The sequence below is a fragment of the Monodelphis domestica genome, chromosome 2, assembly GCF_027887165.1.
Source record: "Monodelphis domestica isolate mMonDom1 chromosome 2, mMonDom1.pri, whole genome shotgun sequence".
In the NCBI taxonomy this organism is placed as follows: domain Eukaryota; kingdom Metazoa; phylum Chordata; class Mammalia; order Didelphimorphia; family Didelphidae; genus Monodelphis; species Monodelphis domestica.
In genome coordinates, this window is record NC_077228.1 from 235,679,311 (window position 1) to 235,751,399 (window position 72,089).

A 72,089-nucleotide genomic window follows, 5' to 3' on the forward strand; every position below is an offset into this window, starting at 1 on the left:
GAGCACAATAGTATTCCATCACCAACATATACCACAATTTGTTCAGCCATTCCCCAATTGATGGGCATCCCCTCGTTTTCCAATTTTTGGCCACCACAAAGAGCGCAGCTATGAATATTCTTGTACAAGCCTTTTTCCCTATTATCTCTTTGGGGTACAAACCCAGCAGTGCTATGGCTGGATCAAAGGGTAGACTTTCTTTTATCGCCCTTTGGTCATAGTTCCAAATTGCCCTCCAGAATGGTTGGATCAGTTTACAACTCCACCAGCAATGAATTAATGTCCCTACTTTGCCACATCCCCTCCAGCATTCACTGCTTTCCTCTGCTGTCATGTTAGCCAATCTGCTAGGTGTAAGGTGATACCTCAGAGTTGTTTTTATTTGCATCTCTCTGATTATAAGAGATTTAGAACACTTCTTCATGTGCTTATTAATAGTTTTGATTTCTTTGGCTGAAAACTGCCTATCCATGTCCCTTGCCCATTTTTCAATTGGAGAATGTCCTGATTTTTTGTACAATTGGTTTAGCTCTTTATAAATCTGAGTAATTAAACCTTTGTCAGAGGTTTCTATGAAGATTTTTCCCCAATTTGTTGTTTTCCTTCTGATTTTAGTTACATTGGTTTTGTTTGTACGAAAGCTTTTTAATTTGATGTAGTCAAAATTATTTATTTTACATTTTGTGATTCTTTCTATGTCTTGCTTGATTTTAAACTCTTTCCCCTCCCAAAGGTCTGACATGTATACTATTCTGTGTTTACCCAATTTACTTATGGTTTCCTTCTTTATGTTTAAGTCATTCACCCATTTTGAATTTATCTTGGTGTAGGGTGTGAGGTGTTGATCAATTCCTAATCTTTCCCACACTGTCTTCCAATTTTCCCAGCAGTTTTTATCGAATAGTGGATTTTTGTTCCAAAAGCTGGGATCTTTGGGTTTATCGTATACTGTCTTGCTGAGATTGCTTGCCCCCAGTCTGTTCCACTGATCCTCCTTTCTGTCTCTTAGCCAGTACCAAATTGTTTTGATGTCTGCTGCTTTGTAACATAGTTTGAGGTCTGGGACTGAAAGGCCCCCATCATTTGTGTTTTTTTTTCATTATTTCTCTGGATATCCTTGATCCTTTGTTATTCCAAATGAACTTTGTTATAGTTTTTTCTAAATCAGTAAAGAAATTTTTTTTGGGAGTTCAATGGGTATGGCACTAGATAGATAGATAAGTTTGGGTAGGATGTTCATTTTTATTATATTGGCTCGTCCTATCCATGAGCAGTTAATGTTTTTCCAATTGCTCAAGTCTAGTTTTAGTTGTGTGGAAAGTGTTTTGTAGTTGTGTTCATATAGTTCGTCTCGGGAGATAGATTCCTAGGTATTTTATTTTGTCTAAGGTGATTTTGAATGGGATTTCTCTTTTTTTTTGTTTTTGTTGCTGAGCTGTGTTGGAGATATATAGAAATGCTGATGACTTATGCGGGTTTATTTATTTATGGGGGTTTATCCTGCAACTTTGCTAACGTTGTTGATTATTTCAATTAGCTTTTTGTTTGAATCTCTAGGATTCTTTAAGTAGACCATCATGTCATCCGCAAAGAGCGATAACTTGGTCTCCTCCTTGCCTATTTTGATGCCTTCAATTTCTTTTTCTTCTCTAATTGCTACTGCTAGTGTTTCTAGTACAATGTCAAATAGTAGAGGTGATAATGGGCATCCTTGTTTCCCTCCTGATCTTATTGGGAATGCATCTAGTTTATCCCCATTGCAGATGATATTAGCTGATGGTTTTAGATATATACTGTTTATTATTTTTAGGAACGACCCTCCTATTCCTATGCTTTCTAGTGTTTTTAATAGGAATGGATGTTGTATTTTATCAAAGGCTTTTTCTGCGTCTATTGAAATAATCATGTGATTTTTGTTGGTTTGCTTGTTGATATGGTCAATTATGTGGATGGTTTTCCTAATATTGTACCAGCCCTGCATCCCTGGTATAAATCCTACTTGATCATGGTGGATGACCCTTCTGATCACTTGCTGGAGTCTTTTTGCTAGTATCCTATTTAAGATTTTTGCATCTATGTTCATTAGGGAGATTGGCCTATAATTTTCTTTCTCTGTTTTTGACCTGCCTGTTTTTGGAATCAGTACCATGTTTGTGTCATAAAAGGAGTTTGGTAGAACTCCCTCTTTGCTTATTATGTCAAATAGTTTGTATAGTATTGGAGTTAGCTGTTCTTTGAATGTTTGATAGAATTCACTGGTGAATCCATCAGGCCCTGGGCATTTTTTCTTAGGAAGTTCTTTGATGGCCTGTTCTATTTCTTTTTCTGATATGGGATTATTTAAGAATTCTATTTCTTCTTCTGTTAATCTAGGCAATTTATATTCTTGTAAATATTCATCCATGTCAGCTAGATTGGTGTATTTATTGCCATATAATTGGGCAAAGTAATTTTTAATGATGGCCTTAATTTCCTCCTCATTGGAGGTGATGTCTCCCTTTTCGTCTTTGATGCTGTTAATTTGCTTTTCTTCTTTCCTTTTTTTAATTAGATTGACCAGTACTTTGTCTATTTTGTTTGTTTTTTTCAAAGTACCAGCTTCTTGTCTTATTTTATTAAATCAATAGTTCTATCACTTTCGACTTTATTAATTTCTCCCTTAATTTTTAAGATTTCTAGTTTGGTTTTCTTCTGGGGGGTTTTTAATTTGGTCACTTTCGAGTTTTTTTATTTGCATTTCCAATTCATTGATCTCTGCTCTCCCTAGTTTGTTAATATATGCACTCAGGGATATGAATTTACCTCTGATTACTGCTTTGGCTGCATCCCAAAAGGGGATGCATACCCAAAAGGTTTGAAAGGATGTCTCGCCATTGTCATTCTCCTCGATGAAATTATTAATTGTTTCTATGATTTCTTCTCTAAATGATTTTGGAGTATCATATTGTTTAATTTCCAATTAATTTTTTATTTGGTTTTTCATGTACCCTTACTGATCATTATTTTATTGCCTTGTGATCTGAAAAAGCTGCATTTATTATTTCTGCTTTTCTGCATTTGTATGCCATGTTTCTTTGATCTAGTGTATGGTCAATCTTTGTGAATGTGCCATGTGGTGCTGAGAAAGTGTATTCCTTTTTGTCCCTATTTATTTTTTTCCATATGACTATTAATTCTAATTTTTCTAAGATTTCATTCACTTCTTTTACCTCTTTCTTATTTATTTTTTGATTTGATTTATCTAAATTTGATAGTGGTAGGTTCAAGTCTCCCACTAATATGGTTTTACTGTCTATTTCTTCCTTCAATTTTCCTAGTTTCTCCATTAGAAATTTGGGTGCTATATTATTTGGTGCATACATGTTGATTAGTGATATTTCCTCATTATCTAAAGTTCCTTTTAACAAAATATAATTACCTTCCCCATCCCTTTTGATCAGGTCTATTTTTTTTTGCTTTGGCTTTGTCAGATATCATAATTGCCACTCCTGCCTTCTTTCTGTCAGTTGAGGCCTAGAAGGTCTTACTCCATCCTTTAATTCTGAACTTGTGGGTGTCTACCTGCCTCATGTGTGTTTCTTGAAGACAACATATGGTAGGGTTTTGGATTCTAATCCATTCTGCTATTCGTCTACGTTTTATGGGTGAGTTCATCCCATTCACATTCAAAGTTATGATTGTCACTTGTGAACTCCCTGGCATTTTGATATCCTTCCCTAATTCTAACCTTTCTTCTTCAGCTCTACCTTTTAATCCAGTGATTTACTTTAAATCAGTCCCCCTTGTCCCCTCCCTTGATAGATTTCCCTTTCTAGTCCCTCCCTTTTTTTCCCTCCCCCTCCCCCCTCTTCTTCCCTCCATTTTTTTGTGTTCTCTCCCCCCCCAGGTTTTTCCTTCTCCCTGCCCTTGTTGGGTAAGATAGAATTCAAGATCCCAATGGATCTGGATATTCTTCCCTCTCAGAGTTGATTTCCCTGAGAGTAAGGTTTAAGTAAAAACTCTTCCTCTCCTTCTTATAGGAGTTTTCTTCCCCTCCCCTTCCCGTGTGAATCTTTGTGTGAGAAAGATTATTCTATTTGGTTTTTCTTTTCCCCCTATTTACACATTACATTTTCCCCACAAGTTAATATACATAGATTGAAATAAATGTAGTCATTATAGAAGAGAATTTGAGTAAAAGAAAAAGATAACATTTTTCTCCTTTCCCCTTTCCTTCATATTTACCTTTTCAGGTATTCCATGCTCTTTGTTTTTTGATATCGAACTTTCCACAGAGCTCTGGTCTTGTCTTAGCAAAAACTTGGAAATCTTCTATTTTGTTGAATGCCCATACTTTTCCTTGGAAGTATATAGTCAGTTTTGTTGGATAGCTGATTCTTGGTTGAAGGCCCAGCTCTCTTGCCTTTCTGAAAATCATGTTCCTTGCCTTATGATCATTCAGAGTGGAACTTTCAAGGTCTTGTGTGACCCTGATTGGCATTCCTTTATATCTAAATTGTCTTTTTCTGGCTTCTTGTAAGATTTTTTCTTTGGCTTGAAAGCTTTGGAGTTTGGCAATTACATTCCTGGGAGTTGTTTTTTTGGGATTTAGTGTGGAGGGTGTTCTGTGAACTCTTTCAGTGTCTGTATTGCCCTCTTGTTTTAGGATCTCTGGGCAGTTTTCTTTGATTATATCTTGTGTTACGATGTTGAGTTTACTGTTTATTTCTGGCTTTTCTGGTAATCCAATTATTCTTAAATTGTCTCTTCTCCCTCTATTTTCCAAGTCTATGACCTTGTCAGTGAGATATTTTATGTTCTATTCTAATTTCTTGGTCTTTTGGTTTTGCTTTATTAATTCTTGTGCGTTGTCTTCCAGTTGCCTAATTCTGACTTTTAAAGCCTGGTTTTCCTTTTCAGTTTGGTCAAACTGGTTTTGTAGATACGTGAATTTCTTTTGCATTATTTCCCACTTTTCCTTCCAGAAGGCTTCCATCTTTTTGATCATTTCCAATTCAAATTCTTCCTGGGTTTGTGGAGAGTTTCCATTTCCTTTGGAAGGTTTCAGAGCATTTGCTTGTGTTTCCTCTTCTATCTCCTCTGTATTTTGTATTTTTGCTCCATAAAAATGTGTCCAAAGTTGCTCCCTTCTTCTTGTTTTTCTTGGAGTTTTGAGGCTTTTGTGCTTTTGTGCTGTTTGCCATCTCTATCTGAGTGGGGAGGAATAGATTTTCTTATCTCTGTCTGGTGTTCAGAGGCTTTAGCCCTAGGCAAATTGTCCTGTCTCCGCAGCTGTTCTATCTTCCCGGGGATGCCAGGAATTGCTGGTGTTTTGGTGTTACTGCCCTCCTCAGTTCCCTCCCGATGCTTCTCTGTTGCCTTACTTCCATGCTCTGAGTCTGGCTTGGCACTCTCCGCGAGGTGTTTCAATGCCTTTGCCAGCCAGAAGATCCTGCACTCTGAGGGGGGGAGGGGCCGTGGCTTCCCGGAGCTCAGAGGGCTCCTGATAGGATTAACTTCCCCTGGGTTTAACTGAGTATGCCCTGAGGCAGGGACCTTCTATGAGACTTGGATGGAAGGATCCAGCCAGGGGGCTACAGGTTACCCCCCCACCCTGTTTCCCTGCTGTCTGTGTTGGGTGCCCCCACGACTGAGTCAGGTTCTTTTCAGGAAGCGGCCTTCAGAATAGCCAGCCCGGAGGCCCTTTTGCAGGCTCTGAGGTTCCCTCTGCTGCCTCAGACTCAGTGCTCTGGGTTGGGGGGATGGGTCCTGGGACCTTCCTTCTGCCTACCCCTTATGTCCGAGTGATCTCGGGTTCTGGCTTTTGGGGGGCCGTACCTTTTGATCCAGATCCAGGAGGAGGGTTCCCAGGGTCTATGCTGTTGTTCGTTTTGAATTTTGGTGCCCTAGGAGCATATAGTTTGAGATTGGTAAGGAAGGGTTTCCGGAGATCTGAACTTTAGCTTTCTCTCGTGATCTTTTTGATTGGGTCAGGAAGACAGTTGCTGATTTTCAGTGCAAACAAGTTAAATATGCCTCTGGGAGTTTTAACTATCCAGATAAATTTCAGTAGTTTGTAGTTGTAGAAGTTGCATACTCAGGAGCACTTTATGGAAGTAGACCCCTGTACCTATATAAGGGTGCATCAAAGGGTGGTGAGGAATGAGCCAGCATTTTTGTTATATTCTTCCCATCTCCTCCATGCTCCCACTTAGAAAATGGAAGAATAAGAGGTCATGCATCTAGCTGGGAGTGGACAGACACATCAAGGATAGATATGACTGTGAGAGATAGAGGCACAGCAGGTCCATCAGATGACTATCATCCTTGGTGAACATATGAGGTAAGCAGATGCTTAGGTGAATATCCATCTTAAACTTTTATTGGTGTTGATACTTAGTGACTCATTGAACAGTATTATCATTATGGTCACATGTTTCATAGAATCTTGAATGATTTTTAGCATATGTATAGGAGACTTTTTAGGAAGTCCAAGTCAGACACTTCAAAGGCTTTGCCAATGAAGCCCAAATTCTGCCAGGTTCTATTATGCTGGAAAGGCTTTCATCACTATCTGGGCTACAGATTGTGTCTCCTTCCTGTAGCTCATCCTAGTTAAATGCAGAGAGACCCATCACCAGTTGGCTAGGACATTTGGTGATACATTCTTTGGCTAATGCAACCCATGAAACAGAAAAATAAAAAATGGCCCTCAGTACTGTGTGGTCTCTTCTTTCTAAAGTGGTAGAACAGAAGGAAGGGGGCAAAGGATACTAAAAAATGCAGAATTTTTATATTGTCTATAAATAATAACTTAATTGTGAGTACCATAAATGTGAGATCCTTGTTCAGTGACTAACAAATGGACATACTAGTCATTTATTCAGGTAGTAAACATAGCAAACATTTAAGTGCCTACTTTGTGCCAAGCACTGTGCCAAGTATTGGGGACACAAAAAGAGGCACAAGATTGCCTTGCTCTCTAGTAGTTAATTCTCAGTCTAGTAAATAAATATGTATAAACAAATTATGTACAGGATTGAAAGGAACGATTTGAAAGAGAGAAGGCATTAGAATTAGGAGAGGTTAGGAAAGGATTCATGTAGAACAAAGGATATTAGTTAAAACTTAAAGGAAGCCAGGGGAGCCAACAGGCTGAGGAGGAAGTGAATTCTAGGAATGAGGGTCAGAGAAAATGCCCAAAGTCAATGAGTCTTGTATGAGGAAAAGCCAGGAGTCCAGTGTCACTTGATTGAAAAGTACTTGTCAGGGAGAATAAAAAAACTGTAAAAAGTAGGAAGAGGCTAGGTTATGAAGGACTTTTAGCACCAGATAGGATTTTGTATTTGATTCTGGAGTTGATAGGGAATTATTTATGGAGTAGTGTTGATGGTGGTGACATGGTCATACCTGCTTTAGGGAAATCACTTTGGTAGCTGAATGGAGGATGGATTGAAGTGGTAAAGACTTGCATCAGGGAGACCAATCAGCAGACTTCAGTAGTCTAGGTGTGAGGTGATAAGAGAGTATGTATACTAGGGTGGTAGCAGTTTCATAAGAGAGAAGGGGATTTTCAAGAGATATTGCAAAGGTTAATCAACAATTCTTGGCCACAGTTTGGATTTAAGGGCTGGTAAGAGATAGTGAGGAATCAAGGATGAAACCTAGATTTTGAATTAGAGGGACTGGGACAATAGCATTACCTTCTACAATAATAGAGAAGTTAGTTGAGTAGACAAATTTAGTGAGGAAGATGAGTTCATTTTGGGGCCTGTTGAACTTAAGTTGTCTACTAGACATCTAGTCTGAAAGGAAGATGGAGATGTGAGATTGAAGAACTGCAGAAAGGGTAAGACAGGCTAGGTAAATTTGAGAAATCCTCAGCCTAGACATGGCACTTAAATCCATGGGGCATGATGGGATCATCCAGTGAAATAATATAGAAGGGGAAGAAAAGAAGACCTAAGACTGAAATCAGTGGGATATCTACATTTAGAGAGAATGATTTGGGTGAATTTCCAGTAAAAGAAATAGAGAGAGTAGTATTGGAGAAAAATTTAGACAGTGGTGTCCCAAAAACCTAGAGGGAAAAGAGTATAAAGAAGAGAGGGTGACCAACAATATCAAAGGATGCAGAGAGGCTGGGGAGAATGAGGATTGAGAAGAGGATATTGGATTTGGCAATTAAGAGATCTTTGATAACTTTGGAGGGTACAGTTTCAGTTGAGTGATGAGGTCAGAAGCCTGATTGTAAGGGCTTAAGAAGGGAGTGAGTGAAGATAAAGTGGAGGCATCAATTATAGACAGCCTTTTAAAGAAGTTTAGCCACAAAAGATAGAAGAGAGATATATAACCCTAGTTAGGAGGGATGGAAGGGCCAAGTGGGGAGATTTTTGTGAATGGCACAGACATGGGCAGGTTTGTAGATAATAGAAAAGGAGACAGTAGACAGGGAGAGACAGAAAATATGTGATAAAATGAGTATTATCAGGCAATCTGTTGGAGGAGATGAGATGGAATGGGGTTCCACAAACACTAGAGGAACTGAATTGTATCAATCTTTACATTCTTTTAAAAAAACCCTTTACCTTCTGTCTTGGAATCAATACTGTGTATTGGTTCCAAGGCAGAAGATCAACTTGATCCCCATTACCTAGCCCTTACCACTCTTCTGCCCACAGTCACACAGCTGGGAAGTGTCTGAGGCCAGATTTGAACCTAGAACCTCCCATCTCTAGGCCTGGCTCTCAATCCACTAAGCTACCCAGCTGCCCCCTTTACACTCTTAATATAAGTAAAATCAACAAAAGAAAAGTTGCCCTTAAAAGAAGGATGGCTCACAGACTCATCTTGTGTTTCTTTGGAGATACAGAAAAAAGAACCAGCAGAGTTGGTTTTATGAGTCCAAAAGCAAAAAGAAACATAATTCATGGGGTATTTGATCATCTTATATTACCATGTGTGCTAATGGGGGATCAGGAACCAAAGTTTGCAAGGTAACTGAGAGGGAGGGAACATATAAAGAGAAACACCACTTCCCTCCCAGGCAGAGTTGTCTCAGAGAAGTTGAAGTTAATCTATATCCAGAGCTGAAAAGTAAAAGGAAATCCCTTTTAATCTCTGTTACTATTCTCTTCTTTGGCTGATTGTTAACTATGATCCCCTTAGTACATCGAATAAGATGCCTGGTTCCTCAGTAAGTTAAAAGATCTATTTATTAGCTGATAGGTCTGGAATGGTTGGTTAGGAAAGAGGGAAACAGGAAGTCCCTAATCTATTTTCCACCTAAAGTTTCTTCAAGGGTTGAAGCTCAGGTCTAGGGACTAAGTCCCAGAAGACCTTAGGATCTTTGTATAGTCAGGTTGATATATTTTCCTGAGACAGAGATACAGCTTTTGAAGGAAATCTTCTGATGGATAGGCTCTTGTCTTCTCCAAAGGGAACAAGTCTCTATCCACCAACTATAAAGAAAGATGGTTAATTTGGATCTCTTCAGATCAATGAGGGATTTGTAGTCAGATAAGATCAGTGAGATTTGCTCCTTTCCTCCTCAGTTCAGAAGGACCAAGCAGAGGAATAAGATAATCCCCAACTGTTCACCTGCATTTCTTAGCTGGAGATTCCATTCCCATCCCCTGTTGGCAGCCAAAGTTCTATCTCCTTCTTGCATGAGATTTCACTTCAAAATCCACTCCTTGTATTTCTTTCAGTATGACTCTCATCCACACATGTTTGTGACAAGTGTTTGCCTTGTTTGTAAAAAGTTTGCAATATATGGTGAATTTATGGTGGTTATGGTGAAATTAATTGCAGTTTTTGTGCCAAAATCTGTTGCAGAAGATGAAGAGGTAATGAAATTATATTATGAATTTAGTAAGATCTTGCAAATGAAAGCATATTCTTTATTATTTTAATGCTGTTAGACCTACATGAGAATAGTGCAAAGTGTGTTGGAAAATGTTTTTCAAGAATAAGGAATGAGGCAAAGACTACATAGAAAGCTCATACCAATAATCAAATAATCCTTCCTTGGAGAAAAGAATTGGGAAGGTATCAGGGCATGACAAGCAAAAAGGAAAATGACAAAAATAAAAAATTATCTTACTACAAATGGACATTGCTTCTGAGGTAGCTTTTTGTACACAGTCAAGACAATTGATGTGTTAGTTAGAACTAAGCTCAAGACTAGAAGAAAGAATAAAAATGAGAAAACAATAGTGTACAATTAAAAAAGCTCCAACCTGACCTATTTAAACAAATTATTCAAGCCAATAAAAGGGAAGTGGAGGAATGAAAGAATACATCAATTATAACATTTTTTATAGTTTATGAGACCCAAAAAATTCCATTATAGCAAACTTTTTAAAATTTTAATTTTAAAAATTTTCCTTATTTTTATTTAGAATATTTTCCCATGGTTACATGATTCATGATTCCCTCCCACTCTTTCCTCCCCCCTCCCGAAGCTAGCAAGCAGTTCCACTGGGTTATACATGTATCATTGTTAAAAACCTATTTCCATGTTATTAATATTTGCAGAGAGTGATCTTTTAATGTCAAAATCCTAATCATATCCCTATCGAACTATGTGATTGATCATGCTTTTCTTCAGTGTTTTTGTTCCCACAGAATGTGGATAGCGTTCTTTCTCTGGGTGTAGATAGTGTTCTTTCTCATAAGTTCCTCTGGATTGTCCTGGGTCATTGCATTGCTGCTAGTAGAAAAGTCTGTTATATTCGATTGTGCCATAATGTATTGATTTCTGTGTACAATGTTCTCCTCGTTCTGTTCCTTTCACTCTGCATTAATTCTTGGAGGTCTTTAGCAAACTTTTTTTTAAATTTAAAAATATTTTTCAATGTTTACATATTTCATTTTCTTTCCCTCTCCTCTAGCCTCCCCCCTCCCAGATCCAATAAGCATTTCCACTGGGTTATATAAATATTATCACTTATATCTGTTTCCATATTATTCATTTTTGCAATAGAGCAATCTTTTAAAACAAAAACACCAAATCATATATCCATATAAACAAATAGTAAGTCATTTGTTTTTCTTCTGTGTTTCTACTCCCACAGTTCTTTTTCTTGATGTGGATAGCATTCTTTCTCATAAGTCCCTTAGGTTTGTCTTGTATTAGCAAAGTTCATTACATTGTATTGTTTCACAATGTTTTACTTTTTGTGTATAATGTTCTCTTGGTTCTGCTCATTTCACTCTCCATCAGTTCCTGGAGGTTCCTCCAGATCATATAGAAATCCTCCAGTTCATCATGCCTTATAGCACAGTAGTAGTCCATTACCATCATATACCACAATTTGTCTCATTTCCAATTTTTTGCCACCACAAAGAGTGCTGCTGTGAATATTTTTGCACACAAATTTTTCATTATTATCTCTTTAGGGTAGTGGTATTGCTGGATCAAAGGGTATGTAAAGCCCTTTGGGCATAGTTCCAAATTGCCTTCCAGAATGGTTGGATCAATTCACAACTCCACCAGCAATGTATTGGTGTCCCAATTTTGTCACAACCTATCCAACATTTATTATTTTCCTTTAATGTCATATTGGCCAATTTTACAGCAAACTTTTAACTTTGGGGCTGAAATCTAAAAGATTAAATATAAGGCAGCCAAGGATAACACTAGTTCAAATATGAATGGTGAAATATTGTGAACTGTATCTCATCATAAAATAGTAAGGAACAATGAAAGTAAAAACACATTTTAAAAATGTTGGCTGGGGATCCAATTAATCAAAGTCATCTTGAGAACATTTAAGTATGAAACTGGAAGGACAACAAATACAAAAAATATGCAAAATATCTGTAAAGATTTTTATAACAAACTTTTCATAATCAGAGACAAAGGAACTACTCTATTTCAGTGTCATATTGGTTTCTGATGTTCTTTTAATGCTCAAACTTTTTCCTAAAACAAAGGCTTGCCTTTTTTGCACAAATCTTTTCCCATCAATGTTATATAGCTATGAGAATTTTGAAACACTCACATCTCCCAAAGATTGAAGTTGGGACTCACTCAGTGGAGTGAGGTTGGTGGAAAGGTATGTTGTTAGAATTAGTCTAGAACATATCATAAATAAGGAGTGACAGCAGGAGCAGGATAAAGGATATCATCAAAGAAATGTATGAAACAAAAATTAGATGGACTGTTCATATGGGGAGAGTAAGCAATAACTAATGAATAGTTCAAATGCTTTACTAGTATTTTCATAATGTTAAGAGAAGAGAAGTTGAGGAAAGCCCCTACCATATTGGGTTGACTTTATGGTGAACTTCTCTGGTAATTTGGACAAGTTGTTCAGGATGGGCAGATATAAATGGGTTGCAATCCATATTATTGCAGGAAAGACATAAGTTGAATTACTTGGGCACAGCAATCAGAGATACCCTGTTTCAGGAGAACCTTTAAGACTCCATTTTGTTCTTTGGAATCAAATATTCTTTTAAAATTAACACATAAGGTAATCTGTTGTAATTATTAATATACTGAGTTATACTGACTGGTATATTGGCTCTTCCAATAACTAACACTGTGAGCTTAGACAAAGTTGTTTCACCTCCTTGTATCCTCCTCTATATGATTGGGAGTGGGATTAGATGATTTCTAGGATCCTTTCTAGTTCTATAAATTCTGTAGATTTATAGGTTAAGTATATATATCCAACCAGTGCAAGAAAATAGATAAGTATATCTTCCTCCTTTCAGTAAATGTTATATATATAATCAGGAATGATTGATTTGTTGCTCAGTTAGGCATAACTTTTTGTTTGTTTGTTTTAAAGAAGGTTTCTATGTGAGTTGGGAATTGGGAGGGGGGTATGTATGTGAAGAAAAGATCATGATATAAAAAAGCAAAAAACATTAATAAAACTTTAAAATTTTGTTAGATGAATAATGAATAAAGTTGTGATTTTGTACAAAGTGGGAATGACATGCAAAATAGATATTTGAATAAGTATTAAATTCCATGTCGATGACTCTAGGAAAGTGGATAGTGGTGAATAAAATCAAGTGTTCTTGGGATAAATGGTTATTACAAATTTCCTTCCCTAGTCAGGCAAAAGTGGAGATTGGGCTGAGGCTACAGTAGTCTTGGGCAGGAGAAAAAGGAAGAAGTGCTAACTTGGTAATTAAATATTTAGTGGAATGGAGGACTGGTTTAATGAGGGCCCTTAGAGCAAGTGCAGATTTGTTCTTCCTTGTGCTAATCAAAGTGTATTCAAAATTGTCAGGTCAGGCCATGTGGTGAGGTGAAAAACATAGAGCTGGTGGTTATATGCAGCCCATGACATGCCTGGGTGAGTTGTGACCAGGTTAAAATGTAATTGGGATTTCCAGGTAAGCATGGTGGCAATCTAGACACAAGACTCTTCCTCTCCTCAGACCCATCAATATAGACTACCTCAAAAGATAAAAAAAAAACAAATTCATAAGAATGAGGGGACTCTACAATAGGGCGCAGCATTGAAGGTACGTGGGATTTGGGCATTTCCACACTATAAGGGGGTGGAAAAGCTCCCACCCAAATGTGAGCTGATCTACCCTCCCCCACTCGACCTACAGAGCTAGGGTCAGAGCCAGCACACACCAGAATAAGCGAGTGAGCGAGGGGCAACTCTGGAGTGAGCAAGGAGCACCTCTAGGTCCTTGGGAGCTGATTAAGACCTCCAAAGACCTATCCCTGAGAGCAGCTACACATGAAACCCCAGTGGCTAGGGAGCACAGACCATGGGCACTCTTGGGAAGGTGGCACAGAGAAGGGCAGTGAACAGCAGAAGCTGTGGAGATTCGAGAGCTTGCCTCAGGCAAAATCCTTGCTCCTTAACTCCATACACAGAGAGCCTGTCCATCTCACTCAGATTTCTGACTAAAAAAGGAAGGAAAAACCTCCACAGTGATGGCAAATTGTGCCTAGGAGCAACAACCACCCTCCAAGAAAAACAAAAAGAAGGTATTGACACTGGAAAAATTTTATGGAGGAAAAAGCCAGGCTATAGAGGAAATAGAGGAAATTCAAACAAAACCAAAACCTTCCCAAAAAAAATGGAAATTGTCCATAAGCTCTTAAAGAATTTAAATAGGAACTTATCAAAAATATAGAAGTCTTCTGGCAAGAAAAGTGGGAAATAGTTCAAAGAGAAAATAACAGTTTAAAAGACAAGAACTCCCAATTGGAGAAATAGCTAGAAGCCACAAAAGGCAGAATAGACCAAACTGAAAGGGAAAACCAGTTTTTAAAGACCAGAATTAAGCAATTGGAAGACAATAATCTTGCAAAACAGCAAGAATTAATAAAACAAAGTCAAAAGACTGACAAAATAGAAGAAAACATAAAATATCTCACTGGCAAGATGGCATATCAGGAAAACAGAGCAAGGAGAGACAATTTGAGAATCATTGGTGTACCTGAAGAGTCAGAAATAAACAGAAATCTTGACATCATACTACAAGAAATCATCCAAGAAAACTGCCCTGATGTTCTTGAACAAGGAGGCAAAATAGACTTTGAAAGAGTTAATAGAATACCCTCTATACTAAATCCTCAAAAGACAACTCCCAGGAATGTAATTGTCAAATTCCAGAGCTTTAAAGCTAAGGAGAAAATTCTACAAGAAGCCAAAAAGAGACAATTCAGACACCAAGGAGCACCAATCAGGATCACACAAGACCTGGCAGCTTCTACACTAAAGGACCAGAAGGCCTGCAACATGATATTCAGAAAGGCAAGAGAATTGGGTCTTCAACCAAAGATCACCTATCCATCAAAACTGACTATATACTTCCAGGGAAAAGTATGAGCATTCAACAAAATAGAAGATTTCCAAGTATTTGTAAGGAAAAGACCAGAGCTAAGTGTAAAGTTTAATATCCAAACACAAAGATCAAGAGAAACATGAAAAGGTAAATAAGAGAGGGAAAAAGGGGAAAAAAGTTATTTTTATTCAAACTCTTCTTTAAGGGATACAATTAGATCAAGTTATATATATATATATATATATATGTTAATATATGGGGAAAATGTTATTTGTAACTCAAAATTATATTCACTATTATAGTAATTAGAAAAATCATTCACAGAAGAGATTGGGGCATTCAGGGCTATAAGATGATATGCAAAAAAAAGAAAAAGAGGGGGGAGAAGGAAGCACCAAGAGATACTTGGAGAAATAAAATAAATAGGATAATCTTTATCACACAAAGATACACACGAGAAGGGGAGGGGAAGAATACTCTTATAATAAGGAGAGGAAGAGAGTGCTAATAGATAATACTTGAAACTTACTCTCAGTGAAATCAATTCTGAGAGGGAAGAGCATCTAGATCCATTGGGGTCTTGAATTCTATCTTATCCTACAGGGTGAGTAAGAAGGGAAAACTAAGGGGGGGAGTAGGAGGAAGGGAGTACAAAAAGGGAGGGAAAGAGAGAGGAGAGGGAACTTAACATACCGTAAGAAAAACAAGAAGGGAACAAAAAGGGAAGGGCCAGAAAGGGAAGCATATTAAAGGAGGAGATTAGGAGGATTGATTAAAAGTAAACCACTGGTTTAAAAGGACATAACAAAAGAAGAAAGGACAGAACTAGGAAAGGATATCAAAATTCTAGGGAATACACAGGTGACAATCATAACTTTGAATGTGAATGGGTTGAACTTACCTATAAGACAAAAACAAATAGGAGAGTGGATTAGAATCCAGAATCCTACCCTATGTTGTCTACAAGAAACACACCTGTGGCGGGTAGATACTTACAAGGTCAGAATTAAAGGTTGGACTAAGACCTATTGGACTTCAACTGGCAGAAAGAAGGCAGGAGTTGCAATCATGATATCTGACAAAACCAAAGCAAAAATAGACCTGATTAAAAGGGATATGGAAGGTAAATACATCCTGATAAAAGGGAGTATAGACAATGAGGAAATATCAGTAATCAACATGTATGCACCAAATGGTATAGCACTCAAATTTCTAATGGAGAAACTAGAAGAATTGAAGGAGGAAATAAATAGTAAAACCATACTAGTGGGAGACCTGAACCTACCACTCTCAAATTTAGATAAATCAAATCAAAAATAAATCAGAAAGAGGTAAAAGATGTGAATGAAATCTTAGAAAAATTAGAGTTAATAGATATATGGAGAAAAATGAATAGGGACAAAAAGGGATACACTTTCTTTTCAGCAACACATGGTACATTCACAAAGACTGACCATGTACTAGGTCATAAAAACATGGCAAACAAATGCAGAAAAGCAGAAAAAATAAATGCAACCTTTTCAGATTATAAGGCAATAAAAATAATGATCATTAAGGGTACATGGGGAGCCAAATCAAAAATTAATTGGAAATTAAATAATATGATGCTCCAAAATTGGTTAGTTAGAGAACAAATCATAGCAACAAATAATAATTTCATTGAAGAAAATGACAATGATGAGGCATCCTTTCAAAATCTATGGGATGCAGCCAAAGCAGTACTTAGGGGAAAATTTATATCCTTGAGTTCATATATTAACAAATTAGGGAGGGCAGAGGTCAATGAATTGGACATGCAAATCAAAAATTTGAAAGTGAACAAATTAAAAATCCCCAAAAGAAAACTAAATTAGAGATCCTAAGCATTAAGGGAGAAATTAATAAAATGGAAAGTGAAAGAACTATTGAAATAATAAATAAGACTAGAAGCTGGTATTTTGAAAAAAGAAACAAAACAGACAAAATACTGGTCAATCTAATAAAAAAAAGGACAGAAGAAAACCAAATTAACAGTATCATAGATGAAAAGGGAGACCTCACCTCCAATGAAGAGAAAATTAAGGTAATCATCAAAATTGTCTGGTCAGATAAACAAGCATTTATTAAGTGACAACTATATACCAGGGGACATAAAGGGGAAAAAAAGACCTTACTGTCAAGGAACTCACAGTCTAATGGGGAAGGCAACATGGAAACAACTTCATATAAACAAGATTGTAAATTGGAGATAATTTCAGAGGGAAAGCTTTGGGAAGAGGAATGGGAAAGGCTTCCTGTAAAAGGTGAAGAATTTGAGGGAAGCAAGGATAGCAGAGATGAGGAGGGAGAAAGAGTTCCAGGCATAGGACATAGTCAGAGAAAATGTCTGGAGTCAGAAGAAGGGAGGCCAGTGTCACTAGATTGCAAAGTATGTATTGGAGTGGGATTAAGTCAGATGTAAACAGATTGTAAAGGTAGGCAGGACTAGCTAAATGAATGCTCATATTATGGACTTTGAAAGAGTCAGGTTATTAATATCCATATTGGTGGCTTTAAAAACCAAACAGAGAATTTTGTATTTTCTCCTGGAGGCAATAGTTCTTTTTTTAAAACCCTTACCTTCTGTCTTGGTTGAGTATCAGTTCCGGGGGAGAAGAGATGTAAGGACTAGACAATTGGGGTTTAATGATTTGACTAAGTCACACAGCTAGGAAGTTTCTGTCCACTGAGTTACCTAGCTGCCTCTGAGGCATTAGAGTTCAAATTTGTGTCAGTATAATGTGTGAAGGATTTGGTGAGCTCACCTTCATTCATGAGTGACTGAGAGCCTAGTCCTATGGTGATGAAGAGTTTTCCAATTGACTGAGGAGTGGAAAAAAGAGGTATACTTTATTCCACCTATTTATCTGTCCATCTGTCCATCCATCCATCCATCTATTCACCTTTAAGCTTAACCTTTCAAGGGATTGAGTATATGAGAGTGTGAACAATAGCAACAGAATATCCCAGCCCTTTAGGGTTATTACCCTTTAGTCAGAAGATGAAGAATAATAGTTGCCTACAGAGATCCAGTCTGCCAGATTGAATGTGAATGGGGATAGTGAGCCCATAGTTAAAGGCTTTTTTGCAGAATTCCTCACACTCTTTTCTTTTGTCTCCCTCTTCCCAAACTCCAATCCTTTCCCTCCTTCTCTCTTGATTCCTAAGATGCTAGAACTAAATCCTGAAAAAGAAAGGAATTACCTCATCTCTAGAACTAGAACAATAAAAGCTGAGTCTATGTAGTGGAAGACTGGTAAAATGCAGAGTGTAGAATTTGGAATCAGAGGACCTGGTTTCAGATCCTGGCTGTACTATTCACTACCTGGGTGCCTTGAGATGAAGCCACTTCATCTCATTGGGCCCCAGTATCCTGAACTGGAAAATGAAGAGGATAAACTATATAACTTTGAAATTCTCTGAGCACTAAGAATCTTTAATCTAAAGAATCTAAGTACTAAGAAAGATCTAATCTATAACTCTGGTCTCAGAGTCATATAGGCTTGGAGAGAAGATGGAGGTTAGATTGATTTATTACTCTGTTACCAGGCATTTATTTATTCTCCTAGTCTATTCTGACTTTCTATCTTGACTTTTAAAAAAAACTACTGGAAAAATCATGGCAATTAAAAACATGTTTTACTTTCTTTACTTTCCAAAGCAGCATGGGTGAAAGTAATGGATGGAAAGAAGGACTTGGTTCATTTAATGGATCCTCTGTTGATTGCCTGTGTAATAGTACAAATAACTCCCTTTCCCGAGTATCTGTTCTCTCTCTGTAATGTGTACATTCTCATTATTGCTTCCTCTTAGTGGAAATGAACTTGCCAGAGGATAGTTGTGAATGTTCCCAAAAGGCTGCGGTGTACTATTGGTACTTTTCTAGGGCAGGATGGACCAGCAGTCCTTTACATTATGTTTAAGGACATGTATGCCTCAGTGAACTAGCCTCCTAGACATGTCCCATGCCTTTTGAGATGGGGTTGAGGGGTGTTATTTGATCTTGTGAATATGAGTTTTAGTGAGATGCGCTGGAAAAATGATCAGTTGCTTAGAAAGAGGAATGAGGTAAAATCAATGTTAATTTGCATCTGGAACATTTTATAGAGAAAGTTTAGGGTGAGGAGGGAGAGGGACAGTAGTGTATCTAAACAGTGCCCCAAATATCTTTGTGCCATTTTAAGTTATTAGTAACTAATAATAGCCTAAAATAGTACTAAGACAAGGGCAAATAGGTTTCCCAGTGGATAATGCCAGACCTGGAGTCAGGAAATTGTTGAATCATTTCAGGCATGCCTTATTTTTCATGATTCCTTTGGGGTTTTCTAGGCAAAGATACTGCAGTGGTTTGCCATTTGTTTCTTTACCTCCTTTTACAGATGAGGAACTGAGGCAAATAGGTTTAAGTGACTTTGCCCAGAATCACACAGCTAGTAAATATCTGGGGCTTGACTTGAACTTAGGAAGATGAGTCTTTCTAATTCCAGACTTGACATTATCCACTGCTCTTCCTGGCTGCCTCAGCATCAGGAAGACCTGAGTTCAAATTTTGCTTCAATCAGTTTACTGGGCACATGAGCCTGGGCAAGTCACTTAATGCTACATCATTTTCTTCATCTGTAAAATGAGCTGGAGAAGGAAATGGCAAATACCCCAATACCTTTGCCAAGAAAACCCCAAATGGGGTCACAAAGAATAAGAGACCTGAAAGCTGAACAACAGTAACAAAGACTTTGGGGACATGTGTACTATGCACAGTTATAACCATGCCATCACCTCAAGCTAGGACCTAGAACTGTCAAGATTTGAATATGTCAATAAATCTCTATTTGCTCTGAAGATGAATTGTCAGAGTTGGGGATGAGAAATGGCTGTAGTATGGAGGTCATTGTAGAGATCATTTTTGGTAGTAATTGGGAAGCCTTCTGCCAGACAAGGGTCCCTGCTGAGTACTTGTCTCTGTCATTAGCTTGGACCTCAGAAAAGCCACGTTTGAATTATGTTTTTTGCTTATTCCTAAAATGTTGGTCCCTGGATGTTCAGACATCCCTATGGAATTATTTTTCTAAGAAAGGGGCTTGGCAGTGGGCAACACTAGGACTCTGTCACTCCTCAGCTTTAGAGTGGCTCTGAATTCTTTCAGCACTGTGGCATGAGATTTATATGAATTTCCATATATACCCACATGCATAAACCTGAATGGGTATGTTACATATGAGTGACCTTGAATGCATGCATGTTTCATAGCTGTGTACCACATAACATGCATGTGTATTGAAATATTTATGTACATGGATGTGTCTGTTTTTGTCTGTGCACATATGTCAACCTGATTGTACTTTAGGAGTAAGCTCTGCTTAGCCAACTAGGATTGTTTCTGTTGCCAGTGGAGGAAACCCATCCGGTGTGAGCCACAGGCCCAGGTAACTATGGCAACAGATGCTTATCAAGCCCTGGAGAGGATGTGTGAGGCTGGTATATACAGGGTGAGCTTGGTGTATCTTGGTGTGGGGGGAGGTGCACACAAGGTGAAAAGATACAGTTTAAAGAGTAAAGGATGCTTAGAAAGATCTATAGTAAATAATAAGATCTTGAGCTTATATGGACTATTGGTCTATTGGGGCGGGGGGAGCAAAAACCTTGGCCTGGCAAGTCAGGAGATTTTACCTCTGGCTCTCATTAATTTTCTGTGTGTGACTTGGGACAATCAATTTAAAACTTCCTGAGCCACAGTTTACCCATCTATAAAATAGGGATATGAATTTTGCTTCATTCTTCTTTCATAGGGTCATTGTAAAGATAAAAATGATACAATAGCACAGAATGACTTTATGAACAAAATCTCCACAGACCATCTAGGGGCTATTGTTATTATTACTTGAAAATGCTTCACTCAAGGAAAAATAATCTACTTCAAGGATAATGCTTCCTTAGAGGTGGATTTCTGTTTTACAGATGGGGAAAAACGAAGGCTTTTAGGAAGGTCTAGGACTAAGTTTCCCACAGTGTCACACTTTCCTCATAAACCAGCAGGTGCTCCTGTTCGGTCCCAGGAGTAAATTAAAAGATTGAGAACAGACCAGAGGAAGTGGTGGTGGTGGTGGTGGGGATTTTGACATGAGGCCATTAATCAGTGGGGCACCCAGCTAGAGGGAAAAATTGGAGCCAGGGGCTCAGCCAGCTTCTGAAAGGGAATAATTTATTGGCATCGACAAAGAATACTTCAGTAGAAGAAAAGCTGCCTGGGATCAAACTTCAAGAATTTACCAATCTCCGGCTACAGGGCAGAAGCCTGGAGGATGTTCCCATCCAAGAAGTCTGGGGGATAACCTAACTTACAGAAGCAAGGAGACACAACCCCCCCTCTCCCCACAATCCCCACAAGGTCCTGATGTTTCTTGCTCTCTTATGATAGTTGATTTTGAGAGTTCCCAAAAAAACACCCTTTCCCTGATTCGTTTTTCACTGTTCAGGAGAACAGGATCTAAATTCTCTAGGCCAGTATCTCTAGATACATTTTTCTTCCACATCCTCCCTCCCACCTCTAGAATGGGGTGAGGGTGAGCTGCCCTACAGATAAATGTCTCTCCATTCAGAAGAATTAATCAGACTAGCCAGCCAGCCACTTAGGAATGATGGAGAGCTCATGCGCTCCCCCTTCTGGTTTCAATATGAATGACTGCTTCTGTCTTGCATAGGAAGAGATGAGGCACCTTGAAAAGTCGATTCAGACATCAAGCCCAATCATTCTGTGTTAAGGCTCATAGAATTTTAGAGCTGGAATGGGCTTTCAAGCTCAATCATTTGAAATCATAAAACCACATTATATCTGCTAAGAAGGAATTTTAAGATTCCATCAAGTCCAGTCTTCTGAATTTGGGGGGCAATTGGATACCACCCCTTCAGACAGATTTTGCTGGCAAGATATTTGTCAAGTGAAGCCATCACTTGACTTAACAGCTAGTTCAGCAATCGTTTTCTTCTAGTTTTAAGGCAAAGCAGCAAGGTGGCTGGGTTTTGAGGTAAAGAATGGAGTTTCAAATCTCAGTTCTGCCCCTTGCTAACTACACACAATACCTCACTGCTCTTGGCTACAGTTGTCTTATCAAATTATGAGATGGGGCTAGATAAACTCCGAGATCCCTTCTAACTCTAAATCTATGACTCTATGTTGTTTCTGTTTTATTTTTCACATGGTTTACTCACCTCAGGCACTGTTTTCTTCAGGGTCACTTGAAAATGGGCATAAAGAACATTTGCTGGGAATTAGAAGGTTGAGATTTGTCCATTGGCTTAGTTGCTAAATAGATGACCATGAGTCAAGTTGCTTTACCTCAGTTTCCACCTCTATAAAGTAAGGGGATTGTACTAGATGATGTTTGTGACCCTTTCAGCTTTGGCAGTTTAGGGTTCTATAGGTTTTTGTTCTCTGAGCTTATAGCAGTTAATGGCCCAGGAATATTAAGGGCTTCTGGAGGAATACACTTCTGTTGATAATATCTATAAAATGGGTACTCTACAGGGGAGTAATTGTAAATTGTGACTATAATGGTGACAACAGATGAATGGATGAAAAAAAGGCTAGTAAATTCAGCACCTGCTTAATATGTGTCTGCTTCAATAAATACTCATTTGTATTATGCTTTCCTCACTTAAAGCTTATTAGCTTATGAGGAAGGTAGTGTCATTATCCCCACATTACAGATGAGTGGTAAGGGCTAGGCAATGGGGGTTAAGTAACTTGTCCAGGGTCACAGAGCTAGGAAGTGTCTGAAGTCAAATTTGAACCCAGGACCTTTGGTCTCTGGGCTTGGCTTTCAATCCACTGAATTGCCTAGCTATTCCTGGAAAACATATTCTCCTTTACTACCACCCAATCCCTGGGGAAAGTGGGCTCAAACTTCAAGTCATTGCTATAAACATTTCTACCACCAAATAGGACATGGCCGATAGAGAAGTGATGCTTGCAGGATGTGATGCCTCGGCTGCCAGGTTGGGTTCTTCTTTCACTCAGTGGGATTGGATACTGTGGTTACTGATGTATTCTCCAGTGGATTCCATCTGTTGGAGCCCTGGTGGCTCCTAGGACCTCTTGAATATATACTTTTCTGATTCCCATTCAAATAAGATCATGAAAGCATAGATATGCCACCGACAGAGGAAAATAACACCTTGCATCATAGCCTCATGAAGGCTAGGGTGGAAGAAAAGGCAGCTGCCTGCAGTGCCTGCCACTGCCTGCTACCTCTTCCCCCTGGAGGAGGGTGGGGAGAACATTTCTTCCCCTCACAAAAAAAGCCAACAAGAATAGTGTTATTATGTTCTGACAAGCTCCTTTTTATGCACATTCCATTCTGGGTCAGCAGCCAATTAAAAGGCTTTTTATCACTGAAAGCTAACAGGAAACAGAAAATACCTACATATGCTCTTAGGTAGTTAGGGAAAAAATTCTTCCATCATGCATTTCTAGAATCAGACTCATCACATCTCTACATGGATTTGCAGCAGATAGAGAATATTGTGCATGCTCTAAAGATTGGACCTTCAATTGTACAATTCCTTCATTATGTCTAAATTGCTGAGCATGAATTGAATTTGCATTTATCCTACATCAAAACACCCAGCCAATTCATTAAAGCACTTAGTCACCTGGATTTTTCCAGGACAGGATCAAATGATGACCAACATCTGTACTGACTGATTATATAAATGTTAATGATATCAGAATTATCATCTCTTCATTCTTTTTAAATTTGATGCTTTATTTAGAATTTAAAATATTAAAAAACCAAACATTTTCCTGTACAAAATAGAACATATAAATTGTATATTAAATGCTTCCATGCCATTTGCTTTAAAAAAGTATAAAATAAATATATTTCTTTGAAAACTGTCTATTTTGTCTCTTGTCTTGTTTGTCTCTGTTGTCTTCTGAACATTCTTTTGTTTCCCTCTGTGTAGTTTTTTTACACATTTCAATGACTCTCCTCTTTTGTCTTTTCTTCTTTCTTTTTTATCACCATTATGAGCCCTGTTTCTTGCTGCTCTCATTCCCACTTAAAAATAAAAATAAATCCTCAAAACATGTAACAAACATAGTCAAGCAAAACAAATCCACATTGTGATTTCCTTCTGTACCTTGAATCTGTCACCTCTGTCAGGACAGGTGCCTCTGGAGACATGAGTCTTTAATCAGAATTCTAAATCTTTCAAAGTTGTTTTTTTTAAACAATGTATAATTTTTTTTTGCTACTGTTTAAATTGTTCTGGCAATGCTTATTTGACTGTGTACCAATTTCTACTTTCTGGATTTTTTGAAATCATAATTCTTTATTATTTCTTATTAGCACAATAATGTTCTATTACATTAATGGACTACAATTTCTTTAGCTTCTTTGTGCTGATACAGTTACTGGCTTTACTAATGAGCCCTCTTTCCCTTTGCTTGGGGGTTTCCTAAATTTTTGTGTAGTTCTGGAATAGTTAACTGTTCTTCTTCTTGTTTTTTTTTTTAATTTGACCCAGGATTATTTTGGGATTTTTGCTAGGTTTATGGGAGCTGGGCTTTTCCTCATCAAGCAACCACCTTGGATGGAAATTTTATCTTTTTATTTTCTTCTTTTTAAAAAGGACAGATAAGGGGAAGCTAGGTGGCCCAGTGGATTCAAAACCAGGCCTGGAATTTGGAGGACCTGGGTTCAAATATGTCCTCAGATACATCCTAGCTCTGTGACCCTTGGCAAATCACTTAACTCCAGTTGCCTAGTCTTTACCACTCTTTTCTTTTGGAACTGATACTTAGTATTAATTCTAAAACTGAAGGTAAAGTTAAAAAAAAATAAACAGGATAGGTAGAAATGATCCTGAGATAGGTCAGCAGGATGACATATATTTTATCTCATTTCTACATTTTTTTTGTCTCCTCCTTTGAAAGCTTTTTATTCCACTGCAACTTGGAGAGTATGAGTATTTGGTATAGTGACATATATTAAAAATGCTTTTTTTTTAAACCCTTACCTTCCATCTTAGAATCAATACTGTGTATGAGTTTTAAGGCAGAAGAGTGGCAAGGGCTAGGCAATAGGGTTTAAATGACTTGCCCAAGGTCACACAGCTGGGAAGTGTCTGAGATCAAATTTGAACCCAGTGGACTTCAATCCACTGAGCCACCTAAAATATATATTTTTTAATGGATCAATATTATATTTGAGCATTTCTATTTGTGATGATGGTACAGTTTGTTAGTTGAGTTCTCTAGACTATTTTGAGGTTTATATTTGTAGTATGAGGATTTGATATCTTCCAGTTTATAAAAGATAGTCAGCTTCTGGTACATAATTCTAGTTGCTAGGTCATGCCTTCATTAGGTTCTAACATTTTCCAGCTTGCTGTGATGTTTGTTGAATTTTCAAAGATATCTTGATGTTTGTACTTTTAGTATAGGTATTTGTCTCAGTTCAAAATATTTGAAGAAATAAGTAGAAGAAAACAAACGTAAGGATTGTAGTATCTCAGAGTAAGATGACATTTTTATCTTGTTGACTTCTGAGGTTCTGAATGTACAACAGAACTTTATTTTAACATTGATAATTATTATGGGAATTTAGATATTTAACACTGAAACATATTAATGATTTATATAATTCCTTAAAGTATTTAAAGAACTTTATATGGATTATCTCATTTGAGCTTCATTGTAATGTAATATAAAGCAAATCACCCCCCCCCCCTTCCCGCCTGAAGGCCAGGGTTGTTCTTGTAATCTTTACTCTAAGGTTGTCATGGCCTGAATTCCAGGGTTCTTCCAGCACATGAAACTGAGAAGAACAAACACCCCCAGGCTTATTTCTCTGAGCCAAGATAAAAGAGAAAGAGAGCAGGGAAGAAAGTTCTTTCTTTCTTAGTGGTTCAGTTCTTAGCATCCTGGTTATGAGTGAATTGGATCTTTACCCTCTAGATGCAATAGATAAGAGTTGCCCAAAAGAGCACAATAAGGAAAAAAAGAGCAATATGTTCAATCTTGCCAGTTGTAATTTTGGCAGACTGCTAATCAAAGAAGGCCATTTCTAGTTATGAGGTAGGGAGTGAAGACCTCCATAGTAGGCAATCTGGGCATGCCTCAAAGACCTCTCCAGGGAATTTTCATCTTAGGTGGACTGGATATTTTCTGAGAATTCCAGGTTACATAATTATTGTGGTTTGCCCATTGTTCCACAATTAGTAAGAACCAGAGGCGATGTTTGAACTCCGGTATCCTGATTTCAAGTCCACTACTTTACTATATAATCTATGCCACACTAAAATGCAACAGCAGGATTCATTCAAGCTATAATATGGTTTCATTTCAGATTTCCTCTTTAAAGTAAAGTGTAAAGATGGCAGAGTACAGTAAGCTTAGTTGAAGTCTTCCCAACATTTTCCTCCAAACAGCTTTAAAATAATATCTCAAATTCATTTCTGGAGTGACAGTGCCAACAAAAGGTCTGAATGAGACATTTTTCCTTCCCAAGACAACATAGGAGGCTGGAAAGAAATCTGTGACACAGAAGCCAGAGACCATTGTGGAACTGGGTGGTGGCAACACAATCAGCAGCAGCTTTGGAACCTCTTAAGGCTGAGGCTGTAAGGGAACCTAGCAACTGGTCAGAAAGAAATTATGGGAAATCTCTGTGCTAGTACTGGATGCAGGATCAGACACTGTTTGGCATCTCCACTGCCTCTGCTCACTTCTGGATCATAATTTAAGGATAGAAAGGAACAATTTCAGTCACGAGGGAGCAGGAGTCCTGAGGGAAAATATCACTTTTGGTCATAAAGGATCAAAGATGCTGAGGAATAATATAATTTCTGGTCCCAAGGGATCAGGGACCCTTACTGGGTAAGGAAATAATGTACAGACTGGGAGATTAGAGGCCAAGTCGCCCAGATCACACCACCTTGGAAGCACTATAAACTTCCAGATGCCCAGAATTAACTCAAGAAACACTAGTGCAATGCTATTTAATAGCAAGTTCAAAATCAAGAAATAGGTAGGAAAATGAGCAGACAGTTAAAAAAAAAAAGAACCTGACAATAAAAAACTGTGGTGACAGGGAAGGTCAAGACTTAAATTCAAAATAAGAAAATGAAGTCAAAGCAGCTATAGCCAAAGCCTCAAAAGAAAAAATAAACAAATTGGACATAATCCCCACTAGAATTCCTGAGCTAAAAAGAGATAAAAAAGATTTTAAAAATCAAATAAGAGTCATAGAAGGAAAATTAGGTAAAGAAATAAAAGCAAAGGAAGAAAATATGAAGAGACAGTTAAGAACTTGGTAAAAGTACAAAAAACCCTGAAGAAAATAACATCTTAAAAACCAGAAATAGCTAAATGGAAAAAAGAAATATCAAAGTTTACTGATAAAAATAACTCCTTAAAAAGCAAAATTAATCAAATGGAATAGTTAAAAATCTCTTTGAAGGAAATTATTTCTTAAATATTATAATTAGGAGAGTGGAATCTTGAGATATCTTGATATCTATGAGAAGGGAACTTATTATAGGTGGCTCAGTGTATAGAAAGCTAGAGTTAGAGATGAGAAGTCTTGGGTTCAAATTTGGCCTTAGACACTTCCTACCTGTGTTAACCTAGGCAGGTCACTTAACCCCGCCCCCCTATTGCCTAGCCCTTGCTGCTCTTCTGCACCAATACACCAGTACCAATACATAGTATTTATTCTAAGACAGAAGGTAAGGGCTATTTTTAGAAGACTATAAGACATCAAGAAACAAAGTAAGAAGTTTGAAAAAAATAGAAAATACGGACCTGTAAAATAGATCAATTTAAGAATTTAAGAATTAAATTTTTAAAATTAATTTAAGAATTATTGAATTACCAGAAAGCAATGATCAGGGGGCAGCTGGGTAGCTCAGTGGATTGAGAACTAGGCCTAGAGACAGGAGGTCCTAGGTTCAAATCTGGCCTCAGACACTTCCCAGCTGTGTGACCATGGGCAAGTCACTTGATTCTCATTGTCTAGCTCTTACCACTCTTCTGCCTTGGAGCCAATACAAGACAGAAGGTAAGGATTCTAAAAAAGAAAGAAAGAAAGCAATGATCAAAGAAAAAGCCTAGCCATTGAAGAAACCAACAAGGAAAACTGCCCTGCTATCCTAGAACCAGAGGGTAGAATAAAAATTGAAAGAATTGACTGATCACCACTTGAAAAAGATCTCAAAATGAAAACTCTCTGAAATAGCCAAGCCTCAGGTTAAAGAGAAAATACTTCAACAATTGGAAAGAAGCCATTCAAATACCATGGAACCACAGCTAGAATCATGGAAGATTTAGCAGCTTTCATTGTTAAGGCAGTAAAGAACTTGGTATATGGTATTCTGGAATGCAAAATAGCTGGGATTACAATAAAGAATAATCTATCTAGTAAAATTGAGTATAATCCTTCAAGGCAAAAGTAGATATTTGATAAAATAGAGGACTTTCAAGCATCTCTAATAAAGACTGTAGTTTAATAGAAAATTTGACTTTCAAATACAAGTCTCAAGAGAAACATAGAAAGGTAAGCATGAAAGAGAAATCATAAGGGACTCAAGATTAAACTGCCTTTCTATTTGGGAAGATGATATATGTAACTTTAAAGACCTTTATTATTATTAGGGCAATTAGAAGTATTCTACATAGAAAGAGAGTGCTGGAGTGAGTTGATTTTGTTGGGGGAAGAACAATGGATGCATGAGAAAGAGGGATTTCTTGGGCTAGGGAAAGAAAAATGAGGAAAATTATATTACATAAAAGAAATCCTCAAGGAAGAGCTTTTAATGGCAGAAGAGGAAAATATTGGGGAGGTGGGAAATACTTCAATCTTACATATACATTGGTTCAACAAGGGTAAATTTTATATATTTTCATATATACATTCATATATACATACTCAACGGGTAATATAAATCTATCTTATTGAGCAGGGAAGTAGGAGGGGAAGAGTGAGGAAAAAGGAGGCTCATAAGAGGTAGGGCAGATAAAAGAAGGTACTTGTCAGAAGCAACATAGACTTTAGAGGAGGGAGAGAATAAAAAAGAGAGAGCATGAAAAACAGAAGAAAACAGGATAGAGTGAAATGCATAGTTGGTAATCATATCTGTGAATGGGATGAACTCACCTATGAAATAGAAGCAAATGCTAGAATGGATTAGAAATTTTAATCTAACAATATGTTGTTTACATGACACATTTAATTTTTAAGTATTTATTTATTTTTTAAAAAATTTCTATGGTTACATGATTCATGTTCCCTCCTTGCCCTCTTCCCTCCTTCCTCCTGGAGCTGGCAAACATTTCCACTGGGTTATACATGTATTATCACTCAATACTTATTTCTATATTATTTATTTTTGTAATTGAGTAATCTTTTAAAATCAAAACCCCAAATCCTATACCATATAAACAAGTGATAAATCATATTTTTTCTTCTGCGGTTTTCTACTCCCACAGTTCTTTCTCTCAATGTGGATAGCATCCTATGTGATACAATTAAAATAGAGACATACAGAATTAAAGTATAAGAGGCTGGCGCAGAATCTATTATACTTCAACTGAAGTAAAAAAGGCGGGGATAGCAATTATGATTTCACACAAAGCAAAAGCAAAATTTTAACTAATTAAAAGCAATAAGCAAGGAAACATTTTGCTGAAAAGAACTATAGACAATGAAAACCAAATAAAATAGATAAAAATCAATAAAATAGATAAAACATTAGTTAATTTGGTTTGAAAAAAAGAAAGAAGAAAAACAAATTACTAGTGTCAAAAAAGAAAAGAGTAAAAGTACTACTAAGGAAGATGAAATTAAAACAATTGGGAGTTATTTTGCCTAATTGTATTCTAGTAAAACTGACAATATAAGTGAAATGGATGAATATTTACAAAAATATAAACTTCTCAGATTAACAGAAGAGGAAATAGAATAATTAAATAACCCTGTATTGGGGGGGAAGTTGAATAAGCCATAAATGAGCTCCCTAAGGAAAAAAATACCCAGGAACAGATGGATTTATAATTGAATTTTACCAAACATTTCAGTAGCAATTAATCCCAATATATAATATTAATAATTAAATTACAAATATAAATATAAATTATATACCAATATAAAAATGAGTAAACATAAATAAATAATTAAATTCTTTTTTATGACCCAAATATAATTTTGATACCTAAATGAGAGGGAACAAGAACAGAGAAAGAAAACTATAGGGCAATTTCCTTAATGAATATCAATGCAAACAATTTTTAAAAATTTGCAAGGAGATTATAGTAATTTATCACAAAGATCATATACTATGATTAGGTGGAATTTATACCATGAATGAAGGGGTAGTTAAATGTTAAGAAAACTACAAGCATAATTGATGATATCAATAACAAAACAAAACAAAAATCATATAATTATATCAGTAGATACAAAAAAGCCCTTGATAAAATGTGATACAATTCCTATTAAAAACACTAAAAAAAAATCAGAATCAATGCAGCCTTTCTTAAAATTATAAATAAAACTAAAACCAAATATAAGTAGTATTTATCTAAAACCAAGCACAAGCATTCTCTGTAACAGGGATAAACTTAAAACTTTTCCAATAAGATCAAGGATGTCCATTATCCCCACTAGTATTTAATATTGTACTAGAAATGCTAGCTATAACAATAAGATAAGGAAAATTGAAGAAATAAAAATAGAGAATGAGGAAACAAAACTATCACTCTTTGCAAATAATATGATGGTATACTTAGAGAACCTCAGAGAATCAACTGAAAAATTAGTTGAAACAATTAAAAACTTCAACAAGGTTGCAAAATATAAAACAAATCCACATAATTTATAGCATTTATATATATATATATATATATACATACATATATATATAATCAACAAATTCCAGCAAGAAGAGACACATAAATTCCATTTAAAAGCTTTGTAGACAATATTAAATACTTGTGAGTCTACCTGCACACACCCAGGGACTATATGAACACAATCAGAAATCTCTTTTCACACAAATAAAGACAGATCTAAACAACTGGAAAAAATATTCATTGCTTGAGGATAGGCTAAGCCAACAGAATAAAAATTACAAATCTGCTTCTTAATCTACTTATTCAATGGCATATCAAACAACCAAAGAATTATTATACAGAGCTAGAAAAAATAATAAAATTCATCTTTTAGAACAAAAGGTAAAAAATACCAAAGGAATCAATGAAAAAAAAAGTGAAGGAAGGAAGCCTAGCAGTTCAGATTTCAAAATTTGTTGCAAAGTATTAATCATTAAAACAATCTGGTACTGGCTAAGAAATGGAGTGCAGGACCAGTGCAATAGATTAGGTACACAGTTCAGAATAGTAAATGACCATAGTAATCTAATGTTTGATAAACCCAAAGATCCAAGCCTTTGGGCTAAGAACTCACCATATGACAAAAATTGCTGGGAAAATTAGAAAGTAGTTTTGCAGAAACTGGGTATAGACCAATATCTCAAGCATATACTAAGATAAGGCCAAAATGGATAAATGATAAATACATAATGGGTGCTATCATAAGTAAATTACAAAAGCATAGAAAAAATGTATGTGTCAGATCTATGGATAAGGGAAGAGTTTATGACCAAATAAGAAAGGATCATAGGCAACAAAATAGAGCATTTCAGTTACATGAAATTGAAATGCTTTTGTACAAACAAAAGTAATGCAGCCAAAATTAGAAAGAAAACAGGAAACTGAGAAAAATATTTTCATCAAATTTCTCTCGATAAAGACCCCATTTCTCAAATATACAGGGAACTGAACCAAATTTGTAAACATAAAAATTATTCTGAAGTTGATAAATGATCAAAGGATTTAAATAGGGAGTTTTCAGAAGAAGAAACCAAAGCAAAACCCCCTCAAAAATACAAAAAATTGACACATGAAAAAATTCTCTGTCACTATTGATTAGAGGCATGCAAATTAAAACAGCTCAGAGACAGAAAAGGAAAATGACAAATGCTGGAAAGGATGTGGAAAAGCAGGTATATTAATTCACTTTTGGTAGGTTGTGAATTTATCCAATCATTCTGAGGAACTATTTGGAACTATGCCCTAAGAATAAAACTGTGCATGGTCTTTGACCCAGCAATTCCACTACTATGTCTTTATCCCAAGAGATAAAAAAAAAAAGGGAAAAGAACCCATTGGTACAGGAATATTTTTTATAGCAGCTTTTTTTTGTGGTGGCAAAGAATTAGAAACTGAAAGAATGCCAATCAGTTGGAGAATGGCTAAACAAGTTGTTCTATATATAATTATGATGGAATACTATTGAGCTATAAGAAATGATAAGGAGGATGCTTTCAGAAAAACCTGGTTAGACTTATATGAATTCATGCAAAATGAAAGCAAGAAGAACTAGAAGAATATTGTACACAGTAATAATATTACTGTAAGAATGATCAACTATGAAAGTCCTACTACTTTGATCAAGACAATGATCCAAGATAATTCCACAGGATCCATGATGAAAAATGCTTTCTAGTTCTAGAAAGAGAACTGATTAACTCTGGATGCAGAGTGAAATATACTTCTTTTAAACTTTATTTTTTGTTTTCCATAACTGTTATGGAAATATTTTTATGATATCACATGTATAATTGATACTAAATTGTTTACCTTCTCAAGGGGGAAGGATGGGGAGAGATTGAGAGAATTTAGAACTCAGAATTTAAAAAATTATAATAAAAAATTTCTAACATGTAATTGGGAAATATTTAATGAAATAAAAGCATTTAAAAATTTAAAAAGCAAAGTTCTAATTAATTATAATCTAGAGAACGTATTTATGATAATGGGATAGTAGACAAACTATATCTAATTTTAAATAGAGCATGTTATAGAGTCTAAGAAACTTTGCTTTTCCTTTGAAACGTTGACTGGCATCACTACTTACAAGTAAAAAAAGTCAATAACAGTGTGCATCAGATCTCTTCTGGTTTAATAAAATGTTAATTAAAAAAGCTTACTATAACAGCTCTAACCTTTAGTTTTATAAATCTTTGCTCTAGCTAATGATAACAGTAACTTCAATTCATAAAGCCCTCAAAGCTTTCTTGGCAAGATGGAATGCTTTAAAGACTAGGGAGTCATATTCTAGCATCATATTTTGGATTTGTCACATCACCTAGAATATTTTTTTAAAATCTCAGCCATAGGTGGTTTTTGCATAGAATAACAATAGCAACTACATAAATTACTGAATCTTTAGGTACTTCAGACTATACTGATAATACAAACATTTAAAAAAAAAACCCTTACCTTCCATCTTAGAATCAATACTTGGTATTGGTTCCAAGGCCAAGTTAAGTTAAGTTAAGTAACTTGCCTAGGATCCCACAGCTAAGTAATGTCAGGGGACAGATTTGAACTTAGGACCTCCCATCTGTAGGCCTGGCTCTTAATCCATTGAGCTACCCAGCCACCCCCAGTACAAACAATTTACTACTCACATTGGCATCTGTTTTATTCTCTTTATTTTATTTCTTTGTGCTGGAGGATTAGTATACTCATGTATGGGGCTTTATAGATGGAGAAACTGAGTACCTGAGAGGAATCCTTTATTTGTCTAGATGGGTCCAATGAATTCAGGGGAGGACTAGATTCCTGACCTGAAGTATCCATCCCAACTCTTACCTTTTTAAGCCTTCCCCAGATACCACCAGCAGCTAGGTAATAAATAAAGAACAGAGCTGAAGGAAAAATCAGCTCAGGCTGGGTGATTCCATTCACATTTCCTACTGAATTGTTTGAATTCATCCCTCCATGGCTTGTCAGACCAGAATAAACGACCCTCCAAACCTCAAACTAAACTCCATTACATTTTACTCTTCTTCCAAGCAGCTTAGCATTGAGGCTTTGTGCCGTGAAAAGGAATGGTGAGAACTCAATGGAACTCCCTTGTGACTAGAATGGGCAGGACTTTATACAACATTTGGATAGATTGTTTTTTCTTTCCTTTTGGAGAGGTTGTGTGTGCATTTAGGACTGATTCCATGGTAGTGGTGGTATTGGGAGACAGGGGACTGGCAGGGACTATGAACTGAAAAGAGATGAGCAGAAAGAATTACATTAATCTGGGTTTTGAAGGCATGAGTCTTGAACCCCATTCTGTCATACAGTAAGCATTCATTCTCCATTCTGACTATTTCACATTTATCAAATTGCCAACTATGTACAAGGCTCTGAGAATACCAAGGTGACTAAGATATAGGCTATACCCTCGAAGATCTAGGAGAGCTAGAATATTTGTTACATATTAGTTTTGTCCAACTCTTTGTGACCCTCTTTGGGATTTTATTAGCAAAGATACTGGAGTGGTTTGCCATTTCCTTCTCCAGCTTTTTTTTACAGGCAAATATGGTTAAGTGACTTGTCCAGGGACACAGTTAGTAAGTGTCTGAGATCAAATTTGAGCTCAGGTCTTTCTGACTCCAAACCCTTTGCTCTATCTACTGTATCACCCAGCTGCCCTCCTAGCTGCAAATATTTGTTTCATATTATGTACCTAATACTGTGCTAAGCCTTGTGGGAAGATATGAAGAATGATAAAACTTGATTTGTGCCTCCAGGGAGCTTAAAATTCAGTTGTGAAAACAAAAAACAGACAGGAAAAGATAAGACAACAAAGCAATGCAGGACATAATTGAGAATCTGGGATATGACTTTGAATACACTAGACAATTAATAAATGCTTTTTGAATTGAACCGAAAAATTAAAGTTGAGTGACCAGGATGACTGAATGTGACAAGGAAGTCAGAGGAGTGAGAGATACTGGAGTGATTGGGGAAGAGTTTCTGTAAGAGGTGGGACTTGAGTTGGACTTTGAAGAGTTATTAGTGTTTGAGTGAGGATCATTAAAAAAACCCAACTACTTGTATTTGAGCATTTACAAAAATTTTTTTAGATTTGTTGTGTTATATATATACCTCATAATAGATAAGGAAATTAAATTATCTAGTACAACTTTTTCATTTTATACTTGAGGAAAGAGAAACCCCTAAAAGTTAAGTGACCTCTAGGTGATAATAATAGCTGGAATTTATATAGAGCTTTAACATTTATGAAGTCTTTTCCATATGATTGAGTTTTATTCTCATAATACCATTGAAAGATTTTATTACAGGGATTATTTTGTTCATTGTACAACTTAGTTAACTAAGAGACTTGCCCATGATTACACAAGTAGTAAGTGTTACAGGTGGGATCTGATTGTATCTTTTTGCTCCTACTGTCTTGGATGGATAGGGATGAAAGTGCAGATGATTCCATCCAGAGAGAATAGTGTTAAGTGTGACTTTTAAAACTATTCCACCCTAATCAGACCATACTTTAGAAGATCTGATTTAGCCATTTCCTGATTAGTAACAATGGAGATACTTGGTTTAACAGAATCAAGTCTTGGGAACTCTATATTTCTCTACCCTACTCAGTTTAACAAGGCCAGGAATGTCTGCTTCATACTCAAAGATTTAATTATCTGAGAAAATGGCCTTCAACAGACATGTGCAGAAAACAGTGGACAGACCCCTGGGCTGTCCTAAGTCAAGCTAAGCTATCATTGGTACAGATGAGATGCAGGAAAGTGATGTATATAAGGCACGTCACTGGCTGTCTTTGCCCTCTTTCCCTGGAGAGGTGACTCTGGCTGGCAGCGTGCTAGGTGTTCTGACATCTTGGAGTGGTGGCAGTTATTTGTCTGGGTTTGGCAGTGAGTTTGCCCTTGAGCTGATTCAGGTTCAAGCATCTTGGCTGAGCCCTTTTGGAATTCAGACTGATTCCTTCCTCCTTCACACTCCAAAACCTTACTTTCTAGGTCTCCTAATCTTTCTGCCCTGTACTAGTCAGGTGAGAGAAATCCTACTCCCTTTCCTTCTTCCTACTTCTTAATCTCCTCCACTATATCAATTAAATCATCATAAAATTTCCAGCTGACTTGGGTATTTTATTATTTGGGATTTTCCCTGGTGACCAATTAAATTTAGATTTTAAGTCACAATGCTAAAATTATCCTTTACAGAATCAAGTTAGGAATGTACAAGTAAGTAGGGTTTGGATTTATGTATGGTGTGTAGGTATAAATGAAAGATTCCAAAAGAAATTTAATATGGTCCTACTTATACATAGAGGATATGAGCTTCAGAGTAGTGGGAGATTGGCTAGGCTGGGTGGAGCCTTGAAAGTCTGATAGAAGAGTATTGACTAGATGCAGTAAGCAATATTTTGGTTTTTGTTCTCTCCCTCTTTTCTCCTACCCCTAATGGTAATCAATGCTCTTCATTAAAGGATGTTTTGTACATCAAATCCTTTTCCTTATTCTGCAATTATTGTGATTTTTGGAATAGATATAATTTTTTACAATCGGGTAAACCTATTTTGTTGTGCATTTATCCAATTTATTTGCTTTTAAAACATCAGTCTGTTGTAGCAATTTATAAAGAATAAAAGTTATCAAAATTAGCAAATTATTTGATACTATAATTTGTGGTACAGGATTGCTTATTGTGATTTAGGTGTGTATTTTTGCTACAGCAATCACTACTAATATCAGAAATGAGGGCAGGAATTTGGTGTTTTCTAGTCTTATAAGATGCAGAACATTTTCCTGGGTGTATGTCTGGTAGGTTTACATTTTCTGTGCTTTAAGACATGGAAGAGAGAGGACTGACCAGCACTGATGGAAAGAAAGTAGGTGTTTCCTCTGCTTCAAGTTTCCACAAGGCAAAGGGCAGGGGGAAAGGGGGAGAATGTCAGAGATCCAAACTGGATCTGTCTTGGCTTTAGCCTCCACTTTCACAGTGGCCAACTTGCCTCCTGAGACATATGGTAGCCATATCCTGTCACAAAGGCTACTTTATTTGGTCACAATGAAAGTGGTACTGTAAAGTGTGAATTTTAAAACTATTCCACCCTAATCAGACCATTCTTTAGAAAATGTGATTTAGCTATTTCCTGATCAGTAACAATGGAGATATTTGGAATAACAGAGTCAGGTCTTGGAAACTCTACATTCTCTACCCTACTCAGTTTAACAAGATTTTGAAGGTCTGCATCAAACTCAAGATTTAATTATCTGAGGAGATGGCATTCAACAGACATATGCAAAAAAAGGACAGACCTCTGGGCTGTCCTAAGTCAAGCTAAGTCCTCATTGGTACAGATGAGATGCAGAAAAGTGATGTAAAAACGTCCATATAAGGCACGGCGCTTCCTTGCCTCTTTCTCTTTCCCTGGAGAGGCAACTCTGGCTGGCAGCATGCTAGGTGTTCCGACATCTTGGGAGTGATGGCAGCCCCTCTAACATTTGGTACTTTTCCTGTTTTGTAATTTACCAATTTTATGGATGTGAGAAGAAACCCCAAAGTTTCCTTAATTTGCATTTCTCTAATTATTACTGATTTGAAACATTTTTATATGACTTAGCATGGAATTCTTACTTTGAGAATAGCTTGTTCATATCCTTTGATCAGTTAGAGGATAACTATTATTATTATAAATTTACATCAATTCCTTATACATCTTGAAAATAAAATCTTTATCAGAGAAACTTGCTACAAATATTTTCCATAATTAATTGTTATATTTCTGTCTCTTCTAGGTTTTAAATGCTTTGGTTTTGTTTGTGCAAAACCTTTTTAATTTTATGTAATCAAGATTGAGCATTTTATCTTCTGTGATCCTTTCTATCCTTTCTTTGATCATGAACTGTTATTGTGGACTGACCCTGGGGATAACAAAAATGAGAGAGGATTTCATAAATCCTGCTTTGATTCATGGCTATCAATTTAGTGAACTAAAGTGTAATGTTCTCTTTCTACAGTACCCATTTCCTCTAACAACTACATGGCTCTACATCACTTAGAGAAACATTCTCTATGTTTTGCAGAGACACAGGAGCAAGAATTTACAAATGTAAGCAGATAAAGGCACATATATCCAACAAGAATGTGTTCATATTCATATACCTAATTTTAGGCACACACTTAGAGATATAAGTGCATATACATAGATGGTCAAAGCTAGAGGGAACCTTAGAGATCATTTAGACTAGGGCTTATTAACTTAGGGGGTCCATGGGCTTGTTTTTAAAAATATTTTGATATTTTATATATATAGTACCTCAATATAATTAGTTTCCCTTGTAATTTTATGTATTGTATTTTATGCATTTAAAACATTATTCTGAGAAGGGGTTTTGAGATTGGTTGCTCTAGATTGCCAAATGAGTCTACTATACACAAAAAAAAATTAAGAATCTCCTAATAGAAAATGCTGAAACTGAGGTTTAGATGAGGGGAAGATGACTTACCCAAAGTGTTATACAGGACACTTACAGTTTCTTTTTTATTTTGCCTGTAAGAATTATTTGACAAGGTAGGAACCCAAATAGAGCTTTCCCAACAGAGTGAGATGCCATTCCCACAATAAGCACAGAGAGCTTTAGGTCTCTAATAAAATCTTCATGTTACTATAATGCTAGTCTGAGTTTCTTAGGGTCATTGCAAGTCCCTTTCTTGCTAAAAATTTCCCAAATACAGGCTTCTTGTCTGTTTTATTCCCATAGTGAATATCTCAGGTGGGAGGAAGGAGATGGCATTGGAGCCATTCAGTATTCCAGATTGCATGGCAAGTAATATTATGAGAACAGGGTGGTCTTATTTGACAATATATTGAGTTTGAGATTAATTAACCTGACCTATGAATCAAATGCAACTCATTAGAAATTTATGACATATATGGCTCTCTTTCTAATACTATATTCAAACATGGAGTATTGAGATATCATTAGGAACCAAAAGCTAAAATCTAGGACAGTTTCATTTGCATAGAAGGAGAAACTAATTGCTTCAAAGTTTACCCTAAGGACAATCAGGCAAATGTTACAAACCATTCTCCCTCCACATTTCTGACCCTTGAACTTGCTCAAGAGATTTTCACTTCAAGTGAGCTTTTCTTCTTCAATATTGAACCTTCAAGGACCAGCTTTCTCCAGAAAGCTTTCTCTAGTTTTTCCCAACTAGAAGTGGTCTTTTCCTCCTTTATTTTCTCAGAATTCTTTGTCTTATCTCTTCTTTACCTGTATTATTTCCCTATTTTTGTATTATACATTTTTGGGGGGATGTATTCCTTTGACCAAGAGAGTTCTGCATTATAAGGATTTATTTTGTTAGGTATAGTAGGAAAATCACAAGTGATCCCATTTTAGGATTGGATTTCCTCAAAGATAGGGGGAACATATTTGCACTAGGGATGCTCAAAAGTTTTATATTAATTGTTCTATTAATGATCTTGTTTTCTTGCTCCTTCCCCCAATAATTAATAAAAGGAATATTTTAACTCTTTAATTTCCCTCTATTTTTCAGAAATAAAATTCTTTTAAAAATATTTTTTCCTCAATTACATGTAAAAACAAGTTTAAACCTTAAAAAAATTTTTGAGCCAAATTCTCTCCCTTCTCCCTCCCTGTGATAGTATGTAATCTGATATAGATTTTACATGAGAAATAATGTAAAACATTTTTCCATGTTAGTCTTTTTGTGGAAGATAATGTGCAAAAAAAGTGAAGAAAGTATAATATAGTATATTTTGGTCTGTATTCAGTCAGTATTCAGTCATTAGTTCTTTCTCTAGAGGTGGATAACATTTTTCATCAGGAGACCTTATGGATCACTATATTGCTAAGAATAATTTAGTCATTCATAATTGTTTATCATAAAATATTTCTGTTACTGTATACATTGTTCTCCTGTATCTTCTTACTTCACTCTGCATCAGTTCATGTAGGTCTTTCCGTTTTTTTTTCTGAAATCATCCTTCTCATCATTTCATATAGTGTAATAGTATTCCATTATAATCATATACCACAACTTGTTCAGCCATTCCTCAATTGATATGTATCCCCTCAATTTCTAATGCTTTGCTACCACAAAAAGAGCTGCTATAAGCATTTTTTGTGCAAATAGGTCTCCCCATCCATTAAAATAACAAAAACGAAACTCTTTGGGATGCAAATCTGGGTGTGGTATTGCTGGATCAAAGGTTTTATGCAGTTTTAAAGCCCTTTGCATAGTTCCTAATAGTTCTCCAGAGTGGTTTGATCAGTTCATAACTACACCAACAGTACATTAGTGTTCCAATTTTCCCACACTGTATTTTTCTTTTTTTGGCATATTAGTCAATCTGATAAATATGAGGACCTTGGAGTTTTAATTTGCATTTCTTCAATCAAGAGTGATTTAGAACATTTTTTCTCATAAGTAGAAATAACCATGTTTAAACAAAGAAATTGTCTATTCATATCATAGGATATGACTTGATATCTATTATCCTTGATTGACATGACTGTCAATTCAGGATTGATTTACAGTCTTTTATTTTATTTTTTAAACCCTTACCAATACTGTGTATTGTTTCTAAGATAGAAGAGTGGTAAGAGCTAGGCAATGGTGGTTAAGTGACTTACCCAGGGTCACACAGCTAGGAAGTGTCTGAGGCAATATTTGAACCTAAGACCTCCCATCTATAGGCCTGACTCTCCATCCACTGAGCCACCCAGCTGCCCCCTAACTTGCAGTCTTTTAAATTTGACTCAGTTCTTTATATATGAGAAATGAGGGCATTATCAGTGGAATTTGCTATAGAATTTTTTCTAGCTTTCTGCCTTTCTTGTCATCTTGGTTGCACTGGTTTCATTTGTGCAAAGACTCTTAAGTTTAAAATAATCAAAATCATCCATTTTATATCTTAAAGTGCTCTCTCTCTTATTTGGTCATAAATTCTTCTTATATCTATACATTTGACAGGTAAACTAAAATTCTTACTAAAAGAAAAAAAACTTGAAGAACATAAGCTTCTTCAGGGTAAAGTCCTATATAAAGCAGGTGCTTAATGAATGAATGAATGAATGAATGAACCCCAGTTTCATATCAGTTGAGACATCTCTGACTTGGGCAATAAATGATCCTGGAATGAAGAGGCAAATGGACTATGTGGTGTTGGAGCTTTAGAGAACACACATGTTCTCCCAGAGGAGGAGGGCTGGCTCAGGGAAGTATTTACCTCTAGCCAGAGAGTCTTTCTTTGGTTTCCAGGGTCGTCATTCCATAGGACATTAAATTCATTAATTTAAATTCATTAAACGAATATTTGTTAGATGCTTTATGAAAGGTACTTGAGGTATAAAGAAATAAAACAATTTCAGCTCTTAAGTACACATACATACAGCTTCTGTTCAGCCATGTCTGATTCTTTGTGACTCCATTTGGAATTTTCTTGGCAAAGTTTACCATTTCCTTCTCCAATTAATTTTACAGATGAGGAAACTGAAGCGAACAAAGCTAAATGACTTGCCTACAGTCACACAGCTAATAATTGTCTTAGGCCAGATCTGAATTTAGAAGATGAGTCTTTTTGACTCTAGGCAAGGCACTGAATCACCTAGCTGCCCTACATAGAGATAAATAAATAAAGAATTTCAAGGAAGAGTGTCTTCTAGGAGGTAGCACTTGAGTTTTGAAGAAAAACAGGCATTCGAAGAGATGTTGGTGAAGAGTACTTCCAGGCATGGGTGATAACCTTTACTGACTCCTGGAGGGAGATAGGAGATGGCATGTTAAATTTGAGGGAAAGCTAGTAGATTGGGTCAGATAGAATGTCGAGTACATAAATGGGAGTCATATGAAATCAGCCTGAGAATGTACGCAGTCTGGAACCAGATTGTGGAGGGGTTGATATGTCAGGCTAAAGTAGTTGTATTTGACCCCAGAATCAATATTGTTGTTTATTGAGTAATTTTTTAGCCCTGTCTGACTCTTCATACCCTGTTTGGGTTTTGTTGGATAAGGTATTGCAGTGGCTTGCTATTTCCTTCTTATGCAGAATCACACAGCTAATAAGTATCTGAGGCCAGATTTGAACTCACAAAGGTGAGTTCTGACTCACAAAGGTCCTGACTCCAGATCTGACACTGTCTCCACTATGCCACCTAACTACTTCCTAGAATCAATAGGGAACTGCTGGAAGATTTTATATAAAGGAGTGATAGGGCTAAATGCCTTAGGAGGATTAATTTGACAGCTGTGTCAGAAGAATGAATTGGACAAGGGAGTTTTCTCTTTTTTCATTCATTCTTGACTTCCCTTGAATTCTGGAAGGAGAGAGAGAGCCAGGGAATCAAAGATAATAGTCCCTAACCCTTTGTTCCATTTCCATTGAATACATACCCTGAATGGTGGCTGATATTAGAAGAATTTTATCAGCAAAGTCATGGCCATCAAGAGTCCCAAAGGCAATTTTCCAGTTGACAGGTTGGAAGAACCTAAGGAAAGTAAAAAAGATAAAAGACTTCTAGTGAAGTAGAAGGGGCTTTCCCTCTTTTAGAACTCACATTGAGAGCAGAGATCCCATAGAAAGAAAATTCCCCTTGAGAATGAAGATGGAAGTAATTGAGGATGCAGGTGGAGGGATCTATATATCTTTGGCTCTTTTTTTTGGGAGAGAGAATTTTCCTTTGAAAACTTTTATCCTGGAATTACTGGGGTTTAAGATTTTTCATGGAGGATGTTCAACTTGGCCATAATTCTTTTTTCCTTTAAATTCTTTCCTTCCATCTTAGAATTGATACTAAGCATTCGTTTCAAGACAGAAGAGAACAGTAAGAGCTATGCAATTGGGGTTAAGTGACTTGCCCAGTGTCACACAGCTAGGAAGTGCTGAATTCTAGATTTGAACCCAGGACCTCCCAAATCTAGATCTGGTTCTCTATCCACTGAGCTACCTACTCACCTCTGGCCATGATTCTTAAAAGTATATTTGGCACAGACCAGTCCAGGCTAATCTTGGTGATTTCAGGCAGGATTTTTGGACATGAGAAGGCTACTCCTGCTTTTTCCTTATCCATTTTAAGGTGAAAAAATTGTGCAAGTCAGAAAATGCTCTTTGGAGGATTCTGACATAGACTGGTTGAGTAAAACAGGATCTAAGTGGAAAACAAGATGTTAATTTGCATGTGAACTTAGACAATCAACTAAATTCAGAAGCCTTGGAAATCTCATACTTACATTCAGCTCAAACATCTAATGATTTTAGGAATTTTAAGTTATTATTATTCTTTTGCTGGCAACTAGAAAAGAATGCTGGAAGTAGAATTGGGAAGACCTCAGTTTAAATCCAGCCTCAGATACTTATTAGCTATGTGACAATGGACAAGCCATTTACCTCCTATTTGCCTCATTTTTCTCATTTGTAAAGTGGGGGTAATAATAGCACCTACTTCCCAGGGTTTATAGGAAGATAAAATAAGATAATATTTATAAATTGCTTTACAAAACTTTAAGGTCTGTATAATTATTTCAGAGAGCTGAGAGAGGAAAGTAGGAGAGAGATAACACTTATGCATGTGATGATTAGTGTGGTGGAATTGGTGGCCCAAGTTTTCTAAGGTTTGGAATGTTCTTTGCCAAGTGAAAGTGAATGTATTAAGCTCCTGAGGAAAGGAAAAAAAAGGAATGAGAAGTCTTGTCTCCTGGATAAACTGTGATGCCTCTGAGTTCCACTAGATGTCACCATTTCAACAGGAATCTACCTTTACCCTAGGACACCTAGCACATCTCTAGTCACCACATGTGCTCCTGAGAGTGGTGTGTGTCTGTGTCTGTGTGTGTATGTATGTTTTGATGTTGTTCTGTCTTTTGAGTTCAACAGCACACACCAGTTGAACAAACCCACTTGGAGACTGAGAAAGAGAGAGAGACAGAGACAGAGAGAGAAAGAGAGGGAGAGGGAGACAGAGAGATAGACAAAGAGGGAGAGAGAAAGACAGTGAGACAGAGAGGGAGAGAAAGAGACAGAGAGAGACGAAGACAGAGACAGAAAGAGAGAGACAGAGAGAGGGAGAGAAACAGAAAGAGAGGCACAGAGGGAGAGTGAGACAAAGAGAGACAGAGAGGGGAGAGAGAGACAGAGAGGGGGAGGGGGTCAAAGAACAGTGCAGGTCTGAATCCCCTCTGGTACCTGAAATTAGCATGGGCAGGGTGGTTTTTAAGTTCCCGTCATTGGCCTCTGGTATGATGTTCAGCAACTTACAAAGAAGCTCATATACATGGACACTCTCGAAGGGTTCTACTTCCAGACCTTTCTTGAAGTCAGGACCCACAGCTCGGAAGATGGTCTTCATGTCCATGTTTTCATTGTCAAAGCCATGTTCCCCTTTGTTAAATTGGACATTAATTCTCTGTGGAGAGAAGGAGAATAGCAACCATTGCTGGCATTTGCTAGGTGGGACTGCCTCTTCCCCCAACATCCCCCTCTAGCCTCTTGCCTGCAGATTTCTCATCCGTCTCTTTTTCCACTGTGATTAAGCACACAGAAGTGGAGGTTAGAAAGATGATTCCAAGACTTAGATTTTTTAAGTCCTAGCCTTGGAGATAGAAATCATTGAATATTCATCATCATGACTTATAAGTTTAAATAATTATAAATAAGTGAAGAGAGCTACCAATCCAGAGATTTCATTTTTTAAAAATAAGACTTTGAGTTAGAAGGGATCTTGGAGATAATTTGGTTTAATCTCTTCATTTTACAGCAAGTACAAGGACCCCAAGTGAGGAAGTGAATTGCTTAAGCTTACTAGGATCTGAACCCCTCTTATTCAAATCTGTGCTCTTTTCATTATATATCACAACTTCCCCAGTTTCCTGCTGTTTCCTTTCTTGTCCAAATCACTTCCTCTGCTCCCTTCTTGGCTCTTGGTTTGCCAGTTTTCTAGTCTTTCTCCTCTCAGTCAACCATGATTCTTCTGTCCTTAACCATGTTACACATTCAAAACACACACACACACACACACACAGAGTCTTGATATAGTGATTATATCTATACTAGTCTATGCTGGGAGCCATCAGACCACGATGCCTTGACAGAGTCATGCATGGTAGCTGGGGAGACCACAGAGTGGTCCTTGGTGAGATGTGATTGCCCACCCAACCCCCTTTTACATGACTTCTTTCATCAGTGCCCCTTACCTATGAATTGACATGATTATTATTCCCTCAGTCTCAAAAGAAATAATGCAAGAGCAAAACACCTGTACCCTAATTCTCTAAAACATCACCAAAAGATCAGACCCTCAAACCCAATCCCAAAAGACGATAGTCTTTTGAGTTAACTTTTACTTAGATACATAATTCCCAGCAAAACCGCAGCTACAGGTCAAGTCAAAAACTTTCCCACATACAGAAGCCTATTCTCATGAAGTCAGCACACAAATCAATCATAGAGGCCCAAGAGATAAGTACAAGTACATCAAGCTTCAGTATACCTCAATGACTCGATTATACAAATCAGTAACTCCCTAGAAGCCACCAGTCTAAATTTGAATTGTGTTCCCAGACCCCTCAGCCTCCATGATATGATTGTTGTCTTCTAAGAACTGCTGATTAATTATTCCATTTTATTAAAAGCAATACGTAATTTTCCTTGATTGTTTGTAAGCTCAAAACTTCTCACAGGGTAATGAGAAAATTAAGCCACCTGTGACAAAATCATTTATCTTGTGTGCAACCTTTATTCTGTCTGTAATCACAATACAAGAATATAGAATGTTAATCAAGTGATTTGTTAAAAGTTGATGTATCACTTTTCCAATTATCTCTTTGATTTTGTGTATCTGTGTACCAAGAGAATGGGTATAAAATAAAGATCAGACATCAGGAAAGCAGAGCAGCTATCAGATGCACAGCAATCCCATGACTGCTATGATTAAGCTGTCTTCCATTTGTTATTTATTTTATTTTATTTATTTTGACTGATCGTTTGCCACCAGTCAGGATACCCTGGAGTCTCAGGCAAGGGTGGACTTTGCCTGTGACAAGTCTATGCAAATTGTATATTAGCTAAGAGTAGTGAAAAGTCTATGGCACTACTCAAGCATTGAAATAGATCACCTAGTGAGTGGAAAGAGAACACAAGGAGGGTTTCACAAAATTTAGGCTCCATAACCTTGATCTTATGTTGGCTGTGAAGGTATGTTTTGTGAGAACATGTAGATGTTAGGAAAGCCAGGAGTGAAGTCATTTAAAAATTTAATTTATCCATATCCCTGACTTCAGAATATATTAACTGTATGATCCGGGTCAAGTTGCTTAACCTCTCAGTATTTTAGGCAACTGTGACTCTAGATTGCATGGGAAGAAGAAGTGCTTCCCCTGGAGCTCTTTACATCAAGGACATCCAGTTACTGAATGAAGGAGGTAGGAGAAGGGGACTCCAACTGGAGAGGTAGGATCAATAAAGATATTCTTTCTGTAGAATGGAAAACATGCTAAGCTTGGAGTCAAAGGGCTGGGGTTGAATCCTAGCTAGCTATATCATTTAGGGTAAGTGACCAAACCACTCTGGGCCTTAATTTCCTCATCTGTAAACTGGACTAAGTGGTTGATTCCTTCTAGCACTAAATCTTTGATCCTATGATTCTTTTTTCCCACTATATTTACATGGGTCAACCATTTCCATTCTATCATGTAGCACAAGCACACACTTACATGCTACCATCTTCACACCTTATATCCTTTCCTACCACTCCCCCAGTGCTATAAGTTTGACACCCCCTTACTCCCTTAGTCTTTCCCACACATTTTCAGGCCTGTGTCTTCTATGATCACCCTTCATACTCTGTGTCTGACCGTCCTTCTCCCATAGTTCTTTTCCACACTGTCTGAATATCTCCCACTTTGGGTTTTATCTAACAATTTCTTATAATCCCTTCCATCCACTGTGTGACACATACCTTTGGCCGTCATTTCTCTTAGCTTGTGTCTGCTCTTTTAGATATCTTTTACTATCAGCCCTTATTACTTGGGTCTGATATACATGCATCCTGGACTTATCTTGTGTCTCTCATGCGTATATATTGCTATCTTCTACTGTGTATGACACACATGTACTCTATCTTTCTGTGACTTCAGTGTCTCTATTTTGTTTCAAAATAGCCTGACACCCTCTTTATTGTATTCAGCCTAGGCCCTCCCAAATGGCTGTTTCTTTGGGTGCTATCAATGTATTTCATATCCAGAAGTTTTCCATAACCAATTTGATTTGGGAAATTCCTAAATACTATCTGTATAGATAAATGGACATTTAGTGAACATCTCCTCTCAGATGAGAGTATAGATATAGAGTCTGTCACATAGTAGGTATTAAATAAATGCTTATTCCCTTTCAATTCCCCCATCCTCTCCTCTCATCTAGCACCTTACCCCATGAATGACATAGCCTAAGTCACTATACATGACCAGTGGAACGATTCTGTCATTATTGGCATAGTGAAAGCGCTTAGGGAAAGATTCCTTCTTGTAGATGTGGAGTTTGGGATGTGCATTCTTAAGGGTCTCATAAACAGTCTCCAGCTTCCCTTCTTTTGGAAGTAGCATCCCATTCGGCCCATAGTCTAGGAGTTCAAACTCAATATCCTTGAAGGTAAAGTTGGAGAATTCATGAAATTCAACCAAATCAGAAGCATTCTTTAAAACAGTGGTCATGCCATGGTCAGATGTAATTATCAAGTTGAGGTTATCTGTGAGGTTATACATGTCAATACTTTCCCGGAGATAGCCCACAGTTCGGTCCACTTGCAATACCATGTCCTTCCTCTCTTGGGACTCAGGGCCATATTTGTGGCCTGTGGAGTCTGGCTCCCCAAAATAGAGGGTGACCAGGTCCAGGTTATCTTCTGTGAACCACTTCATCACTGTGTCAATGTTCCGTCTCCATTCTTTCTCATTGCCGTAGTTATGTGCTATACCTTCCTTCCTGCTCACAGTCACAGACTCACCTTGGTAGCTGACATTACCACCAGGATAAAAGAATGAACCAGTTTTTAAGCCCTGTCAAAAAAAGTTAGAAGACGAATCAAGGGATGTTCACAGTTCTTCAGTCTTTTTTTTCTTTTTTTTTGGCTATTCTGGTTTACTTTTTGACACCCCTACATTCATCTATTTGTTCATCTGCCCATCCAGAATTCTTTATTTTTTTAATAACATTCATATCTTTGATTTTATGTTATCTTTATAATATTCTCATGTCAGACTTAAAGTAGTAATTATTACTTATCATCTCTGAGAGGGGGAAGGGAAAGGAGGGAGATTTGGATCTTATAATTTTGGTATGGTGAAAATTGTTATTGCATTTCATTGGGAAAATAAAATATTTGAATTTAAAAAATTAAATAAAAAGATATATAGTAAAAATAAAAACAATATGGGAGAGTCACATAGTATGAGTTGGGGATTATAGATGGACAGCTTCCTTGTTGGCACTTTCTGAACCTGTATTTTCATTGATGTAGGGAAACACTTGCAGGGGGAAAACTCACTCTGTCAATACTCATAATCAACTGTAGTGACCTCGATGGTGGCAATTTAGAGAGTTGCCCAAGGACATTGAGAGATTAGGTGACTTTCCCATAGTCACACAGTTAGTATGTGCCAGAGGCAGGACTAAGTCCAGGTCTTTCTTGACTCTGAGGCTGGTTCTCCATCCACCATCTTGCCTCTATCCACTGAATTGCCTAGTACTACAATAGTATGCATAAAATTATAAAGAACCATAAGATCATACTTACTATGTTGGGGTGATCTTCTAAGGACAATTTATATAGATATATGCATAAAAGAATCACACAGGATTAAAGGGTAGGGAGGGATTTTGATGTGCATTGAATGGTGATGTGTAGGAATTATCCATATCAGTGATATTATTTTTCTATCTGCCCTTAGAGTACATCTAGATAATCACCTATATCCATTTTCTTTCTGCACACAATTTCTCCACATCACTTTCCCTTTAATTCAGCTATCATTTTATGTAGGCTGAGCACTCACCTAAGTCATAGATGCTGTCAGTTATCAAGTAATTAGCTGTTTCTTCCTGCCAGCATAGCTCAATGGAATGAGACCTGATAGTTTTCACATAAACTATTCAACTAAAGGAGTCTCAAGTTTGTGTTTTAGGCTTATGCTATACTTACTTGCAAATTTCAATTTATTCTTGACAATGAGAGCAGCTTTTGGCCCTGGATTCCCTCATATAGCAAAGTATGATTTGAAATCAGGAGATTTGGGTACAAATTTCAATTCTGTCATCTTTTAAACTGTGGTACCCTGAAAGAGTAATTTCATTTCTTTGATTCTGTTTTCTTTTCTGTAAATAGGGGCAAGAATACCTGTCTTACATTTTGGGACCCAAATGAGATAATGGATATGAAAGTGCTTTGTAACAATCATTATTACACCAGGACTGGAATACAGGAGGTCTTCATTATTTGAGGATAATTCGAATTGGAAAAAGGTGAATCCAATTAAAATAGAACAAGATTTCATAGTAAATAGTGAAAAAAGGTTTGTTTAGGGCCTTATTTTTGAAAAATAAACCCACAAATTATAAAAAATAAGCTTGTTTTATATTATTCATTGTAAAATTTAGATTGGAATTTAGTTATATGCTAATTCTTAGAAGGAAAATATTTTATCAATAGTTTTTTGGTGGAGAGGGCATAGTATGACATGGAATTCTTTATTTCACATTTGACTTTTTCCAGTATCACCATAAAGGTCATTGTCGCAAAACAAAATATCAATTTGTTTAATCAATTTTCCCAAGTCTCTTAATCCTTTGATATTTAAGTACCTAAAGGTACTTAAAGGAAACTTGCTATTGATGGAAGGGGATGAGTAGGGATAGACACTAGTTTTAAAGTGGGGAAGGTTGTTTGAATCAGGACTGATTTTACAAATTCATTTCATATCAGTTTTTGATAATTTGATGAATTTATTAATGAATGTTCTCATGTCATGACAACTTTTATTTCCTTCCTCATACAACTTCATAGAGAGGCATAGAAAACTGACATCAGGAAAAACCCAATTTAAGTCCTGCCTCTGATACATATAGACTGTGTGGCAATGACTAAGTAACTTAACTTTTTAATCAAAGTTCCAGAAAACTCTTTTAAGATTATAAACTCCAAAAAAAAGTTGTTCTTTAGTCATTTCAGTCATGTCATGATCCCTTGGAGTTTTCCTAGCAAAGATACTGGAGTGGTTTGCCATTTCCTTTTTCAGCTCATTTTATAGATAAGGAAACTGAGGCAAACAGGGGTGATTTGTCTAGGATCACATAGCTCATAAATATCTGAGGGAAGATTTGAACTCAGAAAGATGACTCCAGGTCCAGAACTCTACCTATTGGGCTATCTAGTTGCCCATAAATAGGTAAAATTATTGATCTGTTTCAGTAGGTAAGGTAATTTCTTCTGCTACTCAAATCACAGATCTGGAACAAAACAAAATGAATACTTAGATAATGAGGACCTACTTATCTTAGATCCATCCATTAAACTCTTATTTTTTTCTATACTGGAAGGAGGTATCTGTGGTTATAGAACTGGTGGGGACCCTATGAGATCATCTAACCTACCCATACCTTTTATTGCTGAGCAAACTTATGCCCAGAGGGATTAAGTGATTTCCCAAAGCCACACAATAACTGGCAAAGGTAGGATCCTAAATACTCAGATCCTCTGATTCCAAATCCAATATTCATTCTTCTAGTAGTACTAAACTATCCAGGCTTGAGTTAGGAAAAATTGAAAAAAATACAACATGTCTGGTAGGGCCAGCTACCTATCACTCTGGCCAAATCCTCAGTATTGGTCTCTGGGCATTGAATGTTGACAGAACCATAACCTCATAGAAAGGGAAAGTATCCTAGAGCTTATCTAAACCCAACCCCTCCTCCTCTTTTTTTTTAACAGATGGGAAAGTTAGCTTGGCATAGTGGATGGAAGGCTGGCCTAAGCCCCACTAAGAAGACTTGGGTTCAGTCCCTCATTCTAACACAGTATAGGACCCTGAACAAATTCTCCCAGCTCTTAGTACTCTAGGCCAATGATCTCAAATTCAAATAAAAATGGGGGTCACTAAACCATACATAGGGATTTCTGAAGACTGCATATTGACTTAATTTTTAAAAAGTAATATTATCTGCCTTAATGTATTTTTTAAAATTTTGGTAAACATTTTTGTTAAATATTTGCTTTGTTAAATAGTTAATATTTGCTAAATATTAAAAGTCATTTAAATAAATTTAGGATTTCTATTTCTGGGAGCCAAGATGATGGAATAAAGATTACTTTGAGCTTGCCTTTCCTATTACATTTTAATCTAGTTCAGTTGGCATTCAGACAGTGTCATGGTTCACATGTACCTCTGTGTGTTATACTTCTAATCTAAACAACTCTTTTAAGACTGTAAATTATTGAAAATGTGCCCATTTTTATTGGAGAAGGGAGTTTCCTCACTTCAGTTTTCCCTATATAAAAAAAAAATCCTCCTATGGAAAAACCAAAACTTAGGGAGGTAACACAACTTGCCAAAGGTCAGTCAGATAATTTGTGCCAGATAGGGATTAGAGCTCAGGTTTCTAAGAACGCAGACCAGTGTTCTTCCTACTTTGATATACTGACCAAACAAAAGACCATGGAAGATTTCTCTTTATCATTTCTTACTCTACAGAAGCACAGGACCAGGCTGTAGCTATTATCAAGACAGTTCTTAGAAATGAATAATAAAATAGAACTGAATAACTTTAAAAAACAACTTATTTGTCTCATAGTTATACATATGAGCCTTCAATCCTTTTGGCTACTTCTCATGGGTGAGTGACTTGAACAGGGTTGTGCCAAAGTGTTTTTGAGCCTATGGCAAGATTTGAATCCTCCATATTCCACCATGAACCCTGGAGTCTGTTTAGTACACCTAAATTAGCTCTAGATAGCTTATGGTGAAGTCCACTTGGGCCACAGTGACATACCTTTTGCCCACCCATTTTTTCTCCCATTTTTCTAAACTGTAACTGAGGCAGAGTGACAAATTTAGAGCATAATATCAGCAGTTGCAGCACTCTAATAGTGTAAAAACAAAGAAACACAAGAACTTAGCACTTAATTAGCAAGACTAATAGGAGCTAATGACACTGGGAGGAACTCCTCCCATACCCTCCTCTGTACTGGGATATACTTCATTCTCCTTGCTCTTGTGGCGTCCCCAGAATCTCCCTCCACAATAAGATGTTGTTTTACTTCCCTCCTCTTACAACTAAGGACATGTTTTGTGCCATTTGTCCCAGGCCTGGTTCATGGTAGTTGTTCTGGATGCAAACATTCCATAGCTTTGACCATGTACCCCTGGTAGATAAGGCAATGTTACCTGTCTCTGGGCGGTGATCCAAATGGGTAGGCTACCATTGTCCCACCACCTCTCAATCCCCAGTGTAGCATGGTAGGGTAGCTTCACTTTGTTGGTGGTATTATAGAACATGTTGTGGACAACCCCATGGTTCTCAATATACTTTCCTGAAGGAATAAGAGATGGTGGTATCGTAGGGTCAAAAAAAGGTTCAAAAAGTCACCCAGGAGATAATGAAACCAATGAAAGAGATAGGAGACTACAGTAAAGAGGGCAAAGTGAGCAAGGGTATGTACATTTAAATAAATCTTGCACAGTTATAGACAGAGGTCTCAGATCTCAACTACATGGAATTATGAGCTATTCTCCAAATGAGATTCAAAAGATATAAACAGTTTTGGGATGAGGAAATCAAAGGCATATATAGTCATATGAAAAAAATGCTTTAAATCATTGCTGATTAGAGAAATGCAAATCAAAATAGTTCTGAGATATCATCTCACACCTATCAAATTGACTAAAATGGAAAAAAAAGAGCAAAATGACACTGGAGGGGATGTTGAAAAATGAGAGCATTAATGGACTGTTGGTGGAACAGTGAACTGATTCAACCATTTTGGAGAGCAATCTGGATTTTTCCCAGTGTTATAAAACTGTGTATACTCTTAGACTCAACAATACCACTATTGAGTCTGTTTCCCAAAGTGATCAAGAAAAATGGAAAAGAACCTCTAGGTTCTAAAATATTTGTAGCAGCTCACTTTGTGGTGGCAAAGAACCAGAAATTGAGAGTATGCCCATCAATTTGGGAAATGGCATATGGATTGTGATGGAATAATACTACAGTGTTGAAAGAAATGATAAGCAGGTTAATTACAAAGAAACATGAAAAGACTTACATGAAATTATGAAAAGCAAAAGAAGTAGAACCAAGAGAACATTATATACAGCTACAGAATTAATGTTTGAAGAATAACTTGGTTATTTCCAGAAAAAGAACTGATAAATAGAAACACAGAGAAAAAAACATGGTTTATATGTACCTTTGGGGGGGGGAGCATCAAATGATGCCTTTTCTAATGTGGGGAGGAAGAGAGATACCTGGGAATTTTAATGAAACCAACAAACAAATAAATGAATAAGAAACAAAAAAGAAATCTTGCATAGGCAGGCCTTAAGAAATGGGGAGTGGGGAGGAAAAAAATCAGGAAACTCAAACCACAATCTTCTTACCTTTCCAAGTTTTCCTAGATTCGGAGTCAAGAATATCTGAATTCAAATCAGACCTCAGACATTTGCTTGTCCTATGCCTCTGGGCAAGTCACTTAACCTCTGTCTACCTCAATTTCATCAGTGAAATGGGGATAATAGTAGTATCTATCTCCCAGGGTGGTTGTGGGTATCAAATGAGATTGAATTTATAAAGTGCTTAGCATAGCACCTGGCATATAGAAGGCACTTTAAAAAAAGTACATTTTAAAAGTTTACTTCCTTAAGGAAGCCTTCCTAAGTCCTTAAATGTTCTTTATTCTAGGTCGATTTAGTACTTGCAACAGTAATTAAAAAAAAACCAAACTCTTACCTTCCACCTTAGAATCAACACTAAGTATTGGTTCCAAGGAGGAAGAGCAGTAAAAGCTAAGCACTTGGAGTTAAATGATTTGCCCATGGTCATGTAGCTAGGAAATGTTTGAGACCAGATTTGAACCCAGAGCCTCCTATCTTTAGACCTGGCTGTCTATCCACTGAGTCACCTAGCTACCTCCCAAAAATAATCTTCATGATCTCTTCAGGATTTATGGGCTTATAATTCTGCTTAATTTATACTATTTGTCCTTTGCTCAGAGCTTGGTAAAATGTATATTAGATCATCAAGATGTATTTCTGGTTTGCCTGATTATGATAATCTTGTCCTTATAAAGATAATATAATTTTACAGGATGGGACTTGACTTAGGCAAGGCATGTTTAACTTTCTTCATCTCTAAAATGGGGATAAAAAGAACACTTACTTCCCAATGTTATTGCAAGGATAAAATGCAATAAAATTTATAAAATGCTTTGCTATGTAAACTATATAAATATTGTTGTGGTGATGATGGTGATGAAGAAGAATTACAATTTGGATTCAGATCTTGATTCTGACACTACTTGTGTAACCTTGGGCAATACTTAACCTCTCTGAACTGCAGCTTCCTTATCTATAAAATGAGAGGGATGGATAGGGGGTGGTGGGGGATGATGATAGACTAGGTGACCCTGAAGAACCCTTCCATCTCTAAATCTCTGAATCTAAGACTAGAAATGAGTTCTCTTGACCTAATTTGTACAGTATTCTTTTCATTCATTAGCTCTCTGTTGCTCTATAACATCAGAAAATTTAATTCTGATGACTTGATTGAAAGGGTAATTAAGTCAAGGAGACATGTTTTAGCAGAAAGAAAGGATTATGGTATTGCTGGCAGAATGTTGGACTTGAAGTCAGGTAAATCTGGGTTCAAATCCCACTCCTAATACTCTGTGATCTTGGACAAGCAATTTCTCTTCTACAGACCTCAGTTCCATTGTCAATAAAATGTGTCTATCCATAGTAGCTACCTTATAGAATTGTTTTGAGCTCAAAACAGATAAAATTAAAGCATTCTGCTATTATTATAATATAATAGTTATTATTATTTACACTATATTTGCCACCATATATTTACTTGTTCCTTAATAAAGGTGAAGGTTTTTCCATGGGAGTTTATTTCATCTTTTCAGTATTATAAATAGCCAGAGATTAAGGATGATATATATATATATATATATATATATATATATTCTTCCACTCTCTACCTCATAGCATCCTGCATGGAATTCTACCTATTCTGGGCACTTATTCAGCATTGTTGCCTAACTGAACTGTTCCTCTTGGGGGTTCTTTTATCCCTGTCTCTCTTTCCCCAAACCTGTCAAGTCAAGTACTCACCAGTGACCAGGGTGAAATGACAAGGACTAGTCATTGTGACAAAGACGGGGGTCATATACCGAGCTTTCACACCATTCTGAGCCATGAAGTCCAAATTGGGGGTGTCCACATCTTGGTCGTAGTTCCAGCGGAAGCCATCAAAAGAAACCAGGAGCAACTTATTCCTGGGGGACGTGGAGAGCTCCCTATGGAAAGGAGCTCCAGCCACTAAAGAGAAGAGGGTGAGCAGAGCCACAGAAGACAGGGGAACTCTTGGGCATCTCATGTTGAACTGTGTAGAGTGACTTGTTGTGCACAGATGTAATCTGTCAGAGGAGAAGAGCAAAGTCCTAGGGCCATATTTGGCCTATCTTATCCTAGAATATCTTTAGGGAATCCATAAAGATTTAGTATATTTCCTTGTTTGAGAGATACACTTTAAAGCTACCATCCAAACCAATCTTCACATTTGTCACAGGAATTATAAACCATTTGTAATAGAAAAATAGCTGTACTTTGAGTAAGGAAAGACCTGGGTAAAAATTATGCTTCAAACACTCACCAGTTATAATGAGTGGGTCTGACTAATATATTAGTTTTGCCTCAGTATTTAAATAAAATGAGACATTTAGGTCATTAAGCAGTTAGCAAAAGGAGGTTTATTTAGCTTTAGCAGAGAAGGGATATTCAATGAGGATCCTATAGCATTTAGTTTGGGTAGATACCCTTGGGTAAGGAGGAAGCCATATCAATATGGACCAGGAAGTGTTATGACTTACACGTTAGCCCCCTGTGCCAATTAAGTCCTATGTATAACTTTGTTGTGTTTCAGAGGTAAAAAAAACAGTCTAACCCATTCACATCAAATCTCTTAAGGATCAGTAGAGGACCTTTCATTTAAATGGGCATAAGGCTTTAAGTACAATCCTAAATCTCACATATGTGAAAAGCCTAGCACTGGCTGTACTAAAAGACAAAATGAAGCTAAAAGGACAACAAAAACAAACCAGATGCTTAATAAAAAATTTAGTGCCTTCTGAGAAAGTTACCAAGAATGTAAAAAAAGCATATAGACCAAATATTCTAGGTGTTGCCTGTAAAAATGGAGATTTTGAACCCTAGACTTTAATTCCCAGAAGTCCTTGGTATTTACTAGAATTCCCTATAATCTCACCTGAATCTCCACATAGTTGAGATTACAATTGGTATTTAACTGGCAGCAACACCTCCCACGCATCTCTTCCAATGATGTAGCAAGTATAGTGGTAAACTAAGCGTGGGGATTTTGAATGGGCTAATCATCCATGGGCACGTGTTTTTTTAATTTTGTATCTATTCCTTGATTTCTAATAGTCCTTAATAAACCTCATAAAATATGATATTTTTATTATTAGAGATATAATTTAATTTTTACATGCCTCACCAAGTCCCATATCTCAAAAATCAAATCCATATGGTAAATGATGCCAAATCTTTGTAACTTATAGTGAGTCTCCCAATATAAGGCAATGATGGAGAGGAACAGTAACATCAAAATTTAGAGTGTGACACTTGGAATCATGAAGACTTGTTCAAATCTAGTCTCAGAATCTAATTAGCTTTTTGTGAGAAAGTGATTTAACTTCTTTGTAACCCAGTTTTCTCATGTGTAAAATGGGTACAATAATAGCCCCTACCTCACAGAATTTTTGTGAGGATTGAATGAGTTAATATATATGTAAAGCACTTTGAAAAGCTTAAAGGGCTATATAAACATTAGCTATGTAATTCTTACAAACACCAAACAAAAGATTCTGGAATCAATCAACTAGGACTATAATCTGTAGGGAACCAGACTTAAAGATCAATTTGCCACTTCTGGAGCAAGTTGAACAAGTCCTCTAATTCTTTGTGACTCAATTTTATCATTTAATTTTGCTCTGGAGTTTCTTTGCTACTTTTATTGGAATTAATGATTGTTTTAAATAATTAGTTATTCATATGATAGCCAAATTCACTATACATATAACACTTTATTATCAGACCTTGTTAAGAATCACCAACCAATAGTAAAGATATTTATTTAGTACATAAGACAATGTACATAACACAATAAAATCGATTGTAGATTATTATAGTCATTCTTTTTTGTAGTTATTTTTATTAAAATATATTAATATTAAAATATTTTAAAATGGTCAAGAATCACCAACCAATAGTAAAGATATTTATTTAGTACATAAGACAATGTGCATAACACAATAAAATCAATTGTAGTTATTGTGTAGTTATTTTTTTTTAATTGTAGTTATTCTTTTTTCTCCTGCCTAAATAAGTGAGTGAAATGTACTTCTTTTACAGGATCCAGGCACTGCTATCTGCCAAACAGAATTTTTTAGAAGTCTCTTTGGTAGGTTGGAGAATTGTTGTAGCCAACTGGAGATTTGTGGAGCTTCTGGCATAGGTTTTGGAGTTATAAGAATGATGCTGAAAGGGGGCAGCTGGGTGGCTCAGTGGATTGAAAGCCAGGCCTAGAGATGGGAGTTCCTAGGTTCAAATCTGGCCTCAGACACATTCTAGCTGTGTGTCCCTGGGTAAGTCACTTGATCCCCATTGCCTACCCCTTACCACTCGATGGAAGGTAAAGGTTTTCTTAAAAAAAAAAAAAAGAATTATGCAGAGACTCCTGGATTTGAAAATATTGTTACCTTATATTTTCTCTATCAGTTATAAACATGGTAAACTATAGATTCCAATATAAAGGAGTTAATTTGATCTCACAAATAGGTGTCATTAAAACATTGTAGGATGAGACTCATTATTAGAATTAGGTTCTAGAAGGGTATAACTCATTCAAAAGAAACAGGATAGGTAAAGGGAGGGTTAGAATTGTTAGAAGTCCCTCTCACAGAGTGACACAAAATATAAAGGCAGTTCTTTACGTCACTTCCTGAGTCTTACATGTACCAATGGTGGCTTAGACTTGGCTTTGGACAGCCCAGGGGTCAGTCAATTGTTCTGATTTGTCACTTGCTAGCACATGTGGGTCATAGATCTTCCTCCCCCACACTTAATCCTTAAGTGGGGGTGTATACATTCCTGGTTGCTAGAATTCTAAAGACTAAGCAGTGGGGAGTAAAGGAAGGGCAATTTGGTGGTGGTGGGACACCACAACAAGTGTATGCCAAGTTCATTCAGTCTACCATTCTCTGAAAAGGAAACTAGGTCTTTCGATTTGTAAGTTGGGTGAATCATCAACTACATAAACTGATAGAGAGAGAAGGGCTATAAAATATGAGGAAGTGGACTTGGGAAGACTTGAACAAATATGCTATAGTATGCCCAAAAGAACTGAAGGTATACCCAATCAGTCTTTTAAAATTGTTTATTTTGAACTCATAACACCTCTTCCTCTGTGTTTCTATATTTTTTCTTGTTGCATCCTGAAGTTATGAGAAGTAGCAAGTTCTATCACTTTTTTCATCCTTATGTTCCTTTTACTCTCCCTTTTTCCCCCCTTTTAAAAACCTTCAGAAAGAACCAATCCATCTTCAGACCTTCGGATTTTCTTATTTAATTCTTTCAGTATCCTTGAAGGCATTAAAATTCTAAAGGGACAGTTGTTTCATCTCTGTTTATTAGAATGTTATTATATATACTATATTCAACATTATATACCCCTTCCCCATTGTTCAAGTAAATTTATCTTTCTAGGTTTCTCTTGACTCTTGATCACATTTCAAAGTTCTTAGTCTTTTCATTAGGAATCTTTGAAAGTTCTCTATTCCATTAAAGATCCATCTCCCCCTCTAGGCTTACAGTCAACTTTGCAGGATAAATTATTTTGGTTGCAAGACTGATTGGGTATATATATATATTATTTAATATTGTACTAGAAACACTAGCAGTAGCAATTAGAGAAGAAAAAGAAGTTGAAGGTATTAAAATTGGCAATGAGGAGACCAAGCTGTTACTCTTTGAGGATGATATGATGATTTAGTTAAAGAATCCTAGAGATTCAACCAAAAAGCTAATCAAAATAATCAACAACTTTAGCAAAGTTGCAGGATACAAAATAAACCTGCATAAGTCATCAGCATTTCTATATATCTCCAACCCATTTCAGCAGCAAGAATTAGAAAGAGAAATTCCATTTAAAGTCACCCGAGACAATATAAAATACTTAGGAATCTATCTGCTGAGACAAACACAGGAACTATATGAACACAACTACAAAACACTCTCCACACAATTAAAACTAGATCTAAACAATTGGAAAAACATTGATTGCTCATGGGTGGGACGAGCTAACATAATAAAAATTACCATCCTACCCAAACTTATCTATCTATTTAGTGCCATACCCATTGAACTACCAAAAAACTATTTTGCTGAATTAGAGAAAACCATAACAAAGTTCATTTAGAAGAATAAAGGATCAAGGATATCCAGGGAAATAATGAAAAAAAAACACAAAGGAAGGTGGCCTTGCAGTCCCAGATCTCAAACTATATTACAAAGCAGCGATCATCAAAACAATCTGGTACTGGCTAAGAGACAGAAAGGAGGATCAGTGGAATAGACTTGGGGTAAATGACCTCAGTAAGACAGTCTTTGACAAACTCCAAGACCCCAGCTTTTGGGACAAAAACCGAGTATTTGATAAAAACTGCTGGGAAAATTGGAAGACAGTGTGGGAGAGATTAGGTTTGGAGCAACACCTCACACCCTACATCAAGAGAAACTCAGAATGGGCGAATGACTTGAATATAAAGAAGGAAACTATAATTAATTAGGTGAACACAATAGTATACATGTCAGACCTCTGACATGGCTGAAGAAATTGTGGTATATGTTGGTGATGGAATACTATTGTGCTAAAAGGAATAATAAAGTGGAGGAATTCCATGGGGACTGGAACAACCTCCAGGAAGTGATGCAGAGAGGATCAGAACCAGGAGAACATTGTACACAGAGACAGACACACAATGTCCCTGAACAACCTGCAGCGATCTACGAGAAAAAAAAAAACTGTCCTCAAGCAGAGGACAAACTGAGGGAGTAAAAACACCGAGGAAAAACAACTGCTTGACTACAGAGGTTGAGGGGACATGATCGAGGAGAGACGCTAAATGAGCACCCTAATGCAAATACCAACAACAAAAAAATGGGTTCAGAGCAAGGACACATGTGATACCCAGATGAATCGTGCGTTGGCTAGGGAAGGTGTGTGTGGGGGTTTGGGGGGGAGGAAAAGAAAATGATCTGTTTCCAATGAACAATGTATGAAAATGACCAAATAAAATAATGTTAAAAAACAAAAACAAAAAACTGTTGCTATCACCTGGGCAGCTAGAAGAATTACACTTAGAGGGAACAGTGACAAACTGTATAGAATGAAAGGACAAGACATAAATAGATATATAGATATATGCATGCATAAATACATATTCATGTGTGTGTGTATATATATATATATATGACTAGAGCTTAAAAAACGAGATTAATACTAAAAGGGAAAAGAAACAAATGGGGGTAAATTTATATGTCACAAAGAAGCTCATGGTGGGAGGGGGGAGAACATCGATATACTAGAAGGGTAAAGAGGTTGGAGATAGGAAATACTCAACTCTTAAGTACTTTGAAATTGACCCAAAGAGGGAAGAACAATCCAATCCATTGGGGAAGACAATAGATTTGCGCCATATAGGTGACTAGAAGGGTAAAAAACGGACTGGTGGGGATGGAAGCAGTGCAAGGGAGGGAGAAGGTGGGGGGGAATTTTAAAAAGACTACAGGGGAAAATAAGGGAGGGAATAAGAAGGGAGAGGGGTAGAAAGGGAAGTAAAATAAGGGGGGGGGAACTGGGGGACTGACTATAAACAAACATTGGTATAGAAGGAAATAGTGAAAGAAGAAAAGGCAGGACCAGGAGTAGAAATCAAAATGCTGGGAAATACACAGCTAGTAATCATAACTCTGAATGTGAATGGAATGAACTCACCCACAAAACGCAAGCGAATAGCAGAGTGGATTAGAATCCAAAACCCTATCATATGCTGTCTGCAAGAAACACACATGAGGAAGGTAGATATGCATAGTGTGAAAGTAAGAGGATGGAGCCAAATCTATTGGGCATCAACTGATAAAAAGAAGGCAGGATTAGCAATCATGATATTGGACAAAGCCAAAGTAAAAACAAATCTAGTTAAAAGAGATAGAGAGGGTAATTACATCCTGATAAAAAGCAGTATAGACAACGAGGAAATATCTGTACTCAATATGTATGCACCAAATGGCATAGCATCCAAATTTCTAAAGGAGAAACTAGAGGAGCTCAAGGATGAAATAGATAGAAAAACTATACTAGTAGGAGATCTGAACCTTCCCCTATCTGAACTAGATAAATCAAATAAATAAATAAATAAGAAAGAGGTGAGAGAAGCAAATGAAATCTTAGAAAAATTAGAGTTAGTAGACATATGGAGGAAAATAAATAGGGACAAAAAGGAATACACCTTCTTTTCAGTAGCACATGGTACATTCACAAAAATTGACCATGTATTAGGGCACAAAATCATTGCAAACAAGTGCAAAGGGGCAGAAATAATAAATGCAACCTTCCAGACCACAATGCAATAAAAATAATAATTAGTAAGGGTACATGGAGAGATAAATAAAAAATTAATTGGAAATTAAACAATATGATTCTCCAAAACCAGTTAGTCAAAGAACAAATCATAGAAACAATTAGTAAATTCATTAAAGAAAATGTCAATGGTGAGACATCCTTTCAAGACCTATGGGATGCAGCCAAAGCAGTACTCAAGGGGAAATGTATATCCTTGAGTTCATATATAAAAAAATTAAGAAGGGTAGAGGTCAATGAATTGAGCATGCAAATTAAAAAACTGGGAAGTGAACAAATTAAAAATCCTCAGATGAAGACTAAATTAGAAATCCTAAAAATCAAAGGAGAAATTAATAAAATTGAAAGTCAAAGAACTATTGATTTAATAAATAAGACTAGAAGCTGGTACTTTGAAAAAACAAATAAAATAGACAAAGTACTAGTCAGTCTGATTTTAAAAAGGAAAGAAAAAAAAAACAAATTGACAGTATCCAAGATGAAAAGGGAGACCTCACCTCTAATGAAGAGGAAATCAAGGCAATCATTAAAAACTACTATACCAAATTATATGGCAACAAATATGGCAATCTAAGCGATATGGATGAATACTTACAAAAATATAAATTGTCTAGACTAAAAGAAGAAGAAATAAATTACCTAAACAACCCCGTATCAGAAAAAGAAATTGAACAAGTCATCAAAGAACTCCCTAAGAAAAAATCCCCAGGTCCAGACAGATTCACAAATGAATTCTATCAAACATTCAAAGAACAACTAATCCCAATATTATACAAACTATTTGACAGAATAAGCCAAGAAGGGGTTCTACCAAATTCTTTTTACGAAACAAACATGGTACTGATCCCAAAACCAGGCAGGTTAAAAACAGAGAAAGAAAACTATAGGCCAATCTCCCTAATGAATATAGATGCAAAAATCTTAAATAGGATACTAGCAAAAAGATTCCAGCAAGTCATCACAAGGGTTATCCAATATGATCAGGTAGGATTCATACCAGGAATGCAAGGATGGTTCAATATTAAGAAAACCATTCACATAATTGATCATATCAACAAGCAAACTGACAACCCATTCCTATTGAAAACACTAGAAAGTATAGGAATAGAAGGGCCTTTCCTAAAAATAATAAATAGTATATATCTAAAACCATCAGCTAACATCATCTGCAACAGGGATAAATTCTAAGCCTTCCCAATAAGATCAGGAGTGAAACAAGGATGCCCATTATCACCTTTATTATTTAATGATGATTGTCTTTGTGCGTTTTCATCTATGATAGATGAGTGTGCACAAAGACACTTGTGCATGAAGGAGATTTAAGTGGAAAAGTCAGTGCACAGAGACAGTCCCACTATCTCGGCATTGGAAGCCTGGGTCCAGTGGCACGAAAAGTCGTTACACCTGGAGACTTCCTCAACTTCATTGGATGGTCTTTTGTGCTTCAATACGCCCTAAGCACTCCACAGTGCTTTGCTGCATCACCATCTCAGCCGTTGAACCTTCTTTCTTATTGGTTTCTTCGGAAGACTGCTTTGGCTGAACAGTTAAATCATACCAATATAATTATACCAATACTATGTAACTTTATTTAATGTCAACCAAAGTACCATAGAGTTGCTTCCTAGACTAGAACTAGAAAAAATAATAACATAATTCATATATAAATAATCAAGGAAACCAATGGCAAAGATGAAGAAAAGTATAATAGTAAGGGGGATGGCAATTTCAAATCTCAAACTCATAAACAGAGCAGCAATCATCCTAATTTTTTTTTAATTCAGTGGTGGACCAGTCAGAAAAAAAGACCCAGGAGCAAATGAATATAACAAAAGATTCCATGTACTAGAGAAAAGACTCACTTTTGGGAAACCAGGAAAGCAGTCTGGTAGAAATCAGGCTTAGACTAGCATCTCACACTGAAGAAACATATTGATATCATAGGAACTTGCCCTCCAGACAATACCCTAAATAGGGTTCCTTGTCCCAAGAACTAAAATTACCACATCCTTATTTATGTACTGCCATATGTTATTAATATTCTACTAGAAACACTAGCAGTAGCAATTAGAGAAGAAAAAGAAATTGAAGGTATTAAAATTGGCAATGTGGAGACCAAGCTGTCACTCTTTGCGGATGATATGATGATTTACTTACAGAATCCTAGGGAATCAACTAAAAAGCTAATCGAAATAATCAACAACTTTAGCAAAGTTGCAGGATACAAAATAAACCCTCATAAGTCATCAGCATTTCTATATATCTCCAACCCATTTCAGCAGCAAGAATTAGAAAGAGAAATTCCATTTAAAGTCACCCGAGACAATATAAAATACTTAGGAATCTATCTGCCGAGACAAACACAGGAACTATATGAACACAACTACAAAATACTCTCCACACAATTAAAACTAGATCTAAACAATTGGAAAAATATTGATTGCTCATGGGTGGGATGAGCTAACATAATAAAAATGACCATCCTACCCAAACTTATCTATCTATTTAGTGCCATACCCATTGAAGTACCAAAAAACTTTTTTACTGAATTAGAGAAAACCATAACAAAGTTCAATTGGAAGAACAAAGGATCAAGTATATTCAGGGAAATAATGAAAAAAAAATATAAAGGAAGGTGGCCTTGCAGTCCCAGATCTCAAATTATATTACAAAGCAGTGGTCATCAAAACAATTTGGTACTGACTAAGAGATAGAAAGGAGGATCAGTGGAATGGACTTGGGGTAAATGACCTCAGCAAGACATTCTATGACAAACCCAAAGACCCCAGCTTTGGGGGAAAAAATCCACTATTTGATAAAAACTGCTGGGAAAATTGGAAGACAGTGTGGGAGAGATTAGGTTTGGATCAATACCTCACACCCTACATCAAGATAAACTCAGAATGGGCGAATGATTTGAATATAAAGAAGGAAACAATAAGTTAATTAGGTGAACACAGAATAGTATACATGCCAGACCTGTGGGAAGGGAAAGATTTAAAAACCGAGCAAGACTTAGAAAGATTCACAAAATGCAAAATAAATAATTTTGACTACATCAAATGAAAAAGTTTTTGTACAAACAAAACCAATGAAACCAAAATGAGAAGGAAAGCAACAAATTGGGAAACAATCTTCATAACAAAAACCTCTGACAAAGGTCTAATTACTCAAATTTATAAAGAGCTAAACCAGTTGTACAAAAAAATCAAGCCATTCTCCAATTGAAAAATGGGCAAGGGACATGAATAGGCAGTTTTCAGTTAAAGAAATCAAAACTATTAATAGGCACATGAAAAAGTGTTCTAAATCGCTTATAATCAGAAAGATGCAAATCAAAACATCTCTGAGGTATCGCCTCACACCTAGCAGATTGGCTAACATGACAGCAAAGGAAAGTAATGAATGCTGGAGGGGATGTGGCAAAGTAGGGACATTAATTCATTGCTGGTGGAGTTGTGAATTGATCCAACAATTCTGGAGGGCAATTTGGAACTATGCCCAAAGGGCGATAAAAGACTGTCTGCCCTTTGATCCAGCTAAAGCACTGCTGGGTTTGTACCCCAAAGAGATAATAAGGAAAAAGACTTGTACAAAAATATTCATAGCTGCACTCTTTGCGGTGGCCAAAAATTGGAAAACGAGGGGATGCCCTTCAATTGGGGAATGGCTGAACAAACTGTGGTATATGTTGGTGATGGAATACTATTGTGCTCAAAGGAATAACAAAGTGGAGGAGTTCCATGGAGACTGGAACAACCTCCAGGAAGTGATGCAGAGCGAGAGGAGCAGAACCAGGAGAACATTGTACACAGAGACCGATACACTGTGGTACAATCAAATGTAATGGACTTCTCCATTAATGGCTTTACAATGTCCCTGAACAATCTGCAGGGATGTATGAGAAAAAAAAACAAAACCAAACAAACAAAATATCCTCAAGCAGAGAACAAACTGAGGGAATAAAAACACTGAGGAAAAGCAACTGCTTGACTACAGAGGTTGAGGGGACATGATCGAGGAGAGACGCTAAATGAGCACCCTAATGCAAATACCAACAACAAAAAAATGTGTTCAGAGCAAGGACACATGTGATACCCAGAGGAATCGTGCATCGGCTAGGGGAGGGGTGGCGGAGGTGGTGGTGGTGGAAGAAAATGATCTCTGTTTCCAATGAATAATGTATGAAAATGACCAAATAAAATAATGTTTTAAAAACTAAAAACAAAACAAATCAAAAAATAACTGCTTCAACATTGAATATTTTTATCATTTATTTTCTTTGCAATTCTCTTTAGAACTGTTGTTCTAATCTTTTGATTACTTACCTATAGAGGATTTGGATGGATAGATAGGTAGATAGATAGATAGATAGATAGATAGATTGATAGATGACATATATTTCATACCTATCAGATTGGCTAACATAACAGAAAAGGAAAATCATTAATTCTAAAGGAGATGTGGGAAAATAGGTACATTAATGTACTGTTAGAGTTGCTGTTAGTACAGCCATTCTGGAATACAATTTGGAACAATACTCAAATAGCTATAAAACTGTGTATACTCTTTGACCCAACAATATCACTACTATGGCTATACAAGAAAGAAATCAAAGTAAAGGGATAGGTGTACAAAAATATTTATAGCAGCCCTTTTTTGTGGAGGCAAAGATTTGTAAATTGAGGGGATGTCCAATATTTGGGGAATGGCTGAACAAGTTATGGTATGTAAATGTGATAGACTACTATTATGCTATAAGAAATAATGAGGGCGTGGTTTCAGAAAAACCTGAGAAGACATGTGAATTAATGTGAAGTGAACAGAACCAGAAGAACAATTTACTTGGTAGCAGCAATATTGTAAAGGTAATTAACTGTCAAAGACTTGGCAACTCTTACTACCATGATCTATGATAATTCCAAAAGATTCATGGTGAAAAATGCTATCCACCTCCAGATAAACTTAGAGTGCAGATTGGAGCATTTTTTCTTTCTCTTGCCTTTTTTTGGGGAACATTGCTTATGTGGAAATATGCTTTGCATGATTTCATATGTATAATATGTGTCTTAATTCTTGTTTTCTCAATGGTTAGGTGATGGAGGGAAGGAGAGAATTTCTAATTAAAAATAAAAATAAATATGTAGATAGATATAAACATTTATCTAGCCACATATTTATATCTATCTGTTAATTGTTTAAATATCTTGAATATAAACTCTTATTAAAAATTTAATATAAAGATTTCCCCCCATTTGACTACTTCCCTTCTTATCCTAGAGACATTAATTTTGTGCAGAAGCTTTTTAGTTTCTTGTAATCAAAGTTGTTCATTTTATATTTTATAATTGGCTCTAACCCTTGTTTTGTTAGGAATGTCTAGAACTATATGATCTATTTCTCTTCTAATTTTTATGTAATATAATCTTTAATATTAAGGACCTATTATGTGTTTTATATGATTAGAGAAGGTGAACAAGATGCAAAGGTGCATAACTTTCCGTATTTACAATAAATTGTGTTTACTGTATGAAACAATAATGTACATACACTTTTTCACACTTATAGACATTGTGGTGTTTCCCAAGTAATTTGCCAGAATGGAGAATTTTTTACATAGGGGAGATTGTAACGGTGTGCCCCTTTTAGACTTTAGTATAGTTATAGGTCTTAAGGGCAAAGACAGAAACAATAAGATGTAAGATCGAGAACCTTTCAGGTGTGATTGGATCATTCTATTTAAAGGATCTGAAGCTTTGGGGAATTCATTTTCATATGAAAATACCAGGAAAACTGCTTAGCAAGCAGCAAAGATAATGAGCTTGCTTCCAAGGTACTGCCTTCAATATCTTTTCTCCAGCCTCTCATTTACATAGACCAACCAGAGACTATTAGAGGTTAAAAAAAATTGGAGAACCCCAACCCTGGAGATGCTTGGCAATTATTGAGCATGCCTGGTTATGGCCTACCTTGCAGAGATGAAGATGTGGGATATTTACTGGATAGTAATCGTGTTAAGGAGAGTTCTCTCTCACTGAGCAGTAGGGTGGCCTTTAACCAGATAGAGTTGTGGAAAAGAGTCTATACCTTACTTTTCCTATCCTCTGTTTGGCATGGGACAAAACTCTGAAATTAAGTCTTGAGGCAGCATAATTGGAAAAGCATCTCAGTCCCAATCTAAGGGTTTCCTTCCTTTTTGAAAGAGCACAGGGGTTGCAGCTGAGCTTGAAACTGAAGGTGGTGGAGACCATAGCTGCCCATCAAGAAGCAAGACTAGAAGTCAAGTGAATCAGTCCATTCAACAAAGATGCCCTGTGTGGTGGGAACAGGATCCCAGCAACTTCCCCTAGATGAGTTAGGCTACTTTTTCCCCTGAAAGGTGACAAAACTTTCCCCAGGTCTTGATTGGTCTAGGAGGCTAAGGTACAAAGTGTGCCTCCTTAGATGCAGCTTCCTGGTAGCCTCTGTCCGTATTGATATGGCTTCATGGTTATCTACAGACATAAAAGGCACACCCTATGTGGAGAATGGTCCTTTTAAAATTGGTAGATGATGCAAGAACCAAAGAGTTGCTATAACCTGTCCTACTGACCATATATATTTCTATCTAGAGATGGGGGTGGCTGCATTTATCTGAGCTAAGTGCCAGGATACCTTGTTGTCACTCCTTCCTATGCTATTGCTAGGTAAACTTCCTTTTACTAACTGTTGAGTGACCTTTGAGTGCTTCCTCTCATTCCCAACTATAAATTGAATTAACAGGATAATAGCCCAAGTGAGGCACAGATTTCAACCTGTGAAGAGTGAAGCCATCAGTGGAGTAACTTACCCAACCTAAGCCTAGCATTTGATTGAGCCATCCAGCAGCCATTAAACTAGCCTTAGAGATGACCAACTCAGCTATTGTTAACTTCTGTGACACACATTGAACTTTGTGAGAACTCTCTGGAGAGAAAGGACATTTGAGACCCTGAGTTGCCTTGGCCACATATGCCCCTTATACATGTCAGTCAATAGATGTTTATTTTTCTTTATTAATGTTTTATTTTTTCCCCAATTACATAAAGAAACAATTTTTGGCATTCATTTTTTTAACAGTTTGAGTTTCCTGTTCTCTTCTTATCTGTAAAATGTGCCAGAGAAGGAACCGCTCCTGTATCTTTGCCAAGAAAACTCCAAATGGGGTAATGAAAAGTTAGTCATGACTGAACTTTTATCTGCAATGTGCTCTGACTACCATTGTATACTTTGTGCCATTTTCTCCCTTTTTCTGTCTGAGTGAGTCCCAGGTTTTAGAGGAAATGTTTTGTATCAGTTACTTTTTCTATGCCATAAGAATAAATAAATAAGAATGAATCAAGTCCACTGACTGGTTGTTAATGGAGAAATATACTGGTGGAGGCTGTAGTTGTTTTAACTATTCATGGAGTGACTTCTAGAAACCAAGGGGACCATTACTCCTGTGGGAACCCAATCTATTGGTACAAATTTGGAAGATTAACCTAGAGAAATTGTGTTAATTATTTTGTCTTCTGTTTTGTCTGAGAAGGAGAATGGTCTTCGGATTGGAAAGGTTAGAACACACATGTCTAATGAGTAGATAATAAGAAATAAATACAGACACAAGAGATCTACTAGTAGCTACCATTAATAAATTTAAGTCACCGATGCCAGATGAACTTGACCTTCAGAAACTAAAAGAACCAAAGAATGTAGTTGCTGTGTTGCTGTCAGTGATCCTCAAAATATTAAGGAAAATGGGAGAGGGACTAGAGGATTGGAGAAGAGAAAATGTAGTCCCATTATTTTGAAGGATGTGAAGCTTTGGATAGCTCACATTCCTACAAAAATGTCAGAAAAACAGCTGAGCAATCAACAGAGATAATGAATAGACTCCCAAGGTACTGGGATCTCAGAACCTTTTCTCCAGTCACAACACTTATTAGGTCAGGCCTCCATTATCTCTTGTTTGAACTATTGCAACCGCTTTTTCTTTTTCTAGACCCTTACCTTCTGTCTTAGAATCAATATCGTGTATTCCTTCCAAAGCAGAAGAATGTTAAGGGTTAAGCAATGGGGGTTAAGTGATTTGCCCAGGGTTGCTGTTAGGAAGTATCTGAGGCCATATTTGAACCCAGGACCTCCTGTCTTTAGACTTGGTTCTCAATCCACTGTGCTACCTAGCTGCTCTCCACCCCTGTAATAACTTTTAAATACATATATATATATATATATATAATTTTATTATTTTAAAAATATTTTTCCACTGTTACATGATTCATGTTCTCTCCTTTCCCTCTTATCTCCCCCCTCCCAGAGGTGCCAAGCAATTCTACTGGATTAGACATGTCCTATCACTCAAAACCCATTTCCATATGATTCATTTTTGTAATAGAATAATCTTGTAAAACCAAAACCCCAAATAATATACCCATATAAACAAGTGATAAATCATATGTTTATTTCTGGATTTCTTTTTTTTAAACATTATTTTATTTGGTCATTTTCAAACATTATTCCTTGGAAACAAAGATCATTTTCTTTTCCTCCACCCCTCCCACCACCCCTCCCCTAGCCGATGCGCAATTACACTGGGTATCACATGTGTCCTTGATTCGAACCCATTTCCATGTTGTTGGTATTTGCAGTAGGGTGTTCATTTAGAGTCTCTCCTCGATCATGTCCCCTCCACCCCTGAAGTCAAGCAATTGCTTTTCTTCGGTGTTTTTACTCCCACCATTTGTCATCTGCCTGTAGATAGTGTTTTTTCTCCTAGATCCCTGCAGAATGTTCAGGGACATTGCATTGACACTAATGGAGAAGTCTATTACGTTCGATTGTACCACAGTGTATCAGTCTCTGTGTACAATGTTCTCCTGGTTCTGCTCCTCTCACGCTACATCACTTCCTGGAGGTTGTTCCAGACTCCATGGAATTCCTCCACTTTATTATTCCTTTTAGTACAGTAGTATTCCATCACCAACATATACCACAATTTGTTCAGCCATTCCCCAATTGAAGGGCATCCCCTCATTTTCCAATTTTTGGCCACCACAAAGAGTGCAGCTATGAATATTCTTGTACATGTCTTTTTCCTTATTATCTCTTTGGGGTACAAACCAGCAGTGCTTTAGCTGGATCAAAGGGCAGACAGTCTTTTATTGCCCTTTGGGCATAGTTCCAAATTGCCCTCCAGAATTGTTGGATCAATTCACAACTCCACCAGCAATGAATTAATGTCCCAACTTTGCCACATCCCCTCCAGCATTCATTACTTTCCTTTGCTGTCATGTTAGCCAATCTGCTAGGTGTGAGGTGATACCTCAGAGTTGTTTTGATTTGCATCTCTCTGATTATTAGAGATTTAGAGCACTTTTTCATGGGCTTATTGATAGTTTTGATTTCCTTGGCTGAAAACTGCCTGTTCATGTCCCTTGCCCATTTATCAATTGGAGAATGGCTTGATTTTTTGCAATTGATTTAGCTCTTTATAAATTTGAGTAATTAGACCTTTGTCGGAGGTTTTTGTTATGAAAATTGTTTCCCAATTTGTTTCTTCCCTTCTCATTTTGGTTTCATTGGTTTTGTTTGTACAAAACCTTTTTAGTTTGATGTAATCAAAATTGTTTATTTTACATTTTGTGACTCTTTCTATGTCTTGCTTGGTTTTAAAGTCTTTCCCTTCCCACAGGTCTGGCATGTATACTATTCTGTGTTCACCTAATTTACTTATAGTTTCCTTTTATATGTTCAAGTCATTCACCCATTCTGAGTTTATCTTGGTGTAGGGTGTGAGGTGTTGATCTAAACCTAGTCTCTCCTACACGGTCTTCCAGTTTTCCCAGCAGTTTTTGTCAAATAGTGCATTTTTGTCCCAGAAGGTGGGGTCTTTGGGTTTGTCATATACTGTCTGGCTGAGGTCACTTACCCCAAATCTATTCCACTGATCCTCCTTTCCGTCTCTTAGCCAGTACCAAATTGTTTTGATGACCACTGCTTTGTAATATAATTTGAGATCTGAGACTGCAAGGCCACCTTCCTTTGTATTTTTTTTTCATTATTTCCCTGGATATACTTGATCTTTTGTTCTTCCAAATGAACTTTGTTATGTTTTTTTCTAAATCAGTAAAAAGTTTTTTTGGAAGTTCAATGGGTATAGCACTAAATAGATAAATAAGTTTGGGTAGGATGGTCATTTTTATTATATTGGCTCGTCCTACCCATGAGCAGTTAATGTTTTTCCAATTGCTCAAGTCTAGTTTTAGTTGTGTGGAGAGTGTTTTGTAGTTAAGTTATGTGTTTGTCTCAGGAGATAGATTCCTAAGTATTTTATTTTGTCTAAGGTGATTTTGAATGGGATTCCTCTTTCTAATTCTTGCTGCTGAAATGGGTTGGAGAAATATAGAAATGCTGATGACTTATGAGGGT

At 36.7% G+C, this 72,089-nt stretch overlaps 1 protein-coding gene across 1 annotated transcript; it reads right to left on the minus strand.

Annotated features, from left to right (window-relative positions):
- Positions 1–42,091: 42,091 nt before the first annotated feature.
- Positions 42,092–55,331, minus strand: ENPP7 (ectonucleotide pyrophosphatase/phosphodiesterase 7). The gene is made up of 5 exons (XM_001380259.4): positions 55,055–55,331; positions 52,109–52,254; positions 47,102–47,728; positions 43,863–44,082; positions 42,092–42,168 (listed from the first exon to the last, which is right to left on the minus strand). The coding sequence occupies exons 1-5, from the start codon at positions 55,317–55,319 to the stop codon at positions 42,092–42,094; spliced, it is 1,335 nt and encodes a 444-aa protein (XP_001380296.2). The 5' UTR covers positions 55,320–55,331.
- Positions 55,332–72,089: the final 16,758 nt, after the last annotated feature.

Bases quoted from the DNA above. Each gene is read 5' to 3' on its own strand.
- ENPP7 (XM_001380259.4), bottom strand. From the start codon at position 55,319: ATGAGATGCCCAAGAGTTCCCCTGTCTTCTGTGGCTCTGCTCACCCTC. The intron at 44,083-47,101 runs GTAAGGTGCTAG...TTCTCTCCACAG, and splicing joins TAGGCTATGTCATTCATGGG to AGAATTAATGTCCAATTTAA. The intron at 42,169-43,862 runs GTACCAGAGGGG...TACTTTCCTTAG, and splicing joins CCTGCCCATGCTAATTTCAG to GTTCTTCCAACCTGTCAACT.